We start from the raw sequence: 72,089 nt of genomic DNA, 5'->3' as shown, positions 1-72,089 counted from the left end.
CCTTTCCTGGTTGCAGACCTGTCTGAGGTGTCAGTCTAAAAAAGGAAGCCAGATGCTGTTGTGGCTTTTAAGAACCATTCATGGAGCACTTTATAGCCTTGGATTTCTGCTAATGCCCAGCTCACGTATTATGGGTATGGCGTCTCAAAGATGGCACAGACAGACGCGGGGCACGTTCAACAGGCACGCTCACCCAGGCAGAAGCGGAGTGCTGCTCCGGCTGGTAAAATGGAACCAAGGCCGTCTTCCTTGGAGGTTTGGTCCCCTTCAACCAGCTACAGCAGTGCTAAAATCAGCCATTCATCCACATCGTAGCTGTTCGGTTTCGATTCCTTTAAAGCTGTTACTATATTTTAGATCTTGCACCTTTGCTAGGTTTTATGTGGTTCTCATTTCCTTTTTACACTGTAGTTTTAAGCTGTAAACTTTTCTGTGGTATTCCACTGTGTTGTATTTTATGCTTGAAATTGTTATAAACTACTCAGAGAGCTTCAGCTGCTGGGCAGTATAGAAATGCAATGGGTAGACAAATAAATAAATCATCCTGCATTTAAATCAGCCACTACAGGATTTCCTTTCTCTTACCCCTAATCTGCAATTTATCTTGCCCTACTTTTTGGATGTTTGATTGTTATCAGGGCAGGAGGAAAGTCATCATGTTGCAGTTTATTGCACAGCAATCAAAGGATTCAAATCAAGAGGATTCCTTCTTTCTAACCTTTCACTGGATCCAGAAACTTAATGTTGAAACAGGAGCTGGACAACATGTGACCAAGTCTATTGGTATGCGTAGCACAGGGCCGACCACAGTGATTCCCTGAGGAAAGAAATCGCTTTAGTGCTGCTTACCACCTTCGGCAGCTGCCGGGCACTTCCTTGGAAAATAGAAATGGTAAATAGCAGCAGGCCAAACGCATTCTGTGGGGTGCCCAGGAACCATCTCCCCACCACACACATGCAGAAAAAGCGGTGGCAGTGAGCAGGGCTGCTGCCACCATGAGGACGACTAGGCACAGACCACAGACCTCAGAGGGGTGCAGAACTGCCCTGAGGGGCGCCGTTCCGTATGGATTAGTTTCTTGCAGAAATGCAACCCACAATTTATATTTTGTTTTAAGATTAAATCCCACCACAGTGCTATGGAATATAATCGATTACAAAGTCCTATAAACATCCTCTATATACTGCACCCCCATCACTGACAAAAACCCCACTGGCACCAGCCGCTGCAGTCTGTCTCCTGGGGTTACATGTCGGCAAACAGGGCTAACGGGCAGGCAGCAGTGGGGGAGCAAACTTCTAGCGCACCCTCCAGAAGGGTAAGGTAAGGGGAATGGTCTTCTCAACAGACAATCAAGCTGCTCAAAAGAAGCTCCCCCAAACATTTTTAACATGTCATTTCCCAAAATATAAAACAAATATCAGAAAACTACCATAAATGGACTAGTTGCTGTAATGATGGAGGTAAAGACAATGCTAGTGATTTGTATATATTGTTCTTTGAATAACGGCAGTATGGTATGGCTTTGAGCGGGCAACATGAAATCGTGTACTCTCAAAAAGGCACCTCTTAGGAATTCTGTGTTCCTGCTATGAGATAATGTTGCCAGTCACTGCTGCATCTCAAAACAGTCTAGGAGTACCAAAGTTATTGCAGGAGACTAAATCCCTCGGAGAGTCTCACTGAAACGACTCCTTTTTAGCTCTCCAAAGAGCTGTCTAAAAGAAGAAAGCAAACCAAAGAAGTAACTCCTTATCAAGTGCAGCAGAATTCACCTTCCCATTGCCTTACAACAAGCATGCGGGGTGTGAGGGGAGAAATAGACACCAAGTGTCTAGTTTGAGAAGCCAGTGGTGGTAAAATATTGGTTTAAAATGAGAGTCAGGCGGCAGGAGCATGAAGCATTGGAAAAAGGACAGATCTGAGATGGGTGGCAAGAGACCTTCACATCGCCTTCTTGCTGGTAGGAAATCCCATTGCTTCCAATTTAGAAAGGGCTGACAAGTCCCTTCCTATCTCTTGTGAACCCTCATGATTACACGAGCCCCTTCAGAGAAGAGGCGTTTTGTGCTTTGAAAGAAGGTAGCCAGGGAGCTTCACCCATTCTGTTCATTTAATAACCTTCCCCAAGAACAATTTTAATCCCCTCCCCACCCCGTATTCTCAAGGAAAACTTTAAAAAAATGCAAGAGCACCTAAGAGGTGCTCACCCATCACTAATGGAAATGCTCTCAAGATCCATCCTTCCGGGGCTTGGGAAAAAACCCCCCACTGTGTTCTCATAAAGGTTCGGGGCTTTCCCTGAATTCATATCACACCTGTGCTGAAGAAGCAGCTCTAGCGACCTGTTTGCTGCCGGCCCCAGTGTAAGGATTTGTTCACAGTATATAAGGCCCTAGACAGCTGGGGACCTGAGAGACTGCATTCTCCCTGGAGACCATTCGGTCCTTGAAGTCCTCTGGTGCCATCACCATGGTGCCACCACAGTTCCTGAAACCCGTTCCCTGGTGGTGCAGAATTGGGTATTCAGTTGAAGAGTGCTTACTTTGTGGGAGAACATTCTGCCTGAGAAATTCACAGCTGAAATGGAGCTCCAAAGCTGAAGTTGCTTAAAAAGAAGCACTTTAGCTTGTTTCCGGGCTACATCTCAGGCCCCTTCAGCTTCCACTGCAATTTGTCCCTGGAATCCAGTAGCAAACAGTCACAGTCCCGAATTCTAGCAGCGGGGGCCGCACTAGAAATGGGTAGGGGAAGGCGCATGAGGCCTACAGGGCACATGTCACCTTGCCCGGCTGTCACCTTTTGGTCCTTCTTTCTGTGGAAGTAGGTACCACAATAACATCTGACAGGTCTTGTTGTGTTCCTGATACAGGATGGGAATGGGAACCAGCTGAAGAAGAAGCTGCCACAGGGGATGAGTGACGAGGGATTGTGGGGAGGCGGTCTCTGCTTGGCCCCCAAAGGAAGCATGGTTCAAGCTGGTTTCCTCTCACCTTCACAGTAAGCAGCCAGCTCAGGTGGACTTTCCTGCCCCTCAGGAGGGGCTACACTGGCTCGGGGTGCTGAATTCCCTTTTTCATGGCCTGGTGGTCAGTATGGTTTGCAGTGTGATTGCAGGGCCTCTCCTGAGGAGTAATCCTGTTGGTTTCAGACCCGCATCCCCAACCTTTTGTGTCTTTGTGCATGCATGGGCAGGAAGCACCCCCATAATGCTAATAGGATGGGAGCACGAGGCAGAATGCACCCCAGGGAGACACTCGGGGGCACGTGAAGCAGCCTCCTTGCTGACGCTGAGGAAGGTTGGGTCTCATCAGTGCAGAAGACCGCTTGAAATCCGCCCCGTGTCCTCTGGCTTGAGCTCCAGGACCAAGCAAAGGCAGGATGCAGCATGCTGAGCACATGGGGGCGCTAGAGCTGAAGAGTGATGAGCACTGTGAGGCAGCCCTAGTTAGAGCAGGCGGAGGGACGACGCCACACGTCCCAGCCCAGAGAGGGTGAACCGCATTGTAATTTTGGTCACCACCTACAACACTCCCACAAGGACGCCTCTGCAGTGGACTGGCAGGCCTCGGACCTGTCACTGCTGCAGAAGCAGCACTAGCTGCTGCAGGAGAAGCTGAGCCAGTGCCAGCAGCTGTGCCAGAGAAGATCCAGGAAGCGGCTGTGGGAGTGCGAGCTGGAGTGGGCCAGTCAAGAGCAGACAGCCAAGGAGGCTCGCCAACAGCTGGCTGCCCAACTGAGCGCGTCAGAAGCGGCCTCCCAGGCCATCTAGTCTGACCCCTGGGTCCAGCCGGCTGCACCCACAACATGCCCAAAATGTGCATGTCCAGCCTATCTTTGAACACCCTCACTGATGGGGCCTCAACCACCTCCTATGGAAGCCCATTCCATACCCTCAGGGTCCTAACTGTCAGGAAGTGCTTCCTGGATCCATCTCTGGATCCAGAAGGGCACAGAGCTCGGAGACACAGCTTGCCTGCTGGCAATGCACTATCCCAAAGCTTCACCTTCTCCCTCTGGGGAGCATCCCCTTTGGACCACTCAGGAGCAAAAATCAGGCAGAAGCAAAAGACCTGGTGCCAAAGGGGCAAAGCGTTTTTTCTGGGGGAATGTAGGACAGCCATCAGAACGCCATACGCTCTCCCAGCTGTGCTCCCAGCCTCACTTAGGACTCCAGCATTGGCCATTTGCTGGAAGCTTGTGCCACTGACTAAAGTGTCTTTATTTTAAGATTTCTGGATGTTGTGTCAGGGTAGAAGAGCAGGAGTACAGGACAAAATCTGCCTGCCATTTTCCACAGAGGACTGCGTCCTTTTCTGCTGCTACCACCCCTTTCTACCAACAACCAGTTGATGTGTGGTTTCCCAGCTGTTGTCCACCTTAAGAGGTTAAAAAGTCAAAATGCCTCTCTTTAGGCCGGCTTCCTGGCAGTGAAAGCTTTAAGCTGCAGGGTGTTGCTTTTCTGTCTCACCCCTTCTGCCTTCAGCCCTACGCAGCCACAGGAGTCTGGCCCAAAACTCAGCCCACAGCTGAAAAAGTTTCTGTACTCCCCACTATAAACCCTTAAAAAGGAAAAGGGTCCTGTTGTTCAACCTCTGCACCTTCACCTCTGAGTTATGATGGGTCTTGGGCACAGCATTGTTGCCAGTTATTTTTTTATTATATTTAGCCCAGAAAATTTGCATGGATCTTTCCAGAATACAAGGGGACAGGTTCTGAAAGGTTACACTGTAGGAGCTTTTATAAATTAGACTTTTGTTGCACACCCATCATTTCTTGCTCATGGTTCTTTATGGGAGCATTTGGTGATGATTTAAACCTCCAGTTTCTTTTCTGTCTTAGAGTATTTTCAGAGGGGGCTTTGGAGTGAGGAAAAATCCAAAATCCATCCTTTTCGACATTGCAAAACAAAGCGCAAATCCCCAGCAGTGTTGTTGCGTCATTCTTCTATATGAAGGCACCACCTCGTGGTTAAGTACAGAAAGTCAGGATGGAAAATAACTTCCATGTAGAAGTTATTCCAATGAAAATGGAAGTAGGAGCATCAGGATAAAGCACCTTATGGAGAAAAGCTCTAAAACTCAAGACAGGGGGTCCAAGCAAGGGGAGGAAAAAGGATGGGACAGCAAATGAAGACGAGGATGAGACTGCTTGAGCTCCATTCGCATCTCAGTTGTAGGGGCCTTCTTGGGAGCACGTGTGGGAAAAACCACCCTATTCTGCAGAGTCTAAACCTTCCTGAGGCTACAGTCCAGCCTCATGGTTCTCTCCGTCCATCTTTCCTCCCAATAGCCGAGCCGGGCAGGTGAGTCCCTTTCACCTGGGTGTCACTTGCTTCAGTGGACCTTTGCCAGTTGTCAGCAGGACAACGGCTCAAACTAAGACACGCCTGGTAGACTACAGGAAGGCAATCACAGGTTAGGGGTGCCCTCAGAGGTAGAAGGTATGCTCAACCCACAGTCTCCCCCTTCCAGGCCACAAGGTACATTAGAACAGAAGAATCCAGACCCCTGGCCTGTCCAGTGCAGCATGGGGTGACAACCGCAAACATTTTCTTGTAAATTTTTTCATTCAGATTCTTCACATGGTAATCCCTTGCATCCAGTTACCTTTCCATGGATCCTTGGGTGTGATAGCCCCAGAAATGGAAGTGGTTTAGTTTTTAGTGTGGCCATTTAAACATAGTAAAAGTAAAATGTCATTTTCCAGTTCTAGAACATTTAACCATATTTGAATTTAAACATTCTGATGTGAATATCCAGATCCCAGATCCAAATTGTTCTTACAGGAAACAGCTGCTTCCTAAAATTTCCATTCCATTTTATCTTGAAGAGTTTTGTGTGTAGCATACAACAAGGAGAAGAACTTGAATTTGAGATTAGTCCTGGCTGAGAGCAATACTTCCTGTGGTCTTTCAAAGTACAACAACATTGGTCACTCTTTTTCAGATTTCCAGAGGAGGTCAAGAGCATCCAGGAACTGAATTTTGTGCCTTAGGTTTCTACCCTCCAACCCTCCCTGCTGACCAATTTTCAAAAACTTATGAATTGTAGAAATAACAAAAAGCACAAAACTTGAAATTGCCATTTTTTAAAAAAATGCAAGTAATATAACAATCTTTGATTTTCTTTCTCAAATACAAAACAGCTTTAGCAGATAAATTGCAAATCATTTTGAATAATCCTGAGAACTGGGAAGGTAAAATTTTTAAAATTTAAGTCTCTTGAATGTTTCCATTTCAGGCACATCAAAAATCTCATTTTGTGTGCTTTTTCCTTTGCAAGATTTGTCACCAATTCCCTCAGGTCAAGTGTTGATGCTTGGGGCATGTTCAGTTGATATAGTTTCCAAACTAGCTGGTTTCTTTTGAAGCACTGTTGAGCATATGTACATTTTTATAAGTCTGAACTTTGAGAAACTGCAATTACCACTTGCCACTGACACTGGACATGCAAGAAGGACCCTTAGACCAACAGAAACATTAGGCACTGCAAAAAAATAGGCAGGATATGAATACAATAGATATCTATCTTATCGACTGCAAACCTACACCCACTAACCTGAGAATAAGTTCCACTAAATTCCAGTAGATTTCTAAGTAGAAATGTTTAACTGTTAATATTTCTTCTGATTTTTCTTTTGTATTTTCATGTTTTTTGTGTTAACTTTATCTGAACAATAGATTGATTTTAGAGGAAAATTAAGTACTTTAACAATATACATTACGTGGTTAATAGTTCATTAGAAGGAGACAAAATGTCTTTGAACAAATGAATAAATGAATGAAAACAACAGGTTCTTCTTTACTTCCTCTTTTACTCATTTGGGTGTTGAGGGAAAACAACAGTTTAACTACAAAAAAGGAAGACACTAGTGGAGGAAACCTAAATAGTAATGGTGTTATGGCGGAGGAACCACCACTTCCCCTGCCTGCCAACTCACCCTGGAAAGCTGGTGTGTGGAACATTCATACCCCCATTGCTTGCAGCCAGAGGGCGTTTTTATGCCAGCCTGTGGTCTGGCAGAGTTTCCATCTCTGTTTAGGGGAATGTAGAGGGAGCAAGAGGGCCCTGAATCCCGTAGAGCCTCTCCAGTCCCGTGTTTGTGGCCCCACCCCTGCCCAAAAGTGGGCCAAGGAGAAGGAAAAGGAGTCCTGTTTGGAGCCTCTTTGGGTCAATTTGTCCAGGGTTGATTTCTGTTGCACTATGACACTGACCCAGCTGAGGCTCCAAGTCACTTACAGTTGTGCCTGTGCACATGCAGCAATGAGGCTATAGGAGCAGTGAGATTTTTTTTTAAAGTTGCACAGCCACTAGGTGTGGTTACCCAGAACCTAGTGTGAGACATAAGTATTGTTGAACCATTGGAAACAGTGACGGCAGTGCTATCGGATTTTGTGTGTGCAGCAGATTGCAGAGAAAGCCAACACAGTCATATGTAACTTCAAAAGAGGAAATACCTCTAAATTCAGACACCTGGTATAATGGAAGGGGGTGCTGAGAGTTTTAATTCCATTTGAAATGCTTGGAGAGGGCTCTGTACCACAAGAATAGAATTGTATGCAAATCAGATAACATGCATACCACAAGTTAGGAAAGGAAGCATGACATTTAAGAGATCAGCAACATGATCAAAGAGACTATTAGAAAAAATGAGGGTTCCTTCAGAAAACGGAAGTCTTGCCCAAATGAGGAAAACAAAAGGACCATGAACCTGAACAGGAGGGATGCAAGGAAAGAATAAGAGATGGGAAAAAGCATTTGGAGGAGCACACCACAACATCAAGGCCAGCAGAAAAGAGTTCTCTCAATATATCAGAAGCAAGAAACCAGCTAGAGAGGCAGTTGGGCTACAGGATGGTAACGAAGTTAAAGAAGTACTAATAGAGGACAAGGAGATTGCAGAGAAGTCACAGAATTTCTTTTCACAAGTGTTCACTGCAGAAGATGCAGGATATATATCTATTCCTGAACAAATGTTTTCAAGAGCAGAATTTCAGGAAGGCAGAGAGGGCTGACAAAAGATGCCATTTGCAACCATATTGATATATTGAAAGCTAATAAATCAGTGTGCCCGGATGGTATCTATCACGCAATGCTTAAAAAACTCAAATTTGAGCTTACACAAATATGCAACATGTCACTAAGATCAGTCCTCTATATCAGAAGCCTGGAGAATGGCCAGTGTATAAAAAGGGGATGCAGAGAATCTGGGAAATGTTTGTTCTGGGTAGATTAGTTGAAAAAATTACTGTATTTACTATATGCTGCATGAAACTTTAGTAAAGACTCAATAAGCATATAAAAAGGTAAAGGTTTCCCCTTGATTAAGTCCAGTCACGACTGACTCTAGGGGGCGGTGCTCATCTCTGTTTCCTAGCCGAGGGAGCCAGCGTTTGTCCGCAGACAGTCTCCGTGGTCATGTGGCCAGCATGACTAAACACCGAAGTGCACGGAACGCTGTTACCTGCCCACCGAAGTGGTACCTTTTTCTCTACTTGCATTTGCATGCTTTCGAACTGCAAGGTTGGCAAGAGCTGGGGCAGAGCAATGGGAACTCATCCCATTGTGCAGATTCAAACCAGCAACCTTTCAATCAACCAGCCCAGCAGCACAGAGGTTTAAACCACTGCGCCACCTGCAGTCCCTCAATAAGCATATAGAAAGACTCTATTAAATAAGAATCTTCATGGCTTCTGCAAAAGTAATTCCTGTCCTAAGTTTTTATAGTTATTTGAGCATGTCAATGCACATGTGGAAAGGGGTAATCTTGTAAACATTGTTTATGTGAACTTCCAAAGCTTTTGATAAAGCCTCTCACCAAACACTCCTGAGCAAACTTTGTTGCCATGGTATAAGAAGAGATGTCTTCTTATGGATCAGTAACTAGTTAAAGAACAGAAAGTAGAGAGCAGGAATGAATGGTAAATTTTCCTGAAGGATGACACTGGTGTCACACGGGAATCTCTATTGGGATCGTGCCTTTTAACCTATTCATACATTATCTGGAATGAGGAACAAGCAAGAAGTGGCCAGCTTTGCTCATGACAAAGAAACTAGAGTGGTTAAAACCCACAGGGATTGTAAGGAGATCCAAAAGGATTTCTCCAAGCTGGGGGAATGGGCATAAAAATGACTAATGCAGTTCAGTGTAAGCAAACGTATAGTAATGAATGGTAAAAATTGCAAATTAAAGTATAGGCTGATGGGATCTGAGTTAGAAGTTAATGAACAGGAACGGAAGCACGGGGTGAAAAGCTCAGTGAAAATAATGACCTAGTAGGCATCTGCTGTGAAAAAAGCAAAATCTGTACTAGACGTAATTAAGAAAGAAATTGAAAAAAAATGGCCAATAATACATCCCTTATACAAATCTATGCTGCAATGGTAGGTATTTAGAATACTGTGTACAATTCCAGTCATTGTTGCTTGTTGTTGTTGCTAGTCGCGAAGTCGCCTCTGACTCATTGCGACCCCATGGACAACATTCCTCCAGGCCTTCCTTTCTTCCACCTTCCCCCAGAGTCCAGCTAAGCTCACGTCGACTGCTTCAGTGACTCCATCTAGCCACCTCATCCTCTGCCGTCCCCTCCTTCTTTTGCCATCTATTGTTTCCAGCATTAGGCTCTTCTCCAGGGAGTCCTTCCTTCTCATTAGGTGGCCAAAGTATTTGAGTTTCATCTTCAGGATCTGGCCTTCTAACGAGCAGTCAGGGTTGATCTCCTCTAGGACGGACTGATTTGATTGGTCCAAGGGACTCGCAGGAGTCTCCTCCAGCACCACAATTCAAAGGCCTCATTCCTTTGGCGCTCAGCCTTCCTTATGGTCCAGCTTTCACAGCCATACATTGCAACAGGGAAAACCATAGCCTTGACTATACGCACTTTTGTACTATACGCACTCTTTTCCCAATGTTGAACCAATCAGTGGTTCCGTGTCCAGTTCTCACTGTTGCTTCTTGACCCCCGTATAGGTTTCTCAAGAGACGAATAAGATGGTCTGGTACTCCTATCTCTTTAAGAACTTGCCACAATTTGTTGTGATCCACACAATCAGGCATTCTTATCTCTTTTAGCTATTCTCTGGAATTCTGCATTTAATTGGGTGTATCTTTCTCTTTCTCCCTTGCCTTTCGCTTCCCTTTTAGTTGCTATCTCTTGTACAATGTTGCAAACCTCCATCCATAGTTCTTCAGGCACTCTGTCTATCAGATCTAATTCCTTAAACCTATTTATCACCTCTGCTGTCTACTCATCAGGAATATGATTTCGGTCATACCTGAGTGGCCTAATGCTTTCCCCTATTTTCTTCAATTTAAGTCTAAATTTTGCAACAAGAAGCTCATGATCTGAGCCACAGTCAGCTCCTGATCTTGTTTTTATGGACTGTATAGAGCATGGGTCCTCAAACTACGGCTCACAGGCCGAATCTGGCCCACCATGCCCATTTATCTAGTCCACCTCAGAGGTTTTGGACTTGCCATGCCCACACACGCGCACACACACGGCTTGCTCACGTGGAGATCGTTTTGGACTCACTCGGATAGAACAATCTCTGCACGCGCACCCGCCCCCCCGCCCCGCCACCGGCACTGCTTTGCCAGCCCGCGCTCACCGCCAGCACCTTCAAGTGGCCCCCAGTTGAAAAAGTTTGGTATAAAGCTTCTCCATCTGTGGCTGCAGAGCACATAGTCAATCTGATATCTGTGCTGACCATCTGGTGAGGTCCATGTGTAGAGTTGTCTCTTGGGTTGTTGGAAAAGAGCCTGGCAATTCTGGTCACTGCACCTAAAAAAGGATATTGCAGACTTGGACAAACAGCAAAAAAGGATAACTGAAATGATGAAAGAATTAGAGCAACTTCCCTATGGGGAAGGATTACAACTGTTTTAACTATATGCTGTATGCAGAAGCATATCTTTTTATCTGTCCTAACCCTCTCAACAATCAGCTTCTTGGGATGTTCCCAGGTTTGAGTATTATGGGAAAGGAAGAAAAATGTCTCCTTCTCCACTTTCTCCATACCATGCCTTATTTTAAACATTTTTTTCTAAGCTGAACAGTCCCAGTTGTTGTAGCTGCTCCTCATAGGAGAGTTTTTTGTCCCTTTTCAGGTAAGGTGGCCAAAACTGTCCACTGTATTCTAAGTGTGGTTGCACCAAGGATTTGTATAAGGGAAATAGAATCCTGGAAGTTCTATTTTATATTCCATTCCTAATAATGCCTAATAGCAAGTTTGGCTTTTTCACAGCAGTGCAACACTGAGCGGACATTTTCATCAAGCTCTCCACCAAACCCCAAGATCCCTGTCCTGCTCAGTCATGGCTACTCCATCAGCCTTACTTTTCTTACATTGAACTGCATTTGTCACTTTGATACCCCCCTCTCCCAGTGTGGAGAGATCCCTTTGGGGCTCCTCACAATCCCTTTTGATATTAACCACACTAAATAGTTTGGTGTCATCAGTAAACTTGGACACTTCACTGCTTCTTCCTAGTTCCAGATCTTTTCTGAATAGGTTGAAAAGCATTGGTCCTAATACAGAATCCTGTGGGACTCCATTGGTTACACTAAAACATGGTGGGAATAGTTTTACCATAAAATGGCATATGCGAAAGATTTTGGAGATAATTCAGGGTAACATTACACACTATTGCTTTATAAATTTATTTTTTCAAACTGCACAGCCTTTTTGCATTACCATACTTCTCTTTCCTTGACTCTATCTCAGATAAGGTAAAATCTAGAATTACTACCTTAAGCATACCATATGGTCACTGGTAGAACCTCTGCCTTTCTAAGCCAAATCCCTCTTCCCTTCTTCTTATCTATGTACGGTTTTCCCACTTTCATTTGTGGAGCTCTCAGTCCAAAGTGATCCCCGTTGCAGATACAAATCTGAACCTTCGCAGTTTTGTTGCATTTGTAGTATGCAAATACACAGCACAGGAAAAGGAAATAACCTAATTAATCTGATTGTCTCTCTGGTTCTTATCATGTACAGTTTGCTAAGTCAGCTGCGGTGTGTGTGGGCTGTTGGTTAGAGTTGTGACTCTTTTTGTAGCTATACTGAATGCTCAATTGCTTGCAGTGGAGCTTGTTGCTGCAAATGCAAAGTTAGAGATGTCTCTGCTGCAGCTTTCTAGACTTCAGGCTGCAGCTACTATTTCCACTCACATCTGCAAACCTCTACATCTTTCCACAAAGCTCTAAGCCTTCCAGCAATATGTGGCAGACTGCTGCAAATATTTGCATATTCAAACACATTTGCGCAGAGCATTTGTGTCATCTGAAACCAGGGTCCTCAACCTTTTAGGACCTGTGGCCAAATTTGGGAATTTGTGAAACTGCTGTGGGCACCACAACAAATGCTTCATCAATGGATCACTTCTTTCGTGTCTTCCTGTCACATCTGCACACCTTAGGCTGTGCAACAGCTCTTCAATAAGGGATTAGCTAATGCAGCACATTGCTAGCAGTGCCCCTCAGCTCATGGTTCCTTAAGACATAGATTTTGGCAATGACCAGTCGTTGTTTTGTTTGGGGAGAAGGTTATTACATGGACACATTCTGTTCTAGAACATTCTTTAAGATTCACTGCTATGTATGCGCTTTTTAATGATTTACCTGCTTCATGGTTTATTTATTTTATTTATTTCAATTTATATCCTGCCTTTTTCCTACGAAGGGCTCAAGGCAGCTTACATCAATCTGCTCCTCCATCTTATCCCCACAACAACAACCCTGTGGCGTAGGTTGGGCTGAGAGTCTGTGACTGGCCCAAAGTCACCCAGTTGGCTCCATGGCTGAGCGGGGACTAGAACCCAGATCGTCTGAGTCCCAGTCCCATGCTCTTAACCACTACACCACACTGGTTGCAGAAGAAGGAATAAAGCATGAGAACAAGAGTACTGTGCAGGTAATTGCAAGGTTGCAATAAAGTGTTACCTGCCTGAAGATGAAGAAGAAATAAAGGTTTGGCCTTGAGATGTGAAATCCTGGCAAAAACCCTGAACAGTGTTTTTCTCAATTTTGTTCTGAAGTATCTTTTTATTTTTGAAAAGTTGGGAAACAATTACAGAATATTTCCATTCAGAATTATTAATAAAGTGTTTCAGACAAGATGTTCATATATCCATCCTCCAGAAACATTTTCTAAAAACTCTATAATAAATGTTTATCTAAGACTACAGTATCAGGTCATTGCAATTCATGTGCACTGAAGACAAGCAAGTCCCAGGTTGTAAACTGAATCTACAACCCTCAAATATAAAAGCAAAATGCATTTCTGCCTCTAGAGGGCATTGCCATTTTCTCAATGGAAGGAAGAAGGTTTTACTTATTTATTTACTTATTTATTTATTTCTTCCATGTTTATCCTTCCCAACAGCCAAGGCTCTCTGGGTCGTTAACAAAATAGAAAAATTTTTAAAAACACACATGCAAACACACATGCAAGATAAAATTAACTTAAAGCAACAAAACACATGTCCATCCTGCAAGTTCTATTGAGAAAAAAGTGGTTTGCAAATACTGTCAAATGAAATATACATTTCTAAAACATTTATATGTACCTATATATTATATATCTGGAATCCATTTTTATATTATATAACTGGAATGCAGTTGGAGACCACATGTGGCCAGAGGTGCTGCTGGGAATACAGATAGCCAAGGGGACTGATGCCTGGTTTGCAGCCTCACTGCCTGTCTCTCAGGTAATGTCTTTTTTAATGGCAAATTATTCATGACAAATCAGGAGGAGCAGGAGCCTTGTGGGTCACAAGGGCGGGCTGCTGTGGACTGGTGAGATCCCTGCAAATGTCTCAGATAATCTGGAAAATTCACTAAAGTTCTCCCCAAGGGGTCAATATTCCCACCTTAAGGACAGTGCCTCTCTCTTCACAGTATAAGCATCCCGAAGTTTTACCATTGGCTGAGACAAAGAAGGCCTCTGACTTTCTTACTTGCAAGTACAACATGCCACTTTTAATGTGCTTCCTCCATTGATTATGCAGGATGAAACTAACACACATATTAGGACATAATTCAATCCACACATTTCTTTTCAAAGGAACAAGGACATATATAACACCAGTTGCAATCTGATGGATCTTTCTGAAATCCGTTTCTGCTTGAAAAGTGGTGAATAAGTTTTGCTGGCATTCCTCAACACTCAAACACAAATGTACAGCTTTAGCTTCGAAAGGCAGCCATGCTTTCCAGTGTACATTCAGGATTTTAAGAAGAGTTAATTTAGGGATTCCTGGCCAGTGCTATTCATGGGGAAGTTTTGTGGTAGTTGTTGGGGAAATCCAGATAAATCCTGGTAGAAAAAGGTTGCTAATATGTGCCTTTGTGTTATAAAATCAAACCTGCAACATCTCTGCACCTCTTTCTCAGAAAGTACCAGAAATCCAAGACAGCTCCTGATCAGTGTTATTTTCAAGCTGTTCCTTTAAGAGATGGCTGCTACCTTTGGCTGGCAAAGCGTTTGCAGAAAAGGGCTCTCAATTCTATTCTTGCGCTAAATGCAATCACCCCTTCAAGGATCACTGCCTTGTTGTGGCAAAGGGGCTTGTGTAGCTCAATGGAGCTATGAGCTATGCCGTGCAGGGCCACCCAAGACGGACAGGTCATAGCAGAGAGCTCTGACAAAAGAAGATCCACTGGAGAAGGAAATGGAACCCACTCCAGTATCCTTGCCATGAAAACCCCACAGACAGTACCAAATGGCAAAAAGATATGACACCGGAAGATGAGCCCCTCAGGTCGGAAGGTGTCCAATATGCTACTCGGGAAGAGCAGAGGGCTAGTACTGGTAGACCCAGAAAGAATGAAATGACTGGGTCAAAGCCGAAAGGACACTCAGTTGCAGATGTATCTGGTGGCGAAAGGAGAGTCCAATGCTGCAAAGGTCTATACTCCATAGGAACCTGGAATGTAAGATCCATGAATCAAGGCAAGCTGGATGTGGTCAAACAAGAGATGACAGGACTGAACATCGACATCTTAGGAATCAGTGAACTAAAATGGACAGGAATGGGTGAATTTAATTCAGATGACCATCAGGTATACTACTGCAGGCAAGAATCCCTCAGAAGAAATGGAGTAGCCTTCATGGTCAATAAAAAGCAGTACTGGGATACAATCTCCAAAATGACAGAATGATCTCAGTTCGAATCCAAGGCAAACCATTCAACATCACAGCAGTTCAAGTCTATGACCCAACCACTGATGTTGGAGAGGCTGAAGTTGACCAGTCCTATGATGGCCTACAACATCTTCTAAACACCAGAAATGATGTCTGTATCATCGTGGGGGATTGGAATGCTAAAGAAGGAAGCCAAAAGATAACAGGAATAACAGGCAAGTTTGGCCTTGGAGTACAAAATGTAGCAGGGCACAGGCTGGTAGAATTCTGTCAAGAGAATACGATGGTCATAGTAAACACTCTTTTACAACAACCCAAGAAATGACTCTACACATGGACCTCACCAGATGGTCAACACAGAAATCAGATTGATTATGCGCTCTGCAGCCAAAGATGGAGAAGCTCTATACAGTCAGTAAAAACAAGACCAGGAGCTGACTGTGGCTCAGATCATGAGTTTCTTGTTGCAAAATTTAGGCTTAAATTGAAGAAAGTAGGGAAAAGCATTAGGCCACTCAGATATAACCTAAATCATATCCCTGATGAATAGACAGTAGATGTGACAAATAGATTGAAGGAATTAGATCTGATAGACAGAGTGCCTGAAGAACTATGAACAGGAGTTCGCAACATTGTACAAGAGATAGCAACTAAAAGGGAAGCGAAAGGCAAGGGAGAAAGAGAAAGATACACCCAATTGAATGCAGAATCCCAGAGAATAGCTAGAAGAGATGAGAATGCCTTCTTAAATGAACAGTGCAAAAGAAATAGAAGAAAACAATAGAATAGGGAGGACCAGAGATCTCTTCAAGAAAATTGGAGATATGAAGGGAACATTTCAGGGGCATGAAAAGGACCAAAATGGCAGGGACCTAACAGAGCCAGAAGAGATTAAGAAGAGGTGGCAAGATTACACAGAAGAACTATACAAGAAAGAGCTTAACATCCCTGATAACCACGATGGGGTGGTCACTGACCTCGATCCAGACATCCTGTAATATGAAGTCAAATGGGCCTTAGGAAGTCTGAGCAACAACAAAGCTAGTGGAGGAGACATTCCAGCTGAGCTATTCAAAATCCTAAAAGACGATGCAGTAAAAGTGCTACACTTAATATGCCAGCAAATTTGGAAAACTCAACACTGGTCATAGGATTGGGAAAGGTCAGTTTACATTCCACTCCCAAAGAAGAACAATGCCAAAGAATGTTCAAACTACCGCACCATTGCACTCATTGCACATGCTAGCAAAGTTATGCTCAAAATCCTACAAGTTAGGCTCCAGCAGTATGTGAACCGAGAACTACCAGAAGTACAGGCAGGATTTCGAAGAAGCAGAGGAACTAGCAATCAAATTGCCAACATACACTGGATCATGGAGAAAGCTAGGGAGTTCCAGAAAAACATCTACTTCTTCATTGACTATGCTAAAGCCTTTGATTGTGTGGATCACAACAAATTGTGGCAAGTTCTTAAAGAGATAGGAGTACCAGACCATCTTATTTGTCTCTTGATAAACCTATACGGGGGTCAAGAAGCAACAGTGAGAGCTGGACATGGAACCACTGATCGGTTCATCATTGAGAAAGGAGTTCGGCAAGGCTGTATACTGTCGCCCTGCCTACTTAACTTATATGCAGAGCACATCATGAGAAAGGCGGGACTAGATGAATCACCAGTTGGAAACAAGATTGCTGGGAGAAATATCAACAACCTCAGATATGCAGATGATACCACTCTAATGGCAGAAAGTGAAGAGGAACTAAAGAGCCTCTTAATGTGGGTGAAGGAGGAGAGCACAAAAGTTGGCTTGAAACTCAACATTAAGAAAACTAAGATCATGGCATCTGGTCCTCTCACTTCCTGGCAAATAGATGGGGAAGAAATGGAGGTAGTGACAGATTTTATCTTCCTGGGCTCCAAGATCACCGCAGACAGGGACTGCAGCCAAGAATTAAAAGATGCTTGCTCCTTGGGAAGAAAGGTATGGCAAATCTGGACAGCATACTAAAAAGCAGAGACATCACCCTGCTGACAAAAGTGCATATAGTCTAGGCTATAGTTTTCCCAGTTGCAATGTATGGCTGTGAATGCTGGACTGTAAGGAAGGCTGAGAGCCAAAGAATTGAGGCCTTTGAATTGTGGTGCTGGGGAAGACTCCTGCGAGTCCCTTGGACTGGAAGGCGATCAAACCAGTCAGTCCTAGAGGAGATCAACCCTGACTGCTCTTTAGAAGGCCAGATACTGAATATGAAGCTCAAATACTTTGGCCACCTAATGAGAAGGAAGGACTTACTGGAGAAGAGCCTAATGCTGGGAAAAACTGATGGCAAAAGAAGAAGGGGATGGCAGAGAATGAGGTGGCTAGATGGAGTCATTGAAGCAGTTGGTGTGAGCTTAAGTGGACTCCAGGGGATGGTGGAGGACATGAAGGCCTGGAGGAATGTTGTCTATGGGGTTGCGATGGGTCAGACGCAACTTCACAACTAGCAACAACAGCAGCAATCAAAACTGATAAGACACTAGACAAGTTTTTCTAAGCAGTATTGCAATTACCCTCATTTGCATGCCAAGACCAACAATAAAACCTGTGACTGAGTGGACGTTGTATGAATCCCTTTTAATCAAGGCTATTGTATTAAGTCTCCTCTGCAGATCTCTCACATTCTTTTTCACTGTATTCCCTTTATTTTGCCATCACCTGATCAGCTGCTATGCCATGTGGCTCAGAATCTATAAAACATTCTGTGTATGTTCTAAAAGCTTGTAGTTGGCAGTGAGAACTACTACATGTTAGAATGCTGCCATAAGTAACTGCAGGGGTCCTGAGTGATCTTTCAATAAACTGTTGAGGTTCAAGGTGAAAGGGGTCTTTCCTGACTGAACCTGGTTATCCTGTCTCACGGCTGCCATTGAGGTGCCCTGACACAGTAAAAACAGCTGAAGAGACCAACATAAGCTAAGAAATTCCCATGGGATGGGTTTAAAGGATAGGGCAATGAGGTTCTCATAAGAATGAAAATGGAGTTTCACTGTTCTTTATACTAGGAAGTGTTCTGCAATTGAACTTGCATTGTCACAAGTAGCTGAGAAGGTCAAACCTTGGAATGTATTCAGTTCATGGATTGTGTGATCAAATAATTTTGTATAAGAAGCCTTGTGACAGCATATGAAATATTCTTATTTCCTTTGAAAATGGCAAGAAAGTATTTATTGCATACTTTACATCCCATACCTGCAACATGAAGTATGTTCCCAGGATGGCTAACATAGTTTGAGTATAAGAAAATATAAAATAATAAAACATATGAACATGGTAAGTTAAAGCAGCAACAGTCCATTCAAACAGACAGCAATATCAAAACTGCTCTGAGCTGAAAATGTCAACATCAGTCATTCTTAAAAGCCTAGGAAAAGAAGTACTTTTGCCTGGCACCTAGGAATGAAGGTGTCGAGCAGGACTCCACATTTCTGAATGAAATATATGTTCCTTTAAAGAGTGTAACTTAAGATTGTGGTGGACAAATACATAGATACAATCCATTTTTTGATCATTGTAAAATCTGCAAGGAACTGACCTGGTTCAGATATTGCTTGGCATCCCACATTATAAACCCACGCGGACACGGCTGCCCTTCCCAGCCCCTGCCACATCTTCAATCAAACAAACTGACATTTGCATAGAATGGAAATTTGTAGCTCTGAAGTGCCATGTATGCTGGAATTACATAGGAAGGAAAAGGCAGTGGTGGAAAGTTTGGCTATCCTAGTAAGAGTTGTGCTACCTGTAATAATAATTTCCATTTCATATACTACCTGCCAAAGACAAACCAACATCAGAATGAATCAGTGATACATACCTTTCCATCACTTCAAACAGTCAGTTAGAAAAAGGAAAATAGGTCACTCTATCATTCAGTCCCTTTCTTGTAGACATAGTTACTCAGCTGTGCAGGTACAGACCATATACTCACCCTGTCTATGGACAGAGAAAGAAAATTTACCAGCAATAGCATCCCAAAATAGATATAGCCCCATCAGGGAAAGGTTAACATAATAATGACTTAACTATCAGCCCTTGTATGACCTGGTTCACACATAACACTAACCCATGGGTTGTTGAATTCTAGGTTGCCATGATGTGTGAACCCAGCAAAACTGGCTTGGTTTGCACAACATATTAAACCCCCTGGGAACATTAACCATGAAGCGTGCTTAAAATCCTTCTGGCCCTGATGGAAGATCAGGTAGGCACAACAGGGGTTGTGTATAGCCTCCTCCTTCCTCTTCCCCCCTGCTCCCCACCTCAGTCCTCCTGCTGAATAACAGTGGATACTGTAGGAGCACCAAGATGTCCCCGAGCTGTGGCAAGCTGTTCAGTGTGGGCTGTGGCTTGCCTTTTCTTTCTTTCTTTCTTTCTTTCTTTCTTTCTTTCTTTCTTTCTTTCTCTTTTTTCCCAGTAAGTGCCTCTGTGCTACCCACACTTTGGAAAATGAGGGCAGCTGAGACCACGTGATGCCCCAATCCTCCTCGGAACTCTGTTGCAAAGGGGGCTCTCCTAGCACTGCACCTTAAAAAAAAGAATTGAATAAAATTTGCAAATATGCAAATTGGCGTGGGCACTTGCTTGCCCATGGGCAGAGCAAGGACACAGTGTACAAGACACATTGCTACTATGTAGCCTACTGCTAGCTATTTAAAACTATTTTAACGGGGCCGGGGGGAGGGGGTGTAAAACACAGTTTGCAGCAGAATCCTCAGGGTTTTGGAATGCTGCTGTAGCCTGGTATCCCCTCACCTTCCCAAGTCTCAGTTACAAAGATGAACAAGGACACCCTAAAAACCCTAAAGAATCTGTAACAAAAAGTATTTTGGGGGACACCACTGCAATTCTCCCCCTTTGCATGCAGGATCCCCAAGAGATCGGGGCATGCTTGAAAACTCCAGCTGTTCCCGTCTTTGCCATTTATCTTGGGTGAATAGAACTTCAGAAAATGGCCAAACTCAGTCCATCCCAGTGGGGGGGGGGGGGGGGACGAGGTTTCAAGGGACAAGCCTGTCCCCCTGCATGGGGGTTTCCCCATGCTTTAAGGGCCTCCCCCCTGCTGTTTGCTGGGAGAGAGAGAAGTCTTTCCCAGCTGCTCCCCAAACCCTGCTTTGGCATTCTGAGATGCCTGGGAAAGGAGGTCAGCTGCTAGCCCTCGGCCAGAGCCCCAAGACTTTCTGCTGATCTTGCCAAGGGATTTCCCACTTTCTTGACTTGATCATGGCCTATTTTGTTGGGTTCAGACAACACAACAAGCTACAGGAGGTTTATTACCCTACTACAATCCGTGGCTAGATGGGGTGATTTAATAAGCCACCTCATGGTGAGGGATGATTGCTGGGTTCAGACAACCCACGAAACCACCATAAATTATTGTGTCTTGTGAAGCCAGTCATTGTGTCACATACTGTATGTCCCCACACTAGTACAATATCCTTTAATCTAAAACTTGTACTTAGAGAAAGGAAACTGCCTAGGGTTGCAGCTTGAGTGTATGGAAAATGCAGTTTCCAAAGAACAGATGTGCTGCGGGGGGAAGATGGCTGCTCCAACGTATAAGGAATAAGCACCATATTTCCAGTGCAAAAGTAGCATTGTTTGAGAAAGTAAAGTTGGTGTGCTGTAGCTGCTAAAATACTGAGTCTGAATATCAGCAGTGCAGTTCACAGTATAGCTTCCTGAGCTAGTCAGCATCTCACTGCCAAGGTGGGGCTGCTGGGAGATTAAAATGCTGCTCCAAGCAATCTTGAGGAAGCATGGAAAAAATGGGAATAAAGAGCAAACTCTGTGATGCACAGCAACCAGTGAAGGAATGACATGTTTGCCTCATGTGGCAGAGGGTGCTTGATTGTCCAGTGTATGCATTTGATGGTTGTGCATCTATTTATACTTGAATATATTGATACACACATATAGTTAGAGTCATCTATTTTACAACAGGTAGGCTATGATGATGAAGCATGCACGCACATGCACAAAGACACACACAACCCCCCCCCCCCCACACACACACACTGATTAGTCAGGATGCTCTTATCTTGCAGCTCATCTGTATTCTGCTCAGATATATCGGTTGGTCCAAATCATACTGAGGTGAGTGGCACATCTCATGTTATTTCCCTTGTTATCCCCTTGTATGTGTGTAGCACGTAACACTTTAAGGAAGTGGTATAGAAGAGAAAAAAAAGCTGCCCACGGCTGCCCCAGAACCAGAAGTGAGGGCTGGAAAACTGTCTCAGTATAGCCATGGAAAAATGACCGTGGCTCTGAAGAGAAAACAGTATAAAAGGAGATGGCTAGGGCACTTTGGGGTATAATTCAAGGCACTGGTACTCAAGGGCAGAACACCAAGCGAGAGACTTTCACAACAGGAACCAGGACACCATGTCTCATCAAAGACTTCTCTCACTGGTGAGTACATTGATTATGCTTGTTGTCCATTGCTCTGTGTTTGTAGTTTCATTGAGTCTCTAAGTTGTAAACATTGCAGTTTAAGTACTGAAAAAACAAGAATTCCTCTTGTATCTTAGTTCTTTCTTCTTTATGTTGTTCTATCTTCCTTCCACATGCAGGATTGTATTAATGCATGCCTTTTACACATACTGAACTCCTCTGACCTACGTGCTACCCAAAATAGAGGCCATTGGATATTGAATAGGATCCATACCTTTTTATATCAAGACAGTTATCCTGGTTTTCTTTAGATTCTCGAAGATTCGCTTTACTTGATTATTTTTCACTCTTAAGTAAGCCCGTCCCCCAAACACTTATTTTCCATGTCAGTATGCTTTAGCATGATTGTGTCCTGAACCTCCCATACAAGCCTGGGAGATTTCTTTCAAAGCTCCTTAAAAGTCACTCAGTTCTGGTTAGAGCTGCCCTTTACCTGCCATAGCCTACACAAGCAAAGAGTGTATCTTTTGTCCTATCTGCTTGCCACGAGACTTGCACACAGTGGTTTGCTACAGTGCCAGCGTACAAGGAACAGTGATTTCTGATGGCCAGGCCAGGAACCTTGAGGGAGAGTCTCCAGGCAAGAAGCTGGATTAAGCTAGCAATTCTGAAACACCTGAAAAGGCCGTTGGTCCACATATTAAGAGACCCACACCCCAAGCCCTTTGAAATAGGCAGGTCCTAATTTGGAAACATTTGGCTACCAAGTCTCAGTGCTATAGTAGTGACCCCTGGCCTTGTTCCCTGCAGGTGTGTTGGACTGTTGCCCCCAAGTCCCAGCCGGTCTAGCCTTGGCCTTGCTGGGTGAGAATTCTGAGTGCTGTCAGCCAACACTTACACTGCCATTGCTCTGGCAAACAGAACAATTTGGATGGCAGCCTTTTTCTCAAAACCATTAACTTTTACTAGGTGAATTGCCCTCCAGTAGATCAGCAATGCTCGTGAAACTCTGATCCAACTCACTTGATTCAACGTTTGACAGAAATGTGTTAACATATATTTTCTCATCTATGCCCCTCGTTGTTTCATTTAGATTAAAAAGAGAATTGATGTACCAGAAAGTCATTCTCAGCTGGATTTTGTTGTTCTCTCTCATTACTGTTTTTCCTTAGGACCCGGTTTTTCTTGTGAAATGATCAATACATAAATCAATTTTGTGCATAGTGCCAGCATGGCACAGTGGTTAAAGTGGACCAGGACCCAGGAGTACCAGGTTCTGGTGCCTGCATGGCCACGGTGTGCACTTGGGTGCCTTTGGGCCAATTGTTGTCTTTCCATCTGCCTTACCTCACAGGGTTATTCTGAGTGAGGATAAATGGAGAAGAGGAAGGCCATGGAAGACACCTCAGGTGCTCTGCAAAAGGGGGATATAAATGTGATGAAATAATACATTCCTGAATGACCCATCAAAGGAATGTGCTGAATGGATCCTTCAAATTTTTGAAAATGGGGCTTTACCTTCATTTGGGATCTTAGAATCAGAATTTATTTATTTGGAGAACTTATATGCCACCCCATTCGCATAAGCCTCGGGGCGGCTTCCAAACATAAATAAATATAAATGATACAATTACATAAAATATTGGAGACATTCTGAGAAATTATTAAAATCAATAAATAAAGTTAACAATTAAAATAATGTTTAAATAAAAAGGTCTTGGCCTGGCGCCGGAAAGCGAATAACGACGGCACCAGGTGGAGAATAAAAGCTCACAGAAGGGGCTTTCAATCAAATCTCAGCCTCATTTAAAAAGGTAACCAGCTCATGTTTGTTGGGCACTCCAGCCAATATTCTTGGTTCCAAATTACATTTTATGCTAGCCTGACATGACATTCCATGTATTGAAAACTGTTGTATATCCCAAGAGTATCAATTGTTCCTTTCAGATCGGGCTGCTGGTGCTGATGCTTGCAGTCATGAATTTTGCCCATGGAAATCCTAGAAGAGAGGAGGAACGCACAAAGAGAATAAGTGGGAACTGCCCATCCCAACAGGACAACAAATTCCCAGATAGTGTGAGGGTCAACATACATATTGCTAACACCCAGCCAGCTCACAAGCTGCTTCTGGATGTCAGGAGCCGGTCTCTGTCTCCATGGAATTACAGGTATTGCATCTTGGACACCTTCCCTTTGATTTAAATGCAGTGGCTCTCATAGCAAGTGCAAATGACAGTTCTGCTGCGCTTGAACACACCTAGGCTGCAAAGGCCACTCAGTGTTGCACTGCAGGACACCGTGCTATTGCTGCTGTTGCCGTTGTTGTTGCTATCCACCATGAAGCCAGCCTATTTTTTTAGGATCCAGATTGGAGGGAGAGAGGGACCTGATTGCCCCTTGAATTTTTCAGCTAATCCTTTCAAGAGTCCTTCAGGTCCACTCTGATCCATCCTGCTTCTGGACTGTTCTACAGCAATAGCTGTAGGGCTGGCATCAGGGGATACTTGGGTCAGCTGGTTTCCAGGCTCATCTCCATTCCAATAGAACTGGCTTATGGAAACTTTCCAGCATGTTCAATAACAAGCCAACCTCACTGCATGTGTGCTGTTTCGCTTCATCTTGCAACAGTAGGATCACCTGTGACAGGGACTGATTCATGGACAGAGAGCATGGTTAATATCTGTTATGCACAGTTTTTGAGCAAGTTCTGACACTGGCACCACCAATACTTCTTGTCTCATGAAGTGTGCAGGAGAATTCAATATGTGGAAACAGAGCGTTATAGAGAAGAATCTGTAGCAGGAATCTGCAGCAGGAAGAATATGTGCTAATGTTATGTTTTCTCATGCACAACTGTAGGATGTGGGACTGTTGGTTACCATTTGCAGCCAGCATTTTCAGATTCAAATTCACTCCCACTACAGATGGTTGAGCTTCAGTGCTTGATTTCAATGCAAGGTTCTATGTATTCTAAGAAATTCTCTTACCATGTTTCCCTTTTGTGTGTTAATTTACAGCATGAACGAGGATCCCAACAGGTTTCCACACGTGATTTATGAAGCCAGTTGCCGCTATTCTGCCTGTCTAGACTCCACAGGGCGTGGTTTAAATTACGGCTTGAACTCCATTCCCATTCAACAGGAGATCTTGGTCCTCAAACGGAAGCCGGCGGGTTGCCAGCATGTGTACTGGTTAGAGAAACAGGTGATTACTGTTGGTTGCACCTGTGCCATTCCTACCACCCATGTCTATTCTAAGAGCAGCCAAATCAGGCGGCTGAATGCAGGACATCAATGATCGACTACAGGATGAAGCCAGAAGCATAGAAATTATATGCTTGGGTGGCTGAGAATAAAATGTTGCAGGGATTAGCAGACATAGGGAAACCATTAGGGTTAAGGGAAGGCTGCATTTAGTGCTCTTATGTAGTGATCCATGTTGAATGCTTCAGTAGGTTCAAATTACTTCAAGTTTCCTAGACAATTGGGACAATTTGCATTTAAAAAAAATACCTTTCCAGCTGCATATTTCTGCTGAGCAGTATGCAGTGTTGCCTGTCTATGTATAGAGCCCTGGTTCGTTCGTTCTTTCTTTCTTTCTTTCTTTCTTTCTTTCTTTCTTTCTTTCTTTCTTTCTTGCCATATCCAACTATATTCCACTTGCACAGCACAGACATGACACTTTGCAGGCAGCTCCTGAAAATGCCATGTGGGTCATGCTGGCCTGCCCAGTTTGAGAAATGAGTGCTTCCATTCCAGTCAATTCGGACTGCACCCAGAAGTGCTGCATCTCCAGTGCATGAGTGATCAGTCCCCTGCTGGTGGAGCAGGATCAGTGGGGCAGGGTGCATGTGGGCAATCATCACAGGATTCTGCCCGCTGGCCTCAAGCCAGATTGTGGAAGAAGAACCCTTCCCCAGTTAAAACCCCGCTTCCTGCTTCCAGCTGATAAAAGCACAGTCATCCTGCCCTATACCATGTTTGGTGTCCTTTACATCACGTTATTAGTCATTTTTATTGATCTGTATGCTTGATGTCTTGATAACAGCAGTGCATATGGCATGTGAAACTCTCCAAGGAGTAAAGAGAAGCATCCATATTAACCAATATTTATAAAACATATTTATATAACTGTATTTATGCATTGCAAAAGTCTGGTTCAAGAATATCATAGACCATTTGTATTTATTCAATAACTTATATAAATAAAAATATATTAATATTGAATTGTCTGTCACACATTTATATGTTTTAAAATGGCTGTCTTACTTGGTGATGAAGACTTTTATATTATGATAGTGTCAGAAGACTAGGGTCTTCTCCTCAAAATTATTACTAATCTATTACTTTGAAGGCTGCCTGTCTTGATATTCATGTGCAGAGATTAATGAAATTCAGAACTCCTCATCTTTTTACACCCGAAAAGAATTCCACTGACACCCATCAATCAGCTGAAGTTTCAGCCCTTCCTAAATTTGTCCCCAAAGCAGACCCCAACAAATCTGAGGAAGGAGACAGCACAATGAAAATGTAACCCTCTGCATTCTTCCCATCTAACCACTGGCACCTCCTGCCCCAAAGGTCCAGCCATGATGCTTTCTCTCTAAAGTATTGTGTGACTTCACATAAAATCAATCCAACTCATGTTTAGGAAAGGGGGGGGGGGGTCCACAGAAAGCAAACTTTTGAGTTGTCTTCATTCTGTTTATTTGCAGCCTCTAACCCCCACTTCACTCAGCCAGCCTCCTGGCCCATCTATACTTCTCTTAAATCACAATTTTCCACCGCTTCTTTCCACCCCTAAATCTGCTATTTCTTATTTTCCCTCCCCTTTGTACCAAACTATGCTTTCCACTAATCACATCAGTTTAGCTAATGCTGCAACTTTACTTTTGTGTATTTGTGTGTGGAGACCCAAACTGGAAGCATAGCACTTCAGGAGGATGGGTTAAGATTTTCCCTGAAATTCCAGCTGCAATCCAGGGGGCAAGGCCCTGGGAAGACTCAAAACCTCTCTTCAGCCCATTCTGAACCTCATATATATATTTCTAAATGTTAAACACTTCTGTCACAATGAGGCTCACAATATAAGGAAATCCAGTATTTGTGGTGATTAAAAATAATTCAGAACACACTTGAAGGGAGTGTTCAAATGCACTTGTGCACACATGCAGAGCTTTTCCTTACAGTGGAGGGCCTGGCTGAGCTGGGGCCCTTCCTTGCATCGAGGAATTCTGTGTGGACCATGGGGGAAAGCAGAGGACTCCTTACAAATTGAAATGAGGACATCCTCTGGACGTGGGGAGGGTGGGGTGGAAGGGCTGCTAGGCATGCCTACAGCAGGAGATGGAGCTGCTCCTGCAGCACCTGCATGTGGTGTGGGCTGTGTCTACCCAGGACGGACAATTTATATCAGCCTACAGCTTTTCACAGTGGGATTTTGATCTGTGAACAGCAACAGATGCAGACTTTTGAGTGCCATCCAAACTTATCCCCAAGCTAACTCCAGGATAGAACTGAGCAATACATGCATGAATGTATTTTCAGTTTATTCGTCATTTGCCTCAAAATTGCCACTTTAAGCCACTTATTGCTTTGTGCTCTGAAGTCTTCTTACTTATGGCACTTGTTCCTGAATAAATTTTCTACCCTCTCCCACCAAATCTTTTAGAAATGAAAGCGGGGGATGCTCAAAAGAGGGCACACTGCATTAGTGATCACACTAAAGCTGATTTAACAACCAAGTTGCACCACTGTTAAGCAGACTGTTACATATCACCTGAGGGACATATGGTATGGACTATAATAAAGGGTAACCTCTGTTTCCTCTGACAAATTTTGCACTTTATAAACTGTTTGTCTAAGTAAGGGGAAATGTTTGTTTATGCTGTATGATACAGTTGTTTAGGCCTGTAGTTGTACAGAATATTTGTTCAAGCCTAACAACTGAATATTCCCATCTATCTCCCTCTTTCTTTTTCTTCTCTACTCTTTAGAGAGGAACATGAGTTCTAGTGGGTAATAATGAAAGGTGGGAAGAGATGTAATTCTTCTAGTGATTTGCTGCCACAGCCACTCTCTAAGCAGTCTAAAATTGACAACTTCCTGATCCTTACAGGAGCCCAAGTGAAAGGGACCACTGCTCAGTATGAAAATAGACACCCAATATCTGTTAAGGATAATGACAATAACAACATCTCCCCCCACCTTAGAAATAAAGATGTTTCTGTCACCCCTTTTAAACCTGAGGTCACCATGTTTGAGTGAATCTCTGCTGATTTATCCCTTATAGAACTTTCAGCAAACCAGTGTTTCCTAGTGACCAATACAATGCAAATTATATATGCTCAACTTAGGGAAATATTGGGGATTTTAAACCAACTAGTCCCTCTTGCTCCAAGCGGCAATTTAGTTCCTAGAGACACTACTGCCTCTAGCCAGCCTCCATTGCCAAGAGAAAGCTACTCACTTGGTTCATTCCAAAGGAAGCAATAACAACTTTTATGGAATTTAATGCGCTAAATCTGGTATTGCAGCCAGATCATTGACCTCATCGTTGACCTGAAACATTATGCTCTTTAAGAGGGTGGGGGAGACCATGCTGGGATTCAATTCAGATGATAAAACATCATTTAAGGAAATTCAGGTGCTTTCCCCAGTATGTTTAGTCAAAAACCCAGAGCAAGATGGATCATCAAAAACTTGTGATCTCTACTCTGAGGATGAACTGGCAGTTAAGTTGTATCCCACTAAAGTTAATGTTGGCACTGCTGACACGAAGAACTGGCTTAGTTTCCAGTTCTGGAAACTCATGAACTTGGTTCACCATCTATCCTATACTTCCCTTCTGGGTCTCCCAACAAGTGAAAAGGAAAGGAAAGCTCAGTGGGAAGAGTTAGAACAATATGTCAAGGCAAAGCTTCCATCAGCTCAGGTCCTTGTGGCTGATTACTTTAATGCCCAGCTGCGCCCTGATAACAACTTATTAGTAAATTCCCAACATCTCCAAGGAATTAATCATATGATAGGATACTCTTCATCTAGACATTCCAAGGATGTCATCCAAAACTTTGCTGTCATCCAAAACTTGGTTAGCAATTTTAGCATGCTGACACAATAAAGTTACCTTGAGTGGAAGTACTCTAAGCAATATGTTGGGTGAATTCACCTTTAGTTCAATGCTAGGAACCAGTGTTGTTGACTATGTCCTTGTTGGTCAGTCACTTAAGGCATTTAACATCTATAATCATATGAACACTGACCACTACACATTAGTGACATTAACTGAACCTTCCCTAAAGATCAATTTACCCACTAGTTCTTCATTATTAGATTCTTCTTTGCTCCCATGTGTGAGAGGAATTGTGTACAAAAAATATGCAGGGTAAATTTGACTCATTCACAGCATCCCCTGTTGGTACATCATATCATCTTAGCCTCTACTGATGAAGAAAAGCTGTACCATTATGAGACATTAATTCCTAGTATACAGAGGACTTTAGTGGCAGATAGTTCCCTGGTTGGGAATAAAGACCACAGAAACAAAAGCTGTTTTGATAATTAGCTTAGATTGCTTAAGAAACAGATTAAGCAAGTTTATTCTGCATATTGAAATAATGGAGACAAAGCTCTACTAGAAATATATTACAAATTGAAATGAGAATATGAGGTTTTAATAAACCAAAAGAAAAGAACTGGAAAAAGAGAGAGATGGAACTTATGCTATACAAAAGAAGGATAATATTATTCAGGCAACTTGTAATGGGAGTCTAGTCAGAGCATTATGAATATCCTGCTTGTTATATTTCTAATTATGAACAGGAAGGACATTTTTCTGCAATACTTCAGGACTCTTAATATTCTTTTCTCACATAACCTTTGCTTGTCTTCTAATGTTCTAGAATGGTAGCCTGTCAGTCTTAGTGAAATAATTGATGGTGCTGTTCTGTTGTCACTTTCCAGAATTGAGTGAAATCATTTACTAGCCACATTTGGAACTTATTGCTCTATGAAATGTCTGATAATTAATTATAATAAGTCTAAAGTTCTGGTGTTCTCTAAAGTTAGAAAACAAATTAAATGGGCTTTAAATGGCAATACCATCAATTAAGTTTTCCATATAAAACAAGTAGGAATCCAAATGTAGAGCACTGGGCTCTGGTCTGAACAATGTCAACAAACTGAAGCTCAATCCAGACAAGATGGAGGTCCTGCTGGTTGGCGGATCGGGCTTCGGGGTAGGCGACCTGGACCTTGTCCTGAATGGGGTTGCACTCCCTCTTAGGGACGGGATCCACAGCTTGGGAGTGCTCCTCTACCCAGAGCTATCGTTGGAAGCTCAGGTGACAGCGGTGGCGAGGAGCGCTTTCTTTCAGCTTCGACTGATCCATCGGCTGCGTCCCTACCTGGAGAACAATTGCCTGGCGACAGTGACACACGCATTGGTGACTTCCTGATTAGACTTCTGTAACGTGCTCTATGTGGGGCTGCCCTTGAAGACGGTCCGGATACTTCAATTGGTTCAAAATAGAGCCGCCACGCTGCTGACGGGGACTGGGCGTTATGTTCACATGACTCCAGTTCTCCATCAGCTTCACTGGCTTCCCATTGAAATCCAGGCCCAATTCAAGGTGTTGGTTATGACCTATAAAGCCCTTAACGGCTTGGGTCCTGGTTACCTGAAGGAGCGCTTATATCCATATATGCCCGCCCACCCCTTGAGATCAGCGGGAGAGGCCCTTCTCTGGGAACCCTCCATGAAGGAAATTAGGAGGGTAAGTACTCGGAGGAGGGCTTTCTCTGCGGTGGCGCCCAATCTATGGAATGCGCTCCCCAGAGAGGTCTGCCTGGCGCCGAAAAACAAATAAAACAAAGATTTTTTTATTCAAACGTTATTTTAATTGTTAATATTTTTTATTTTTTTCTTGGCCAGGTCAACTCAAATTGTATTGTTTTTATATTGTGTTTATTTATTTATTATTGTGAGCCGCCCCGAGGCTTCGGCGAATGGAGTGGCATAGAAGCCTCCTAAATAAATAAATAATAAACAAGCAATTGAACTTTAAACTTAAAGTCAACAAACTTTAGCCAGCAGCTGACTTTAAGATTAGGAATTAGATCTGCTAGGTGTATGACATGGATTGAAGCCTTTAAAAGGTGGCTACATTTACATTTTCTGGTAGCTCCTGGTAGCTACCTGCCTCTGCTGCTTTCAGATATGTACTGTATGTTCATCAACAGATGAGAGAAATGGGCAAGAAGCTACATCAGCGAGGTTTCTCTGCAGAAGTTCTGGGCAACTATGGATTGGAGAAGTCATAATTTCTTGTTGTTCAAAAATTACTAGATCTAGATCTTCAATATTTGAGAACTGCTGCTAGCAAAACTTGCTCCTCATTATCTCATCTTAACTGCAATAATTGCTATAATGATGGATTTACTTTTGCCCGTTTTAATAGGCTACCATCAGCACTTTTAAAAGCATGATTTAATAAGACCCCAGTCAAGGAACAGGCATGTTCTTGTGGTGCTGGAGCAGTAGAAATGGTGGGATATGTTTTCTTATATTGCAGCTTTTATAGGGAATGCAGAGAGAAATTGATTAAAGCTTTAATAATGGATCCTTATGGGAATGTTTCTTCCACTCTGGTATCTAATTGTTTAAGGGATGTTTCCTCTTATGTTACCAGAAATGTTGCCAGATTTTTAATGACTGCAATGAAGGTTAGAAAAAAAGTGGTCACTTGCTTGAGTGAAAATATGGTATAAATTGTACTTGTTTTAACTGTGTTTTAATTTTTCTATTGCTATTTTACCTTTTTGATGAACTTTCTGGTCTGTGACCATAAATCAGAAACAACTACTGCTAACCACGTTGCACACAACATGTTGAGCAAAACCTATCACTTAGCATAGGGATCTGCCAAAATAAGATGTCCTAGCTCATTTGAAGTTGATGGATTTTGAGCTGTAGACTTGTCCCGCTCATTTGAACTTCACAGGTTTCCTGCTCTCTTCACAGGTTTCCTAGTTTTGGTTCCGGTGTTTTGTTCAAATAATAAGTAATTTAAATAAGTTTATATCTCATTTTCCTTCCCTCCTATATTGCAACTAGCAATGTGATTAAAATCCTAAGTCAGCCTACCCTACATTTAAGACTTCTAGAAAATATTCCCTGAGGGGAAGAAGGCAGCAATATCAGGATGGGTCAATTGTGACCCCAAACCCAGCCTAGAAGACCATATGCACCAGCCATCCAGACCCAGGTTAAAGGGGCTACAGGAATGGCAGAATATATTCCTGGTAGGCCCAAGGAATGAAGCTGAAAGAAAACTGTTTGTAGATACCTGCATTTTCTTCATGCTCTTGCTCTGGATGAACTTCACACCACAGATCCTTATGACAGCCAAATGTTCTCTGCCCTTCCCTATTTTGGCAAAGCAGAGGAGCAGGCTACCCAGGTAGAGCACTTAAAGGTCAGTGTGCCCCACAGCTTTACAGGGAGATTTGCACAAAGCTCAGGCTGTTTTCCCCATAGATTGCCTCTCTTGTAAGGAAGAACAAAGAAGCCCTGGAATAGATTTGTACCACTGACATGCTCTCAACTGCCAGAAATGGCTTGCTCTTCATGCCCCTTCAGGGAGGAATACAGGCCTCCAGCTCCTGCAGAGGGGCCATTTTGGGTTTCATAGTAGTGAAAGAAAGGCATTGCATTTCCAAAATAATCTGAAAATTCCACATATACTTACAAATATTTTCTTAAGGGGGAAGCAAATGAAGAGGATACAAGAGTCTTGGTATTCTATTTTACAAATTAATTTTTGTTGCTCATTCCTTTTCTTTTAATTCTTAAGTAGCTATGGTTTCCCAAAGGCAGTGGAAAATAATTAAAAATTGCTTACTGCAAGCATTAGATTCCACATTTTAATAATTCCTAGTTGATTTTCCTGAGTGCCCCATACTTGAGCAAGATGCTCCAAAGTATAGTGTTGGGGAAATCCAAATAAATCTTTAAAAAGAAAGGTTGCTTGTATGTGCCTTTGTGATATAAAATCAAACCTGCAGTGTTCCTGTTCCTCTTGCCCAGAAAGAAAAGCAGGTTGCTTACCTGTAACTGATGTTCTTCGAGTGGCCATCTGTGCAGTCACACATATGGGTACTGCGCCTGCGCAGTGCCTTTGGCCGGAAGATTGAAAGCTAACGGTTTCTGGCGGGAAGCTCCGCTCCCCTCCCCCATGGGTTATAAAGAGCGGAGCATCCGCCATTTGTTCAGTCTTTGCGACCGCCGTTCGCTGTGCCTTGCGCCACTTTCGACTTTCGCTTTGGTTATTCTTGGTTCTCTCCTTATATATTGCCCTTAAACTACTTTCCCCTTACTTCGCTTCCCATTTTGTGTAGTTTTCTCTCATTTCTTCTTCGATCCAAAAAAAAAAAAACCCCAAAAAAATATATACTTACCCTCTGCACTATCTCTCTTTTCTTCCCTTTTCTGCGATGGCGCAGCGGGCGGCTTTCCGCAAATGTGCTGACTGCGGGTCAAAAATGGCACCTACTGATCCGCACGACCTATGCCTCCTTTGCCTTGGGGAGGGGCATAGGACGGATAAGTGTGTTCATTGCCTAGCCTTCTCTAAGCAGGCTAGGAAGAACCGCGAAAACCGGCTTCGGAGGCTCCTTTGGGATAGGGCTCTGATGCAATCAGACCCGCTCATCTCTACTCCAAAACCGGGCTCCGCTTCTGTGGCTCCACCCTCACGCCCTTCAGATGAAGGCGCGTCCGCTTCGCTGGCCCCCTCTGCCTCACCAAAAAAGAGGCATGAGAAGCGCAAACATGCCGAAGACAAGCCGGCAGGCCATAAGAAGAACAGAAAGGAAAAGGCCTCTAAGCCTCCAAAGAAGGCTAAGTCTACAGATCGTTCCCAAAATCGGGACTCGGAGCCGACGGGCCCTTCGGTACCGGTGGCGGTTACGATACCGACCCCACCTGAACTGATCCTTCAAGAGGCTATGCGGGTCACCCCTCAGGGGTCTCCCCGACGTGTGGTCGACCTCCCGCCAGCATCCCTTCCAACTCTACGGGGATCTATCTCAGACGGGGAAATTCAGGACTCCCCTCCCAGAGCGAGGTCACCGACACCGATGCCCGCGGTGACATTGGAGACTGAAGCTGGCCTGTCCCCACCAGGGAATCGGAGGAGCCGCTCGGTAGAGCAACGCCCGGAGAGTTGGCGTCGTCCCTACTGCCAACCTTGGGGAGACCCGCTCTCTGTGGGATACTACCCTGCTCCCAGAGCGCGATCCTCACCTCCGCCCCGTGACCAACCGCGGCCTGTGGATTCGAGGAGGGTACCACCTCGATCCCCGCAAAGCGGAAGGAGCCGCTCCTTATCACCGGCGGAGTCATCATCTTCTACCCCGCCATACTATGGTGCTGATTCGGATGACTCTGATGTAGACTCAACCTCCCCGGACGTTGTGGTGACATCCCAGGATCCTGCGTCACCTGATGAGTCACACATCTCCTTCACGGAGCTGATGTCGAGGCTTGTCCAGTCCCTGGACATCGACGCTGCCCAGCGCCCGGGACCGTCGACGGATAAGTTTTACGACGTCGTCCGCGGGGAGCAATCGACCTCTATCGTTCTGCCACTTATAACTACCCTGCGGCAGGCGATGACGCAGCCCTGGGACCTACCTTCACATCCTCAACCGACGTCCAGGAGATATGACTCTATGTACAGGGTCAGGGAAGAAGACATCCCCTCCCTGTTAAAGCACCCGAAACCAAACTCGGCGGTCGTCGAATCCTCGTAAGGCAGGGAGGCGAGGGGACATACGGCGCTGAGGGATAAGGAGGGCCGGAAAATAGATTCCCTGGCCAGGCGGGTCTATGCTGCCTTGGGCTTAGGACTTCGCATTTCTAACTATGAGGCGACGTTGGCGCGCTATCAATATTTTATTATGCAGCGCCTCCACAACGTCGCCTCCACCCTCCCAAACCACCAGGGTGACCTTGCGAAGGTCCTGATCAAAGAAGCCATGCAGGTCGCGGTGCAGCAGTTGTCCACGGCACGTCACCACGTGGACACTGACTCCCGGGCCTTGGTCAGTGCCATTTCCCTCTGGAGACACGCATGGCTTCGGAGTTGTAATTTCCCGGAGGAAACGAAGCGGCAAATAGAAGAGATGCCTTTGATGGCTCGGGACTCTTCCATTCACGTACCGACCATAAACTCAAGAAACTACACGAGTCAAGAATGACGGCGCGCAGGATGGCGATCCAGTCACATAGCAGACGTAAGTGGTCCTGGAATCGGCCATCCTACAGGCAGCCATACCAACAGAGACAGCTGCCGCAACCTCGCCAGCAACAGCAGCAGCAGCGTTGCCGTCCTCAGCCCCAGCAGCGCTTCCAACAGGGCCGCCATCGCTTCGACGATTGGAGACAGCGCTGACGGGACTGGCGAACCACTCCTCACGCTCCTTTAATACCCACCCCCCTCTCATCTGGGGACCGGCTCCAAAGCCGACTCCCCATTTGGGAGTCCATCACATCTGACCGGTGGGTATTGTCCATCGTTCAATACGGCTATCGAATAGAATTCGACATCGTTCCTCCATCGAGTCCGATCCGGTCTACTTCATGTTCGCCGGTACTTCTCGATGAAATACATCAACTTCTCTTTAAAGGAGTGATTCGTCAAGTATTCCCATCTGACGGACTCCACGGATTCTATTCCAGATACTTTACGGTCCCCAAGTGGGACGGCGGTCTACGTCCGATTTTGGATTTACGGGACTTGAATAAGTTTATTATACCGAGAAAGTTCCGTATGACCACCCTTCAAAACATTTGCCGTTGTTAAGGAGAGGGGATTGGTTCGCCTCACTGGACCTGAAGGACGCCTACTTTCATATTTCAATTTGTCCAAATTACAGGCATTTCCTTCGTTTTGCTGTTGCAAACCAACTTTATGAGTTTAAAGTTTTACCCTTCGGACTGGCTTCAGCTCTGAGAATTTTTACCAAATGTGTGGCTCCTGTCTGTGCCTTCCTATGCCTTCAGGGCATACAAATTTACCCGTACCTCGATGACTGGCTGTTAGTCTCGCAATCCAGAGAAGGACTACTAGACACCATCCATACAACCCGTGCCTTACTAGATAGTCTGGGTCTACGTATTAATACAGAGAAATCTTCTCTTCTTCCAACACAGACGCTCACCTTCATTGGAGCTCGCTTGGATTCGACGTTGGAGAAAGCCTTCCTTCCTCAGGACAGACAGCAGACTCTCGCTCGCCATATCCATCGAATTCGACGAGAGGGAACGGTTACGGGAAGATCCATCCAGAGGGTCCTGGGGCATATGGCCTCCACAGTTGCCGTAGTTCCACATGCCAGACTTCGGCTTCGCCCACTACAATTATTTTTCAACAAGGTGTATCATCCACAAAGAGACCCACAGTCAAAACAGATTCGGATCCCGTCTTCCGTGCTCCACTCCCTGTGCTGGTGGCTGAAGCTGACCAATCTCGTGGTGGGAGTCCCCTTCAGGGCGCAACCTCCTTCAATAACTCTCGGTACCGACGCGTCTCTCCTAGGATGGGGGGCGATCTGCTCTGGCCTGTCTACCCAGGGAACATGGACTCGTCTAGAATCCACGAATCATATCAACTTCCTAGAGCTGCTGGCAGTCTTCAAAGCTCTTCGTTCTTTCGAAGACCGCCTTCATCATCGGATCGTTCAGATAACTTCAGACAATATAGCGACCGTTTTTTTCTGAACAAGCAAGGAGGGACGAAGTCACTGACCTTAGCCAGGCTTTCTATGATGATTTGGGACTGGTGCATTCTGAGACACATTACTCTGATGGCCGTTCATCTGGCCGGCACAGACAACGTACATGCGGATCTTCTCAGCAGACACATCTTCACTTTGCACGAGTGGGAACTGGATCCTCACACATGCAACCACCTGTTCAGGCGCTGGGGGTTTCCTGATGTGGACCTATTTGCTACCCAACAGAACAGGGTGTGCGAGACTTACTGTTCGAGAGCGGGAATCGGACAAGCATCCCTAGGGGACGCATTCATGATCCCTTGGGACAACATCAACTTTTATGCTTTCCCTCCGATCCCTCTTCTGATGAGGGTCATAGCGAAGATAGTGAGCGACCGTGCATTGGGGACACTAGTTGCCCCCTGGTGGCCACGCCAAGCGTGGTTTGCAAAACTGCTCAACATCTCCCGCGGGGAGTTTCTTCATCTTCCGACACTTCCGTATCTTGTAACGCAAATGGACGGCACACTTCGTCACCCGGATTTGCTCTCATTGAATCTGACAGCGTGGCGGATTCGATGATTGACCTTCCATTGGGGCTGGCGACGGATTCGAGAGCCTCGAATCCTACAGCTTCTATTAATTCATCGGTTTCAACGATCACTTCGACCGCTTCGGCCCTGATTCTCAAATCCAACCATGCGGGTGCTTCTCACTGCCACAATCTCTCTGTATCATCCGGTTCGAGACAAACCCCGTCGAATTCGAATCCAACGCTCTTGCACCCTGAGATTCAGCATATTATCGACGCTGCTCTAAAGCCGTCCACAAGAAAGTCATATACAGCTAAATGGAAGCGGTTTTCCACCTTCGCCGAGTCTCATTCGTTCTCCCCACTTGTCTCATCAGTTGAACAAATTCTCCAGTTCCTTCTGGAGTTGCATCACTCCGGACTGAAGCCATCTTCTATTAAAGTGTATACGGCCGCAATAGCCTACTACCGTGGCTTAGTCGACGGATCACCCGTTTTCTCATCCTATTCTCAAGAGATTTTTGAAAAGACTGTATAACCTTAATCCATCGATTAGACCGGTTATGCCCACGTGGAGCCTTTCTGTAGTTCTACAGGCCCTTATGAGGGCCCCCTTTGAACCTTTGGCGACTGTGGATCTCCAATTAGTTTCGTGGAAGACGGCGTTCCTTGTAGCTGTCATGTCAGCCCGGAGAGCTAGTGAGCTTTGTGCCCTCCGCATCGACCCTCCTTATCTAAACTTCCACAGAGAAAAGGTCGTTTTACATCTCAACCCATCTTTCTTGCCCAAAGTCTCTACACCTTTCCATTCAGGACAAGACATTGTACTGCCTGTCTTTTTTCCATCGCCGTCGAATCCCTTGGAAAGATCTTTGCACTCCCTCGACGTTCGGTGTTGTTTAGCCTTTTATCGATCGCGAATGGAGTCTATTCGGCAATCCAATAAACTGTTCATTAAATATTCAGCTAGAGATCCAGTCACTCCTCAAAGGCTCTCTAAGTGGACAGTCCACACTATTACCTTGTGCTATCAGTTAGCTAAGCTCGAACTGCCTACAGTTCCCCGAGGCCATTCCACTAGAGCTGTCGCTACGTCTTCTGCATTCGCATCCGGAGTTCCGATCGATGACGTCTGCCGAGCCGCTACTTGGGCAAACCCTTGCACCTCCACCAGGCACTACCGTCTCGATGTTCAGGCTCGACGGGACTGCTCTTTCGGTAGAGCTGTACTCTCCTCCGTCCTACAATGAGGACACCTTCCCTCCTCCTTTGATGGTAAGCTTGTTAATCTACCCATATGTGTGATGCACAGAGGCCACGACGAAGAAAAGCAGGTTGCTTACCTGTAACTGATGTTCTTCGAGTGGCCATCTGTGCAGTCACACAACCCACCCGCCGGCCCCGCTCGGTGTCGGTGAGTGGACTCATTCATCGGTACCGAAAGTTTCCCATTTTTTCTTGGTACCGATCCCTTTTTCCTATCTCATACTGAGAATTTTTCCACAAGGGGGCGCACGTTCGGTTTGTTGCTTGTATGTGCCTTTGTGATATAAAATCAAACCTGCAGTGTTCCTGTTCCTCTTGCCCAGAAAGAACCAGAATTCTAAGCGAGGCTCCTTTTTTGTTCCCTGAGGCATTATTAGTCATTTGTCCCTTTAAGAGACTGGGACTCATTGATCACCTGAGGCAGTTGCTACATTTAGTTGCAAAGTTACTCCTCTGCAGAATGTGACTCCCAAGGAAAGTTACTTGATGCCCATTCTTCTACTAGCAGCCAAAGCTGCTCTGACCAGTTTTTTTTGTCATGCTGTAATCAGAGTTGCTTCCATGTTCAAGCTCGCACCCAAGACCAGTAATGATTCATGTGCCTTTCTGATTGTCATACCAATTTCCTGTTATCACAGATATTTGCTGTACTATTATGTTTTGTCTCCTCTGCAGACTTCTTACATTGTCTTGACCATGAATGTATTATGTACTCATTATTTGCTCATCAACAACCCTGCTCCTGTGTACTTGACTCAAAACCTTTGAAATACTCTGTATATGGTTCTTGAATTTTGCAGTTGGTGGGCGTACCTCTACCTGGCAGTGCTGTGGTAGGTTTGTACTCTGCAAACCCAGGGTTTACCAGGGTTGTTCTCACCAATAAAACTGCTGAGGTTCCCTGTGGATCTGAGCGTACATTTTTGCGGCTGCTAATCTGAGATTCCCTGACAATAGCAGTGGCCAATTCCAGGCATTCCTGTCTAACACTCGCTATCTAAATCCTTGAGTCTGGTTTACATGCAGGTTTTGGAATGCAAACTGCTTTCATCCTGGCAGATGTTACATGCCCAAAGGTGGTGAGGGAAAGTACATCTATGTTGATTCTCTTGGGCCTCTCAGTACCATGTGGTACTATTGACTGTAAGATGCTTTGGAATACTTTCCTAGGAAGGGTACAATTTTGCAAGTAGTTCCAGTTCTTCCTTCCTAGGGGATTAGTCTCCTAAGACAAGGCTGGGAGGCTGCTGTCCTGGGAGTTTTGGTATGCAGGATGCTGCAAAGGCCATCTTATTCCCCATGCCATTTATCGTTTACATGAAAATCCTCAGTGAAGTTGCTTAGAGACTTGATCATCAATGTCCTCATCTTGGTCCTCATTTTGAAAAGCTCCTGGATTCAGTAGTGCTCCTAGATATCCACCCAGTGTTAGAGTTGCACCCTGCTCTTTCCTGAAGGATTGGGCTTTGCCACTCAGCTCTTGATAAATTACTGTAGTGCTTAATGTGGGGCTGACCTTGAAGACTAAATAGAAGCTAGAACTGATCCAGAAGGCAAGTGTCAGAGGCTTAATGGGGCACAAGTTGTTTTAAGTTTGTAAGTCCACTTTTGTGTCAACTTCACTGGCTCACACTTGGTTTCCATTCTTCTGCTTAACATGCTGATTTTCACTTTTCATGCTGTAAACCAACTTGTGGCCTTCTGGATGTTTGGGCCTAGAACTCTCAACACTCCATACCACTGGCTAAGCAGCCCAAGGCCAGGATATGTTAGGGGCTACTTCCTCTCATACAAAGCTATTCATGTATCCAGATCATTGGCAGAGGCTTAAGGAGCAATCCTATGCATGTTGACTGGGTGATGCTAGGAGTTTTCTAGACATAAATGAAATTGCAACCTTGCTCTCTTTTTCCCAACCATCAGAGCTATGTGGATGGCTACCCAAGATGAGATTTTCTCAATAGTGGCCCCAATTGGGAGGGGCAAGGAGGTAATGGTAGGGGTGGGTCCAGTGTGCAGTTGTTAGCCATGTGAGTGGAAGTGACTGAAGAGGCCTTGACAAGTGCAAGGGGAAGAAAATGGAGTTGCAGCTATACACCTGCTTAGTCTTCTGATTCAAATGAGGTTCTTGTCAGCCAGAATGGATGCATTGCAGCAGATAGCACTGTACCTTACATACTGCATGTATGTGTGTGTGACTAGATGCTTTTTCAATGCCGGAGGTTTAGGGTGGCTCTTTTTACAGCTAAGATCACAGCAGGTATATAAATACATTAAACAAAATCTTCACTTTGTCTGAGCCATTGGGGAAATGATGAGGCGACATGCCCCGTTCATGAACAAAGCACAGGGTGAGGTGTGGGTCCACATTTTTCTCTATATAATTTACTGTGGTTGGAAGCAGCTGACACTTGCATTATGAGAGACAGCGATGAGAAATCAAATTTTCATTAAAAGGGGCATGTTGCTGCATGGAACTGAACCTTGCCCTGCATTGCCTTCCCATATGCCACACATTTCAGGCGTGCCCCTTGTAGGCGTTTTCTGAAAATCGCTAGACTAGGTGTTTACTTATCACTAAAAGGAAGAAAACTATCGTCACAAAGAGGGCAACATTTGCATAAAATGTACACGTTAATTTGCATGCACAGGTGCCCATCTGGTGCTCTACATCTATAATACAGAGAATCTATAATACATGATCTTACCATAGCAGAGAAGACTGTTAGTAGGTAACCTGCTCAGCCTGCTGCTGCTGCCCTCTGATTCTGGCCTACAACATCCATCAGCCCCAACTAGCATGGTGATGGTTGAGGGTGATGCAAACTGCAGCCCAGAACAGCTGGTGGAAACCAAGTTAGGTAAGGCTGAAATAGAGGATACCTTTAAGCTAAGAACTGTTCTCCAGGATACAACTGAATTAATGATTTTTCGCTACACTTCTTAGGAACTCTGACCCACACAGGATCAGACAATCCTGACTCTTTGATCTGGAAACTGTGACTTACGTCATCTCCATCAAAAACAGGCAGAAGCTTACCACACTCAGACAGAAAACTTGACTTCCTCTCAGCTTTCTCAGCACAGAAGCTAACGGAAATTCTTCCAACAGACCAGAGAGTACATTCTCTTCAGTCTCTTACGAAAATAATCAATGTGGGTCACATTCTTTCTGGCTAGGAGTTAGTCATGTGAAATATAACACTCATCCTTCCTATAGGTTGAGCTGAACCAAAGATGCCCTCTCTGTAGCCTACATTTTCACAGCCCTATGATCAATACTTGTATAAGCCCTACTGAGGTACTTTGCAATCACAAACATAGTTATAATTTTATATGAATTAATTGTTCTAATCTCAGCAGTGGCACTTTTCAGACTTTCCTCAGAATGGAAGGGTTCAGTCTCTAACTGTCATTTTAAATAACAGCCTAATGGCTTTCTAAGGATGCAGGCCTAATCCTCTTGGATATGGTTTATGTTTATGATAGGGTGCAAGTAGCCCTGCAGCCATGGAGAAGGTCTGCCTGCCTGCCTGCACCAGGAGAATGCTTGTGGAGGTCATCCCTGAATACCCACGAAGAAAAGTGTGCACGTCTCTGCTAGTGGCATCCCACAATGTAGGTCTCTGAGGCTGGGGCAGCGGTTCCAGCCTTGGATCTGTCTGGGGCAGAGGATCTGCTTCTTTTCCTCCTGTGGAACCTCAGGATCAGACGCCTTGCCTATGCAGATATTTCCCCTCCAACAGAAGAGTGGGGGAGAAGAGGGGACGTCTGAGTGCCACTCCCCACCCGCCCTGGTACAGCTTTGGAAGTGGTACACAATCCACAGTGCTCTGCCCATCTTCACAAATATAGATGATATAGCTATATAGCGAGTTAATCACTTTAGTTACTTAAAATACACAAACAGAGAAAACAAATGGATGTTCACCACAGGCAAAATTAAGCATGAATGTGTCAGGAATCCGTGTGAAAAAGCCAAAGTTTTCATCAGAAGCTTTTCCTGCTCAGGTTCCCACTTTGGAAAGACAAGCTATAACTGAAAAAATGTTCTTTGCTATAGACTATTATGTCATGCACTCTGAATGGTTGATTCTAATTACTGAACAGAATAAAACATATTTAATATCTGACAATATGTTGACTGGGTATAAAGAACAGATTACTATCATTTTATTACCCATTATTTATTTTATTTATTTTTAGATTTATAAACCTCTCCCATAGCCCCATAGGGCTCTCTGGGCACTGTACAGTGTAAAAAAAAACTCAATAAATTATAGCTACATAAATTTAAAATTGCTTAGGTACAGCAGTAAAAAAACCATCATAAAATCCCTAATATAAAATCTATTCAATATTATTTAAACTGTAAAATATCTAGAGAAGAGGAATGTGTTTGCCTACCACCCAAATGATGATAATGAGTGCACCAGACGTACTTCTCTGGGAAGCCTATTCCACAGATGAGGAGCCACTACCTAAAAGGCCCCTCTTCCATTTGCCATCCCCATCACCTCTTTGGGGGATGGCTTTCTAAGTAGGGCTTTTGAACCGGATATTAGTGGTTGGGCAGGTACAGATTTATTTATTTATTTGACTTATTTTCCACCAACTTGGCCTGTGGGCCCTCTAAGCTGATTACAAACAGTTAAAACATCTCCTAACAATAACAATAAAAGCAAGCATTCTAAAATACAAAAGCAAAGACAATAAAAACAACACAATACATGGTTGAAGGCAATTAATTTAAAATTCTCAAGATAAAATTATTAAAATGCCTAGAAAATAGGTTGTTTTTGCCTGGCACTGAAAACATTGCAACCTATGGGAGTAGGCATTCCTTCAATATCCTGGTCCCAAGCCTATCCCTTGTTCAGTATTTCATATTAAAAGAGGTGGGGGCTCTCTGGAAAGCCAGGTTGCTTACCTGCAACTGTCGTTCTTCGAGTGGTCATCTGTACATTCACACATAGGGGTGCTACTCCTGCGCAGTGCCTGTTTTCGGAAAGATTCTCTCAGCTCTAATGGTTTTTGGCGGGAACTCCCCCCCCTTATAATGGGCAGAGTCCCCGCCCTCTCGCCAGTCAGCCGAAGACCGCCCATTCGCCCCCAGCTGGTACCAGCAAGGAAACGCAAGTTGAAGAGAAGCGCAGTTCATGAAATATGAACCCAGTCACTGACACTGATGCGGGGCCGGCAGGTGGGTTGTGCGAATGCAGATGACCACTCGAAGAATGACAGTTACAGTAAGCAACCTGCCTTTCTTCGTCATGGTCTCTGTGCATCACACACATGGGTGACTAGAAAGCTTACCCACCAGGAGGCGGGACAGTGTTGCTTTTCAGGAATACTAGAGAGGATGGCATGGCCAGGAAGCAGTCCAGGTGAAACCAGCTTTACGTTGGTCGGAACTGCTTTATGGAAGTTCATAAAGCCTATCATGCATTAGTTTTGCTTAAGTGAGTAGCATAGGAGGTAGTTACAGTTCTGATGGAGTGTCTCTTTGAGGGATGAGTAAGAAAAGTTTGCCAGTTGGTAGGAGAATTAGATGACTGAAACGATCCCCATCGATAGGTGTTGCTTTGTTGTGTTCAGAGTACGCAATGGACAGAGGCTTGGTTTTTCTAAATGACTTAGTTCGGGACCGAGCTGGTTCTCTCAGGTGCATTTACTCTGAAAAATTAGAGTGTTCGCAGCAGGCCAGTTGCCGGAATACTTCAGCTAGGAATAATGGAATAGGACTTCGGTTCTATGTTGTTGGTTTTTGGAACTGGAGCCATAATTAAGAGGGACAGTCAGGGATGTTCGTATTGTGGAGGTATAGGTGGGGTTCTTGAACCAGCGCTAGGTGAACCCGAGCAAAGCATTTGCCAGGAATTTTTTCAGTAATGAAGGACGAAACAGGAGGAGGTTCAGAGTTGATCATGTAGTGCCGCAGTTCCAATCCTATACGGTGCCGGAGAACAATCCAGCAACATTATTCCCAAGAGTTGCTGGGCAGCCTCTGGGGAACCAAAGTCTTTGGGTTCCGAGTGGCGGGGGGTGGTGTGGTGGAAGACTGTTTGGAGAAGCTGAAACTTAATGGGACTGACGGAAGTGGTGCAGCAGGAGTGTAGCTTGTGACTTAATTTGACTCAACACACAAACCTGTTCCAGCTTAGCTTGGAGCATACAGCATGATGGTAGAAGCACCAAGGTGGTTATCGGTACCAGGAAGGCCATCAGTACCGAGGAAGTTGAACCTGTTGTCAGTATCAAGGTTGTTGTCAGTACCAGGGAAACTTGGTACCGAGGAAGTTGTCGGTCCCAAAGTCAGCATGTAAGGTACACTTCAATTTCAGAGTGTATGATTCGGAATAGGTGATGAGGGAATCAGGGTGACAGAAGCATTGATCGGTCCACTCTTTGCTTATGTCCAAATTAGTCAGTAATATTGTATAGTAGACATGGTTCTGTTGGGGGACTCAGTTTCTTCCTTCTCAGTACCAGCCAGATGGCTGCTTGTGTACTGATCCTGTGGTTGTTGGACTAATGGGAGTATGGTTGAAAAGCTGAAACTTAATGGCATTGACAGAAAAGGAGATTTGCTAACGGGATCGATGTTGCCTCTCTTCATTTGTTCACGGAGAACACTGCTCAGCATATTCTCCATTGCTATCTGAATGGTCTGTACCTCCAGCATACTTTGGAAGGCATGGAGAGCTGTGGACACTGTTAGCAACTCTAAACAGTCAATCTGTCCCACTATTTCATGAGTATGTGAGATATCTTAAATTGGGAGCAATATACAGTGGGTCACACATCCGGTCGGGGATGCGTTAGTATCCAGTGTGGCAGTCAGGTTTGATGGTTGCCACGGCATCCCTTAGGTCAGGTTTGTTTCAACCATCAACCAGAATAGTGTATGTAGATAATAGCACAGAGGTGGAACTGCAGTTGAACCACAGCTGTAATGGTCTGATCCGCAGCTTGGATTTGTACAAAATGGACATTCTCAGATTTGGTAAATTCTACGTAGGTCTAGGATGGGATGAATGCTCACATCTCTATTTGATACAGTCTGGTAACTTGTGGAGAAACCAAGCATGGCAGCCGGATTCATGAAGAGGGTCTAGTTGCAAACCTGATTCCAGATCTGTGTTTTATAATTAATATGAATAGATCTATTATATGATTTGTCAAAGCCTTTGTTTGTAAAACAGGGCTTAAGGGGAGGATGTTGTATCTCATACTTTGATACTGACTATGAACCTTAGGAAGTGTCCATGTGTCAGGTAAAAGTCTATGGAAAGTCGGTTTGTTTTAGCCCCAAGATGTGAAGCAATTGTCTTTGAGCAACAGAAGAATATTTTGGAGCATGGTCCTTCTGAGTTCAGTAGTTTGATGAGTCAGATGACTCCATGTTGGTGTAGGATGGGGCAAACATCACTATGTTTATTCGGTACGGTAAGTTTAGAATGGGGTGAACATCCTCATCCATGTCTCATACCATGATATAGTTGAAGTAGATACCGTGCACGCAGGCCAGACTGGTGAGAACGGTGCAGTCTCTAACCTGATTCTGTGTACGTGGTATACAGTTAAGAAGACCTATGGGTCAGGCCTGCTGGCCTCCCATGTGGGGGGATGATATCACAGTCTATCCCCAAATGAGGGAGGTGAGGCCAAGATTGTTAGGGAAGGTTTGCGGCATCGGTGGTGTTGAGCATACTGGTATAGACCCACTGGTTGGAGAAAGGTCTCAGATTGAGCGAGGGCACCCATCTCTCTTTGGTACCATGAAAGAGTCTGAGTAGAACCCGTGCATACAGGCCGGACTGGCAAAGACAACGCAGTCTCACACTTGATTTGTATCTGTGCTCTGGTTAGGAGATCCTATTGATCAGATGTGATGGGCTCCCTTGTGGGGAGATGATGTTGCAGTCTATCCTGGAATGGGAGAGGGTTTGCAGGGGAAGTTCGTGTGACCCATTTAGGGGTGGCATCTGTCAATGTTGAGGCACTTTGCAGGTTGTTGGGGTCGTTCGTTCGTAGGGATGGGTAGGTCGTTCGTTGAACGGTTAGTGACCCATGAAGTACTCCTGGTGGTAAGGTTGGAAGGGGTGGTATTGACTCTGCCCATTTCATGGCCTCTTACAAGTTCACTTATGAGAGGGTCCCCATCCCATTTTGTGAGCAGTAAAGGCACGTTTTGTGGATTGAGTCCAGCTTCTCATCTGAAGCTGAGTGGAAGAGACTGGTGCCATCAAACAGCATGTTTTCCACCCTCTGCTTAGTCTCCTGGGGGAGATTGCCAGCTCAGAGCCACGCATGTCCCCTGAGGGTGATTGCACCAACAAGCACCTTGGAATCACAGATGACATGATGCCTCACCGTCGCTAGCTGTTGCTTGGAAAGCTGCATCGATGAAGAGTCTGTCCAAGTCCCTTTGTTGGTCAGGGAGGAATGCAGCAAGCAACTCCATTTTTTGCCACAAAAAGTACTGACAGTGGGCCATAATGGCCTCATAATTGGAGATTCAAAGTCCAAGGCCCATGGCAGAGTAGATCCAACAATTTTTTTCATCCCTCATGATCGGTCAGTGTAGAGTGTTCTCTGGTCTGTTGACCCTGAATGGACTTGATGACTGCTGAGTTAGGATCAGGATGTCACAGTAGAAATGGGATGTCTTGTTCCTTGACCTTATACATTGACTCAAGGCACCGGGAGGTGGGAGGTGGCTGGTTTGGTACTTGCCAAGGTTCCATCATCGCCTGATGTAAGGTTGATATGAAAGGCAGAGCCACAGGAACCGTGTCCTCCATCCTGATAATATCATAGATGTTATCTGGATCCTGCTCCGTATGCTGTTGGATAGTGATACCGAGGGAGCTGGACATACGGACTAGCAGTCTGGAGAACCGTCCCATACTTTCACTGGGCAATCCCAGGCCTTGAGTTGATACAAGGTCAAAGGATGTCAATGCCTGTTCTGTGTTCCCCAAATCCAATTCTGAAAAGTAAGTGGCACTCAAACAGGATGAACAAGCCAGGGATTCTTCCAGATGAGCAATAACGGTCACAGAGGTAGATGGAAGATTCTGAGCTGTTGGTGGTAAGTGCTTTGGGGGTCACCTTTGTTGCATTGGTGGTGGTGGTGGACACCCCAATCTGTAGGGGTGGTAGTATTACCATAGTCCTCAGGTCCGAAGCCTCCATATGGAGGTGGCATCCAGTATTGGCTTCTTTGTGGACGTGCTGGGTTGGTGCTGAAAGCAAGAGGAGGCTGGCGTGTCAATCCCAATGAGGTGTCCGGGAATAAATGTCCATAGAGGGTTGGAGTGGGAGGACAGATCGGCTCCTGATGGTCATGGACTGATTGCACCGAACGTTGGGAAGGTGCCAGTGAGTGGGTGGGCGACTCCCTAATCTCTCCATCTGATATCGGTCCCAGGACTTGAGATTTGATCGGGCTGGATCTAGGTCTCGGTGATGTCCATCGAGAGGGGCTCAGTACGCCACTCGGAGATGGTCATGATGTTGTCTGGACCAACGATGGTCAGATTGGAGGTACACATACGGGAATGGTAAGCCTTGTGAGCCAAACGAGAGTGTTTCTTATTTTTTCTCCCCAGCTTATCCTTTTTGAGACACCTTGTCTTAGCAGTCCCTTAGGTCTCGAGATGCTTTTTCTCCTTTCGCTTTTTCGGAGACTGAGACTGTTCTGAATGCCTTTTCTTGGCTTTACCGTTGTCCCCTCATTCAGTACGGGAAGGAGCATGCTCTGTTGAGGCAGAAGGACCGGCAGGTGGAGCTGCAGTAGCCTCTCTCATCGCCATCAAAGCTTGGTCCCACAGCAGCTTTTTGAAGTGATTTTCCCAGTTCTTGCGAGCCTGACAAGTGAAGACCTGGCAGTGAACACATTTGTCTATGCGATGGCCCTCACTGAGACAGAGCAGGCAGAGCAGATGAGGGTCGGTAGGCGACATTTTTGCTTCGCACTGAGTGCACTTTCAGAAGGCTGAATGCTGCACCATTGAAGAAATGAAAGCACAATAGGACAAGAGAGACGATAGTGGGGATTATTTTAATATTATCATTATCATCATCATCATCATCATTACTGGTGGGAGGGGGTAAGGGAAAAGGTAGTTTGTGTAGTAAGGATAGGGTGTTGAGGAGATAGTATTTAGGATAAAGTTATAAGGAAAGTTTTAAAGATAAATTGTGAGAGAACAATAGTAAAGAGAGAATCTGACGCAAAGCGAATGGGCGGTCTTCAGCTGACTGGCGAGAAGGCAGGGTCTCCACCAATTTATATGGGGGGAGTGGAGATCCCACCAAAAACTGTTAGAGCTGAATCTTTCCGAAAACAGGCACTGCACAGGTGCAGCACCCACATGTGTGATGCACAGAGACCATGAAGAAGAATCTTTCATATTTCCCCCCCCCCTCCCAACACTATTATTTCATCCCTTTATGAGAGTATCTTTGAGGTCCGTACCATGCAGTGACTGCAATAGGTAAAGTGCACCAAATAGTATGTGCAATTCTGGTCAGTATGGTAGAGAAACGCTGCTTAAAAGTCCTATGTGGAAAGGCCCATCACCTAAAGAGCCAGTAAACAAATTAATAGGGAATGATGTGCACTCAATAAATGTCTTGTGTGGAAAATCTCTCAGTCTAGGTATCATAGTAGAACTCTAGAGATGGAATAATTACACACTGACTTCAGGCTTTTCTGCACACAGCTTTTAGCATGCCACTTTACTTGAGCTTTCTGCTTCTGGATTCTTTGCAGGACTAAAGCTGGCTCCCTTACACATGCTTTTTTCCCCTCTGCCTTTGGAACTGCACATATACACAGAGGCTTCAAATACTAAAATAGGTGCAAACAACAGTAAAGGTCCTGGAGGATGAAGACGGGCAAAGCTCCTGCAGACAACCATGGGTGGAGAATCGCATGCACGTGGAAAATGTCTCACGCAGAGCCATTCTGCGGGTCTCACTCCCAAGAACGTGCAGGTAGGACCGTAGCTTTAATGCTCCCCTGATCTCTCTGCTCATCTATTCACAAGTTCCGAACAGAATTCTGATCTGGAGATTGCTGTTGGATTGCATCATTTCCATCCTCATATTTCTAGATGCACTTGGACAGAACAAAGTATTTCTAAAAAGACTGAACATTTGCCCCATCAGTCCCCATGCTGCTCCACAGCCAGTGGTGAAAACTGTGGTGGTGGCAACGGCGCCAGGATGGGAAAAAATAAGAACCCCCACCTGTCAAGTAACAGTGAACTGAACTATGAACTAGGCGTATTGCTGCACCATATACTGTATTTAACAATACGCCTGTCTTTTTCAAGATTTGGCAAAATCTTTTAGTTTTATTTTATTTTACAAGTGGTTTAGCGGTGGCGGTTGACACATTTGTTGAGTGCTGATTTGTGACAGACACCTCTCTACAGATAATGACACAGATTATAGAAAGGAAATCCTCGCTACCCACAGAGCTGTATAATTGTTCCCACATGTGAAGTGGGGAAAAAATGACAGCTTCAGAAAAAATGAATATATCAGCCCCTTCTTATTTTGGCTGAGTAAGCATTCTGCGATCTGCAGAATGATGAAAGGGTTAAGATTCTACCTATGGTAAATGAAGTGCACAAGTCAAACAAAACAGCAGCAGTTATGACTGGGTTTAATTAGGAGCCCGTGTGGTGTAGTGGCTAGGAGTGTGGGTCTGGGGCCCAGGCGACCCAGGTTTGAGTCCCTGCACAGCCATGGAGCCAAATGGGGCACTTTAAACCAGTCACAGACTCTCAACCCAACCACCCTCAGAGGGTAGTTGTTGCTGTGAGGATAAGATGGAGAACAGAAGGAAGAGAATGAAGGTGCATAATACTAATTCTTTGCAAGAAAAAAAGGTGGGATATAAATCTTTTAACAAATAACTAAATAATTCTCAATTAAAGGTACAATAATTTTTGACAAACCATATAGCCACCTGACAGCTAGGGTCAGAGATAGCTGGGGCAACATAAGTTTCCATTCCTGTATTATAGTATCAATGTTTTCAATTATTCCTTCCTTCCTGTGGTGATAAAATAGTCTATTTAAGATTTTCTGCTGGAGGTTATGTACTGGCATCACATCTATATTGTCTCATTTTTGTTTATTGCATCTAATATGCCTCATTGCTTTTCACTTATAAGATATAATACTACAGAGCAAAAGCAATCTGTCTCCCATAAATGGCAGTCATAATGCCCTATGTCTTGCCATGAAACATATGACTTGCCTCAAGACCAAGGTTAAAACCCCTTATCAAAAAATAAGAGGGCCAGACTCGTAGTAAAAGGGTCTGGCTCCCCAGTAATTTGTTCCTCCCCATTTTTAAGTGCTTTGCAATCTGTGGGAGAATCCCAATATGTCCCTCTCATTTTAGGCAGCCAGTTGTCAAATCAATGCAGAAAGAGGGGGAATGAGATGGAACAGTTTCACAGGAGTGCATGTGACTTTCCTCCCATACTAATTAGTCTGCTTGCTGTGCCTGAAAGTTTTCTTTAATTCTCCTCAAACTAGATGATTTGGAATGGTGAAGCATACTCAGGAAAGATCCTTATTGATTCATTGGTTAGCCAAGCTTGCAAGATTCTTGGACAGGAGCTTCATGTACAAGGGATGTTTGTAGATGGTTCTTTTATTGCAAGGCAAACATGAAATGTTACAGGATGTTCAGACACATGGTCGTCTATTTGTAACCTACACATCTTTTCTCATCACAAAGCAAAAAAAAAAAAAAAGGGAGGGAGGGAGGAAGAGGAAGGGAGGGAGAGGAAGAAGTAGTTGGAGAGGGAAAGATGGAAGAGCTTTTGAAAGATAGCTTTGGGAGCCCTTTCCAGTGGGAAGAACTAGAGCAGGGGTTCTTAGACTTTTAGGAGTGGTAGGCACATTTGGAGTTTTGAGAGGATACAGGAACACTCTTGCAACGTGGCTGGCATGAAGGGGGGCTTGTCCATTTGTGGAATAGCTGCCATGGCAGGTGTGCTCAGCTGCACATTTCACAGAAGCCTAACTGGTGAAACTGAAGGAAAAGTAATCTTTCCAAGGACCTAGGTACCAACCAGAAGCACAGGCAAGACAAACATCCACACCATACACAGATTGGCACACACACCTACAAGTCTCCCACAAAATATACACATATACCACACCAGTCTGTAAACCCCAAAACCCAGGCTGAACACCCCCACAAAAATTCCAGGGAAATGCACAAATACACTCAAACTTCAGGAAAACACACACTCCACCAAAGCAAACCAGAGGCTTGTCCCACCACCTCAAACGCAAGCCATGCAGAAAAGGCAAAATGCCTGTCACTGGACATTCTCACTGCCAGGCCCTGTCCCTAGGCAAGGCTAACTACATGTGCCCTCCCTTTCACCTCTTACCAATTTTCAAAAACTGATAAATTGTAGGAAAAATTAAAACACAAAACTTTTTTTAAAAAAATGCAAATAAGTAATACAACAGTCCTTGAATCTTTAATCCTGTGAATTGTGAAGTTAAAATTAAAGTTTCTTTAATGTTTCCATTTCAGGCACATCAGAATCTCATTTTGCATGCCTTTTGCTTTGCAAATTTTGTCACCAATTCCCTCAGGTCAAGTGCTGATGCTTGGTTATGTTCAATTGATATAGTTGCCAAACCAGCTAGTCTCTTTTGTATAACTGCTGAGCACATTTACATTTTTATAAGTTCGTGCTTTGGGAAACTGCATTCACAAATTGCCACTGAAAGTGTGAGAAGGATCCATAGAGCAACAGAAACATTGGGCACACACTATCCAGGAGATTTTGTTACGGTATGAAGTACTCCTTGTGGTGGCAGAGACTTTGGAAATCTTCGAGCTATTGCTATGAGTTCACAGCACAAATCTTCAGCATCAATATCTTTGTCTCCATTTTGCATCAAGGATTTTTCCAAATTCTTGGAGGCCTTAAGTGCATCTTCGGTAAAAAATTTTGTTGATACTGTGTATATCATACAGGAAGCCAAATAGGACATTATATTGTTGGAATCTCTCTTCAACAGATTGTTTGGCCATGTCCAAGACAGCATAATAGAAACCCACTTTGAATTTTTGCTTTGGAACTTGTGGTGCCTCTTCTTGGGCCTCATACTCAAACTGCTGTTTCTTTCTCCTTTTTCTAACTTGCTCTGTTGCAAAGTTTAGTAGTATTTCTAGCTCCTTTGCAATCTCAGGAGCATCTTTCAAAACTTGTTGAAAACCCTACAGCCCACCAGGTAATTCTTGGTCACTTGCAATTGCCTTGCAGTTGAATTTAAATCAGCTTCCTCCTTATTTTGTAGTTGCTTGCTTGTAAGATTAATTTCAAAAAAGAAGTTTACCGTGTAACATGGGATAACACAAACTCGAGCTTACAAATCCAGCAGCAAGGGCCTTATCTTCAATTTGAGAATTTCCAGATAATTTTTTTTAGGCTTGTGTCATCAAACATCTCCATTAAAGCATCATGTATATCATCAAGATGATATCTCAATGGTTTTAAAGCATTGATCTGGCTCTTCATGATAGGATCAAGAAGGGCTAAATAATCTACAAATATTCTACAAATACAAATATTAAAAAAAAACCCCATTGTTAGAACTGTGCTGTTTCACTTGTACCATGGAATGTCATGTTTTGCATGCCAAGACCTCACACCAAACCGATCAAGCATTCCAAGATTTGTTGCCAATGTTGTTCCTCTTGCCTGATTTTCTGCTGGCCAATACAATCAATTGTTTTTCCTTTATATGAGTGCATTCCAGTTCTCTCCAGGTCTGGTAGTTTTCTAAACGGAGAGTACTCCTCTTATCAAAGGACAGAATTGTTCCAATGTTCCTCCAGTCTTTTGAACCTGATTCTTGTACAGTTCATGCACAATTTCTTTTGCTGAACAAAAGCAAAAACAAACAAAAAACCCCACATCTTTTGAGGTGGAATGTATTGGCCATTGATGGCATACTTCTTTACCATTTGCTAGACTCCTCTAGTAGTATACAGTAGAAAATCCTGGTTGGTTTTTTTGTTGTTTTTTTAGTATTTGGGAAAATCATATGATACAACCTGCTGTGATCCATGTTGTACTTAAGCAGTCACAAATTATCACTGCACTAGTTAGGCCAGTTAGCAGGGGCGCTGTAGTTCAAGCTGAGCACAATACTATCTTCTTTTGCAGTCTTTGCAGCAATACTCTCTCTTTCCTGGAAATCCTCTTTTTCTTCTGCATGCTTTACTGAAGTATCTCCAAATTGCGAAAATGTCTTTCTTAGAATTTATATCATTTCTAGTAGGTGCACCACATACAACTTCCTCAGTGGTAGTTTCAACAAGGGTATTGTCATATTTTTGTTCTTTAACAGTTTTCTGTGTACAAAAGTATTTCTAGAAGAACCCATCTTGCTTTGCTTGCTCCTTAGCATTTTCTGCCATTCATTTTCAGAACTGAGCTCCACATGGTTATTTTCAGCCATAGCTCCCAAGAAAAATGACTCTGTTTTCTAAATAAGTCTAAGATCAGTCCAGGGATAAACCAGGAGTGTAGTAAGCATAAATCTGCTTAGTCCAAACCAAGCAAGATCAGGAGACAGTGAGATTTAGGGTGGTGCAGTATGTCAGCTCATGTGATGTCACCCTTCAGGCTTTGCTTCTGGTGGTACTGATTAACTCCTGGGTCCTCAAGCTATGGGCCGGGGGCCTGCCATGTCCATTTGGACCCACCGTGCGCCAGCGCCCACACACACTCCTGCCACTGCCCACCTTGCCCGGCATGCAGGGAGGCAGCGGTTTACTTGCTTGGAGAAAACGATCTCCAAGCGAGCAAGCTGCTGCCTTGTGCACCCGCCTTGGGGCACGTGCCCGCCCCCGCCTCGCCTCCCCTCACCACGCACGCCCACCCTTGCCTCGCCTCGCCGCACACCCCACACGCGCCGCCCCCACCCCGCGCTGGCCCACCGCACCACTGGCACCACCTTTCCAGCCCTTGCCCAGCACCAGCAGCTTTCAACTGGCCCCCTGGTGGAAAAGTTTGAGGACCCCTGGATTAACTAGTGCACTGCAAGATCCTCAAAAACTTCACCACAATTGTATCCTGAGTATTAGACCTCCCTCTGCTGCCCCTCCCCCATTTACTAATCTAGCTTGCCATCTCTCAGTCAGCTGCAGCTGAGATCAACTGCCAGCCATAGTTGCTGAGTCTCAGGGGTCATTATTGCTGACTTGTAAATAAGGCATTCATATAGCTTTAGGAAAAAGTGTGGGAGCAGTTGCAAAGTTCTCAGTGAAGTATTTTTCCCTGCACTTGCTCCCAGCAAGTATGCTTCACACATTGCTATAACAGAATTTCCCTACTTTCCTCCCCTTTCTTGCAGCCATGAAGCTGTCTTTTCTCCCGTTTCTTTCCAAACACGGTAGAACAGCTGTGGAGATTTTAGTGTTTTCCATTCTGGTGCTGCTGGGGTACAGTTTGCTGTATGTAGTTTCTTAGCTCTGGAGGCAGTTTCCTGCCTGTTTTTCTTTGTTTTCCTCCTCCCTTCTTGCTTAGCCCCCTCAAGTTGCTGGAAAGGTTCTTTTTGCAGCCATGGAAGCTGTTTCCCCGCCTTTTTTCCTGGCTGACACCAGAGTGGCTTCTACTTCTCCCCTTACCCTTCCCATACTAGTTGTTGAAGGAGCCTGATTAGCTTAACTAATGTTACTTGCTTTTAGCTTAACTAACGCTGTTTGCTTTTTGTATAACTGCTTGCTTTGGAGAGGAGAAAGGGAAGGCAAAAGAATGTTGATAAAGAGGCAGTGAGTGAGACCGCCCCCCCCCCCCCCAAGGGGGGGGGCACACCGCGACCCCCCCCCCCCCCCCCCCGTGAGGGGATTGGACGTAGATAAGCACCTGCGTGTAAAGCCAGGCATGCAGTGGACATGCAGACCCCACACGGGGATTGGGTAAAGGGTCAGGCAGACCCTGAGAGGGGATTGGGTGAGGGAACAATGGGGGCGAGATTAAGTGGGAAAAGAGAGGAAAAGGAGGAGTGAGTGAGTGAGTGTGCGTGTGAGTGTGTGTGTGTGTGTGTGTGTGTGTCGCTGCCTGCCTGCGTGTAGGGAGCACAGACCCGCTTGCTTTGCTCAGCTGAATAAAGAAAACTGAACGAATCTCGCCTGACTGAACCTCATTGGCACTTGGTTTAGTGGGTCTGTAAGTCACCTGGCTAGCAGGGAATCAACATTGTGAGACAATATGAGGGAGAATTATATTGCACTTGATAAGCAGTTACTTCTTTTGTTTGCTTCCTTCTTTTAGACAATTCTTTGGAGAGCTGAAACGGAGTCATTTCAGTGAGGCTTGCTCCTCTCCAGTTTGATTGAGTCTGCTGCAGTAACTTTGAGTCTGTGAGACTGTTTTGAGATTCAGCAGTGACTGGCAACATTATGTATTATTAAACTGTCCCAGGGCTTTGGTAATGGGACGGTCTAGAAAAGTTTTAAATAATAAAAGCAAAGCAAAGCAGGAAGATAAAGAGTTCCTAAGGTCTGCCCTGAAAGGTAATGATGTCATACTGTCTGCCCAAAGCCATACCATACTGCTGTTATTCAAAGAACAATATATACAAATCACTAACACCTTTTCACCTTCATCATTAGAATCAAAGAATAGTAGAGTTGGAAGGGGCCATGAAGGCCATCGGGTCCAAGCCTCTGCTGTTGCAGGATACCAAGCAATTATTCCATTTATGGTAGTTTTCCGCTATTCATTTTACCTACTGGGGAATGTCTTGTTAAAAATGTTAGGGTGCTTTTGAGCAGCTTGATTACCTGTTGAGAGGACCATTCCTGTTACCCTTTTGGGGGATGCGCAAGAGGTTTGCTTCCCCTCTGCTGCCTGCACTTTAGCCGTGTGCAGACTTAGAACTCCAGGAAACAGACTGCAGCGGCTGGTGCCGATGGGGCTTTTGCAAGTGATAGGGGTGTGGTATATAGAAAATGTTTATAGGTCTTTGTAATTATATTTCATAGCACTGTGGTGGTATTTAATCTTAAAACAAAAAATATAAATTTTTAGTTGCATTTCTACAAAAAACGAATCCATATGAAATGGCACTCCTCAGGTCAGTTTTTCACCCCTCTTTGGTCCATGACTTAGGTGGGCACTTAGTGGTCTTCATGGTGGTACCAGTCCTGGGAACCCAAGGCAGCTTACATGGTCCTCTGCTCCATTTTATCCTCAAAACAATCCTGTGAAGTAAATTAGGCTGAAAGTCAGTGACTGGCAATAAGTCATCCAACGAGTTTCACAGCCAAGTGAGGACTAAAACTTTGGCTCTCCTGTGTTCCAATCGAATGCTGCAATGACTCTACCACACCAACTAGCTAGAAGAGTCAAGCCATAAATCCAGCAAAGAAGAAACCCTTCCAATGGGAAAAATGGCTAAAATGCAATACTACTCCCACTTACCTTGGAGGAAGCACAATTGAAGTTCTTGTCATTTATTTCTGAATAGACCTATATAAGGCTGCACTTTAATCAGTGGGAAAATAGGTAGGTAGCAGACAGTAGGTTCAACAGATTTTACCCAAGTGTGAGAAAGTACATGAAGCAGAGGCCTGCACTAACCACAAGTTCACTTCAGCCCGATTCCATGATTTGGACAGCAGGCCAATTGAATATACCTGCTTCAACTTTGTGCTTCCTGCTGGAAATTAACAAACAGCTTGTATCTTGTGCTGGTGGTTTGTCAGAACTGGATGAAATTTACAGGCCTTTTAGTAGCCCTTTATGAGAGGATTACACCTGCCAAACTTCAGACATCAGGGAGGGAAGGATACGAGTATGACAGCAGTCATGACTTCAGTCCAGCTGTCTGTAAAAAGGTTAGTCATCCTGTAGCAAAAATCCCCATGAGACTCTGGGAGTAGTCTTGATGGTTACATGGAGTCTCTATCATTTTGCCTTTGGAGAGAGCTACTTTCTTAGACAGGGAGATGGAAGGTATTTCTAAAGTGACCATTGTTTGTTGCTACAGTATTTTTAGATAGCCAAAAGGACAGCAGCCTCCACTCCCTTTCTTGCGGTTTCTGAACACTGGGGCAGCATGCCTTCTTCACAATCATTCAGAAATGAAAGCTCTCACAAGATTTGAACTCCAAAACTCTTACTAGATCGCAACTGGCACCATTCTTTCCATACTGTGACTTCCTTTCCACCAACACCCTCAAAGGTCTTTGGTTTTACAGCTAGCTATGCCTTTTAAACAACCTAAAATCCACTCCAAATCTTATTACGAGTGTCACCTTACCACTCCCTAAAACCTTTTAAACTGTGTCCATTTTGCACCTTCTCTTTCATATTTAGATGCACACACTGACCAGCGAGTAATGTAGCATGTTTTGTTTTGCTGTTGGCTAGTTTCATATATACTTACTAGGGCTGTTTGTATTATTTAAAATACTTACTGATAATTGGGGCAAACATCCTCTGAAAAGTGCTCTTGAAACCCCAAGAAGGCAAACAAAAGTTATAAGAGCCAACAGTAAAATTACAATTTTTTGTAATTGTACTGAGTGCCAGTTCTCATTTACAGGCTTTAAATAGTTGTGTTGTGTTTTAATTTTTAATCAGCTTATCTTTTAAAAACCTTGCCTCCAGCTTCTTGATTCCTCCAATCTTGAAGTACTTATTTTTAAAAGCAAATATTGATTCAGAGCACTAGTTGAGGTTGAATATTGAAGTAGCTGTATGGATGTTAGCTGATGTGTGTGACAACAAATTTCAGGGAAAATAAAACTGAAAGGACAGTACCCTATTTATTATTAAAAGCTAAGATAGACTACTAAAATGAAATGAACTCCAGCTGCCCACTCAGAATTGAGGAATGAAATTCAGTCCAAATGGTCAGTTTGGGGACTATTCAAAGTAGAGAAAAATTCAGTGTTTCAAAGTTTATTATTTATGGTAAAGGACAGATGTCTTATTATCCAAAGATTTGGCAAAAAATCCTCCACAGATGGATTCCATTCTGGGTTTCAGTAATTTAAAAGCCAAAAGCCTCATATTATCTGAACTAGGGACCCACATTAAACTTGGAAAATAATAAATTTGATGAGTAATTTGAGGTGCCTAGTCAACCATTTAAGACAGAAACCTATGCGGAGATAAAGAAAAAAGTTCCATTAACTCCCAACATGCCCAAGTCAGCACACACAAGGAAGTGGATTATGCTCTGCACTCTCAAAGTTTACATAGTATTAGAAAGCAATCACACTTCCAGAGGGGAAAAACCAGAATGAAATTTCAGTTGAGATTTTTCTTAGAGTAGCAAATTACCAGCTTCTTTAATTCTCAGCTTTCAGCCAGATTACATTAATTTTCTGATGTCAATTTAAAAACTCAAAACTGCTGTACACATGTCCTTGCCACATTGCCTAAATGTTTTGAAATAATGTTCAAAAATTGTATTTATATTCTTGAGGACATTCTATACGCTAAACTAGAAGATTACTAGCCACAATACTGTAGATGTTCTACCTTACCCCTTTAAAAAACTGAACAAAATTTTGAAAATGGCTGCCATTACAATATCTAAAATGAAGTATGATATCAAGCAAATTAACTGAAAAATTAATCAATTTTATTCTGTATTGGAATATACAATGTATACACTGTTAAAAACACTTTTTCTATGCTGGCAGTATTAAAAGGGGCTTTCAGTATTCTTGAAGATATTAATTCCTTCCATTAACACTCTTATAGAATGAAAGGAGTAGAAAAAGGACCAGAATCAGAATACAGCTCGAATTCTTGTCTTAGGAGTGACATAGGACCAGGCCTGATTCCAGTGTTTCTTGAAGCTAGTATACCCAGGTCAACAAAGCTGTTCCTGGACGAAACAATTATTTCCCACTTTAATGTAGCATTCAAGTGATTTCTCCAAGGCTTAATTCAAAAATGACTGTTCAGACTGCTGAACAGATAGACATGCATAATAAAGGACAGTTGTGTACAAAAAAACATAAAGCAATTTCTGTATGCCATCTTTGACTGTAAATGCATTTTAATAGCATCATTAACACTTGTGATAACACTGGGGTTGGTCAGAGTTCATATCAGGTAAAATTACAGGTAGACTTTAATTCAGAAGGGAGTTGAAGGGGCAAATCCAAAAGTCTAGAGTTGTCCAGTGTGCTATGTCATCCTCTAACACATTTTAATTGCAGGAGCTCTTCATTTATGTTTCTTCCAGTGCCCCAATACTGATTTATTTAGGACATGCCGATTAAAGCTTCTTACAAAGTACAAGTAGGTGAGGTCTTTTAGTAGTTTGGAAGTAAAGTTTTCTTCTTTGAAATAAGAAAAGGCAAGGTAAAACACCCGTGCGTATATTCTAAACAAAGGCCAGGTTCCTTGTATTATTGGCCCCTAGCTGAAATCAAAGTTCTTCAGGGCTAGACAGCTCAAATCACCCAAGCCAGGTTGTCTAGATAGTACACTTAGCCAAAAGAAACTATTTCTTACTAGGTATCAGGTCAAATAAGGAAAATTATGTCATCTGACATCATGATCTGGTTGTCATCTTGCATTGTGTCCAATGCTGCCTTGACTTCAGCAGATGAAAAAGGGGTTGGGTTGTCCCGGTTGATGGATTCCATCAAACTCTTCAGTCCCACAGACTGTGCATGAGCAGCTCTGAATACCGCCAGAAGAGCAGCCTTGAAAGCTTTAAGCCTATACATGCAGAAGACAAAGCATTTTAAACAGCAAATTCCCATCCAATTTTTACATATATATAACATTATATATATAGTTTATTATATTTATATCCTACTTTTTTCCTTTCAAGGAACTCAAGGCAGCTTACATTGTTCTCTTCATCCTCCTTTCAATCTTATATCCACAACAACAACCCTGTGATGTAGGTTGGGCTGTGAGTCTGTGGCTTGCCCAAAGTCACCCAGTTGGTCCCATTCTAGAAGGGACTAGAACAAAGGTTGCTTTTCCAGCCCTGTCCATGGCTGCCTTTGGCCTTGCCCACCACTGGGATACAGCTGCCAAAAGCTCCCCTAAAATAAAGTCTGCCTCTTGCACTGAGGAAGGGTTCCCACCCATTTCACTTTATTCAGAAAACTGTTATATTTGTAAATTAGGAACTTGCATGTGGCAAGTAACAATCGCTTGCAGCCAACCAGATGAAATTAGCTACTGAAGGAGCATGTAGGGCCAAAAGCAGGGGTTTCTCCAGCTGGAGAAAAAGCACACCATTGTTGTTCTGTCTCAGATGTGCCACTTTTGCCTGTCTTCATAAGATAGGCACCCACCATGCAGGACTTTGATACTGCCGTTTACAAGGCCGAGTGTGAAACCATTGTAGGCACTGATTGGGCCGATGCCTATGGAAGATCTTGGGAGGAAGCCTGGCAGCATCCGTTAGCCAGTCAAAGGGGCAACTTTCAATGACCTCAAAGGACTGTAGCTAATTTGCATACATACTTTAGTCATATGTAACTAGCATCATTTGCATATATTTCAGGAATATGATTGCCTCTAGTCATTTCTTGATTACAGTGCTCAAACAGAGAAAATGCTATGAGTTGCTTTATTTGTTTATCTACCACATTTTCAGCCACAAGAGCTGGAGACTGCTTAGAATGTTGCACAACCTCGGGGTCATGCATGAGTGCCTAAACCACACTGCACGAAGCAATGGTCTACATTATTTCCTTGTGTGCTACCCACCTGGACTCGGCTAGTTTTGATTTGGCCTCCATGGTGCCTGAAGGTTCAGGACTCCTGGGCACATGTGCCTGGACTAGAAAACGCCAAAAGGAGATAACTGAGTTAGTGTACAATTGGTATCATCAATTCCTGGTACAGTAGGAAGATTAGATACATGGCATACCATGGTGTAGTGCGAAGACATTACTAAGACCTGGGAGTCATTCCCATTACCAGTAAATGAACACTCCATGCACTTGGGTTTCACTGACTGTTAGTTTCAATTCTCCATCCATAAACACAGAAATTAGGATATGCTTCATAAATTTGTTCAGAGGTGTTTCCATGCTTAGAACTAGCTGGGTCACCTCTTTACAGTTGCATAACTCATTAAAGTAAGATCCATGAGCCCCCATAGAAAAAGGCTGCAATTCTGTGCTTACTACCCCAACAGTAAAAGCCTCACTGAAAGCTGTGGGACTTACTTCTCAGTAGACAAGGCTAGGATTGCTCTGTTAGGTAACTTTTAGTTTTTTGTGAATAAGGAAGTTACCACAGTTTTCTTATCCTACTTCTGCAAAGCATATTTCAACTACAGAACAGTAAGCAAAATGAAATGGTTCACATATACCAGGGATCGGCAACCTTTAACACTCAAAGAGCCATTTGGACCTGTTTCCCACACAAAAGAAAACACCGGGAGCCGCAAAACCCTTTTGACATCTAAAATGAAGATAGCATTACGGTAAAAAATGATATATGCAGTGTTATGTATATCTTCATTATGATTTAGCTGCAGCTCTTGCTCAGTCACTAAAAACTGTTATTTTTAATCTTACATTACAAACTAGTGGGACTCCTTTCATATATTTTGAATAGGAGAACAGCTTCCTGCAGAGTCAAAGTCAGTGCTAAAGGGCTACACGCATTAAACAGCAAACCCCATAAGTTCATCAGCAGTAAAAGCAAATGAATCTACCTACGTATCATTAATCGTTTGGGTTTTCTTCAGAATCTTTTCTTCGATTTATCCACGGTTGGCCTACCGGGGGTGGGGGGGCTCATTAAATCAGAGCGGGTCGCAGATGAGATATAGGTGTGTTTAGTGACTGATTAGCAGATAAACAGTCAAGTGCTCTGAATAGTGACAGGTCCCAAGCGCAGCTTTTAACATTCAGATGAAGGAGATTACATTGGGACAAAGAGAGTCTTTTCAGCAGCTTTCGTGTAACATGAGAGCCTGCAGGAAGCTTGTTTAGCAGAGGAATGTAGCGATTTACTTAACTTAATGTAGCACTGCGTTGTGCCAGCACGTGTTTTGAGCAACGGAGCCGCAGCAGAGGGGTTCAAGAGCCACGTGCGGCTCCAGAGCCGCGGGTTGCTGACCCCTGACATATACTCATGGAACAGAATCCAAGCATATGAGTATGATACAACTGGTAAATTTTGAAATAGGAAAGAGTAAAGTTGCTGAAAATTTCCCATGTTCTGGTTTTAAAAAGCCAGTTTTCCACAGTCTGACAAAATCTACTGAGAAGTCAGCTAGCACTTTCTAGCATCTTTAAAGGTGTCGTGCTTTCTGTAAACTTCTAAGATCTGGCTTGCCAGAGATGAAGTCATTTTTGCAACCTATCCCTTGAAACAAAAGTTAAAAGCATCACTGCATCATTTTCCCTGAATTTATTCATCTGCTAGTCTGAAGGGGACAGATGGGAAACCACTCACCTTCTGGCATTTCTTGTTCAGTGTCACTGAAGGCATAGGGATCATAGGTCTCTCCTTCCATGGGCTCCTGATCACTAGACTGTGTCTTCCTTCTACAGAAAGACAAAAAGTTAGTGGCAGCATCTTCATCATGCAAAAACTGCTAGTAAAGGATGTATTTGGGAAAGAACTGGCACCTCCCAGATCCTTCTGGTCCCCAAATACTTTAATTCAAGTTTGTCCTTCATCATAACCATCTTGATCAGGAACTTGCTTTACAAGAAAAAGTGGGGTGATTTTGCATTATCATAATGAATATTCTACACAGTATTTGCTGTAAGCATGATCATTTGTGTCACTTCTCTATGTTCCTGAGGACAAAGGAAGATAAAATAAGATTATTGGTTTGGTTCCCTAGATACTGAGCTTCAGGGTCGAAGAAGGACTGTGCAACACATTTGTCCTAGGCAGATGGTGCTGGTGGCCCTCTGGGACCAAAACCATAGACATGGACTGTTAAAGATGCATAAAGTCTCTATGCCTGGTTTACCAACTGAAAATGGTTAGTCAGCTCAGAGCACTCCAAAGCATGTACAGTAGTCCCCCGAAATTCACGGGGGTTACATTCCTAAAGCACCCATGAATTGTGAAAAACCGTGAATTTGGTGCCGGCGATAGGCACCGGCCGCCAAGGCAGTGCAGGCGGGAGGCATGGGCTGGGCCAGGCGGCGGGCGCACGCGCATCGCGAGACAGAGGCAAGTGCATGCAGAGATCGTTTTCTCTGAGTGAGTCCAAACTCAGAGGAAATGATCTCCTTGTGAGTAAGCTGCAGCACAGCGAGGCACCAGCTCACTCGCAAGGAGATTGGCTTGGACTCGCTCAGAGAAAAATCCCGCAAAAGACTGAAGCTGCAAACAATGAACCATGACTTCATGGGGGTATACTGTATCTCAGTTGTGTCTCTCCATTACTGTGCAGAGCCACATAGCGACCAGGTGTATGTAAGACACAAGGGACCCAGATAACCAGGAAAGGTTTCAAGGCAAGCTGCATGTAGCCACCTGGAAAAGAATCACCAAGCTAGCCACCACCTGGACAGTGGCTAGTAATAAGGCGAAGATCCATTTACACACTGAAGATAGTAAACTGTGCTTTGCCAGCTCAGCTGCCTAAGAAAGATGAGAGAGAGAGAGAGAGAGAGAGAGAGAGAGAGAGAGAGAGAGAGAGGGAGAGGGAGAGGGAGACGGAGACGGAGACAGAGAGCGAGCGCAAAACCACTTAGAAACTCTCTTCTTCACCTACCTCTTTTTCTGTCTCTCTTCACTTTCTTGGGCCGGCTCACCATCTGTTTCCAGGTCACTATCATCTTCTTCCTGCTTCTTCCGTTTCTTTTCTTTTTCCAGAACCTATAACACCAGGGAGGGCAAACTATCCATAATTGGTCCAATCAGCAATTTCTTCATGGGGCGATGAGTGCCTGAGTATCAAAAGCAGCATTCAACTGTCCATGTGGCACTTCAGACAGGAAGGGGAACCTTACACGGATTTAAACCTTGAGTTTCCAGCACCAAAGAAATGCACCCAGTGCTTTATCTGCAGGAAGCATTACCAGAGTCTCTTCTGTTGGGATTTGTATGCAAGGAACAGCCTAACAGATAATTTTCAGAAGAGCATCTCAATTTCCTTGACAAATCAGTACAATACAAATGAGGAAAACTCATGATGTGCAGTTTCTATGCAGGCTGGGTCAACACCATGTGACTAGTAGCACAAAGGCAGATTTACTCAAAGGCTCCTTCATATGCACAAAGGCAAATGGAGGAAGCACCACTGGGTACAGATGCCTGTTACCAAATGATAATTAGCGACTTAATAAGATGGCCTCCTAAATCTGTGAAATGCTACATGAAGACATCCTGTTCAAGACCTAATGGCGCTTTGTTTTTCTCATAAAGGCCCATGACTGGCCCCGCTCTGCCCTTGCCAAAATTCTCGAGTAGTGCAAGTCTCTTTGCACAGAACGGCTCCACCATAACACAGAACATGGCCAAGCAGAAGCTTCAATGCATCAGCCTCACTGTGCGTTCCTGGCACCAGGTGCACTTTCCCAAGAACAGTGCTGGGTCCCCCCAGCCCCATTTGCAGAGCAATTCACTGATCTACCTCAACTTCAGCGTAAAAGTCTCCCATGAAAACAGGCACCCCTACACCAGTTTGCACACCTTTTTGAAATAGGCAAACTGCACCAGCTCTAAAGCAACTTTTGCATCCTGTACTTCAATGGTTTTACTCATCCTGGCTTTAGCATGTGCAGTGGAGAGTCGGATCAATGTCTCCAGTGTTCGGGCTGTGATAGGCGAAGTCTAGAAAAGAACAGAGAAAGATAGTGGATTCAGGTATTTATTGCATATGCACTTACAGTCAAAGATGTTACTCTAATATTTTCTTTTGAAAAATAGTGATTCACATGCTTTATGAATAACTATTTTGCAATAGAAATTGCAGGCATCAGGCCTCCATGTGTATCAGGCCCATGGCAGGGAAAGGGTTAAAGCTTATCCCCACTGGGATAGTCCCACTAGAGGTAGGAACCCCTGTATCTGTTCTAGAGTAATAGCTCTGTTTTTAAAGCTGTGGCTGGTTTGGCCCTCAGGAGGGAAGAAACACAGCACTGCATGAAGTGAAGAAGCCTGGAGCAGTTTTGCTGTTACCAAGAATGAAGTTTCTCAGAGCTGTTGACTCCACCTGCAGCACAAGCAATCAAGACAGGATAGCACTAGAACATCCACGATGTGGAAGAGGCGGAAGCTGTCACATACCCAAATAAATATCCCCATACTGATCTAAGTAGGAGACTACAGACAGCCTCTGTTCATGCAATTCCTCACATCTCTAAAAGAGCAAAGCTTGCTTGCCTTTGCCCTGGCTCTTACAGACGAGCCTGTCGCCCACAGTTGTAGCTTAAGACAATGACAAGGTACTTAGGGTACAGAAGGCTGTTTGTGGATTAGTATATGCACTGTGTTGCCATTAGGCAAGTGGGAGTGCAAAGAAGCTATGTCAGCTTCCATGTGCAGCTAAGGGGCACGGTGCTGCAGTGGAGGATCTGCACATGCTTTCCAGCTGTAGGGATCTCCATGCAACAGTCTGCATCCCTGAAGAACAGCCTCCCCACAGGTAACTGCCTGGTTCTCCACAGAAGCTAGAGAGGCTCCCCTCCAAACTGAAGTAGGGCTTTTCCAGGAATGAGAAGTCCAGGGAAAATTATCCTAATCATCAAAGCAGCAAAGCTTTGTGACTGAAAGACAAGCAACTGCTGTTATGATCAAGACAATTTTGTCTGACAGACATTCATCATTTGCCACCCTTTACTCCAAGGAGCTGAGGAGTGCTGTTAGCCTCATCAGCCCAGATTTGATTAAATCGCCACAGTCCTCCAGTTCAGCAGAAATTTTAGCCTCTGTTCCCCTCCGCCCGCCCATCATGCCACAGCCACTGCACCACGCACATGAACACAGATCATCACCTCCTCAATCTCAGTCAGAGGAGGCCGTGTTCCTCCCATCGAGGTCTCCCTCTCACTTCGTTTTTGTCCTTTCCCCCCTCCCCATCCCTCCAAGTCAAAAAGACCCAGCTCACCCTTGCAATGTCTGAGCTCATCTGATCCTGACTGCGCAGAGAGGAATATTCCTGCGCTATGAAACCTGCTGCTTCCTCCGTCAAGACAGGCTCGAGCATTTTGGCAAAATGGATGTACTTCCTCATGAACTCCACACTTACAATCTTCTCTCTGTTTAACAAAGTGATCAAGTTCTGTAAATGGGGTCCCTCACAGATCCAAACTGTAAGCTGACCTTCAGTCCAATCTGGCAGAGGCTGCTCTTACATCATTTTAACACCAGCATCCTGAATATGGAAAAGTATGTCTAGGTGTGCAAGTGAGGGTGAGGGTGTGATAAGCTATTCTGAACATTCTTAACTACACTAATTTGTGGCAACATGGTAAGAAGCCTTGAGTACTGGGAAAGAAGCATGTAGCATCTGCATGGTGGGAAGCCCTTACCTCTGTCTCTTAGGCCCATGCAGTAAACTATCATGTTTCTCATACACCTGAAGCTCCTTCTCCTCCTCTGCAGTAAAGGCAGGGTCGTCTGTGGCCAGTAGTTCGACTGTGCTGCCCAAAGGCATGGCTGGAAAGACAAGAGAAGAATTACTTGGGTTGCAGTAGTACTAGTGATCAAATGAGAATATGTACTTTCTGTCCCTCAGAATGCCTGTTTTATGTTTTAGACAACTGCTGCCTAAATGACCTGGAAGGCTCTAGGTCTCTCTGTAGGTATACTGAGGCTACACTTGAGCTGCAAAGATGGCTTTCCTGGTAAGTATATGTACACAAAGAATCTTTCATTTCCGATCTGCAGTCAGAAGGAACTGCACCATGTGTTACTGAAAGGAAACAAACCACATTCCTCTACTTTTTATATATATAGAAGGAATGCTTTGGCTAGTCCAGCATATTCTATAGGTGATAAGAATAACCACAAACTCTCAAATTATCTCCAATAATGTATGTATTATTGGAATGACTGGAAAGTCTGTCCATATTTGTCCCTGCCAGCTTCCCCTCCATCCCATTTCCCTCTTTATTTTAAATTATAAGCCACTTGGGATAGAGACTTATCAAACCTGCTTTTTGTAAAGCACCAAACAAATAAATACTAGAAATATTAATGCCCAGCTACTCAAAAAGCAGCAGCTACCTTCCTCCCTTGAATTTAGGCACTCAACAAATAAAGGCTGAGCTGTACTCTGGGCACACCTGCCATCCCTACAGGTCAGGATGCTGTCTATCCTGAGAAGGCACTGTGCTGCCGATCACATGAAATGTGGTCTAAGCCCGTTAGTTTATTTATTTATTATTTAGTTTAAACATTTCTATGCCGCCCCCATCGCAACAAAGCCTCCCGGCGGCTCACAAAGGATACATAAATACATAAATAATAACAATGTAACAATTAAAAAAATGTTTAAAAATTGTGAATAGTTGTGAATATGAAAAGAAGAAAGATCAATTAATGATCTTTTTATTCAGCCAATATTTTAACATAAAGTAATTTTAATAGTATTAGATTTATTTAATTTATTTTAAATAGATTAGTTTTATGCTCAGTTGTGGAATAGTTAATTTATTTTATTTAGGATTTGAAATACTGTTGTAAGCTGTCCAGAGACGACAGTGATGGACGGCCTACAAATTTTCTAAATAAATAAAATTAACTCATGAGGGTGTGAGGCAGCGAAGACAGAAATTAAGCAGGATATCAACAAATAAAGCAGAGTCTTATGACAAACGTATAGCCTATTTATTCTGTTGTCTTTCAGCTAGACAGCCAAACTACTATTTTATGCAAGCTTTGCTAAAACCACCAAGTCCTAGCTTTCGTCTTCTGCTTTAGGAAGCTAAAATCCTAATTTTTTCTTTGGGCTGAAAGTATTTGCATTCAATTCCTTTGTTTCAGTAAAAGTTCAGTCCATTTATATTTCCACAATCACTGTTGTTTTTCCTTTACTTCCAGAGACACACGCATGCAAAAATTGTATTTCCCTTTCAACAGGCTTCCTAATACCTGTGATAAAATTATCTTAAAGACTATTTGGTGCACACTTAATAAGAAAGAACCCTTATTAAACACATTCCATCATCCACAATAGTAGGTGCAGCTCTGAAAAATTTAATGATCAGGTGTTTTATATCTATTCTTCAAACAGTTTATTTTATTTAGCTTAATTATACACCATCCCATTCCCAATTGTATTACAAGGGCACCAACAACAAACATGAATCCATCAACAAGTTTACTAATGAACATTCCTACACATTATTAAACTTGGTTTTGCTGTATTAGAAGTCAATTATTTTAAGCATCTACTGAGAAAACTACATAAGGATGGGGAACCTCCGGGAGCCTATCTGGCTGTACACTTGGCTGGTGTTTTCAGGAGTTCGTGAAGGTGCCAGATGAGTGAGCTTCACTTATCCTTCTTCCCTGGATGGGAATGGTGAACAAGTGAAGGCAGGCCCGCAAGTGAATCAAGGAGTGAACGAATTTCAGCTAGTGCTTTGGCCAGGGCCCCACCAACATCATTCAGCCCACAGTGAGCTCAACAGATGGGTAATCTGGCCCCTGCTGCCCAAAAGTAGTTCCCCACCCCTAAGGAGTGCTGAAGCTGGTAAAACTGTGCAATACATTTGCCTTTTACCGAATGGGAATTCTAGAAAGAGTATGGGAAAGAGGTGCTTACCATCCCCATCCTGTTCACCAGATGCTCGGTAACGATGCATTCGTAGGACATGGTCAGAGATCTCCCGATCTTGTTCTGGGTCCATTTGATCCAGGACAATAAAGAGCAAATCAAATCTGGACAGCAAAGAGTCCTGAAGGCCAATGTTCTCCATGGGGGTTTTGTACTGGTCATACTGTAAAGATGACATAATATAGCAAACTGGTCTGAAACTCTTCAATCTGATCCCTAAATACTATTACACACTCCTTGTAAGCTTTTCTCATTTGCCTCAGCAACAACATAGGATGTGTGAGAGAAAAATTTTAAAGCTTGCATTAAAAGCTTCCCAAAACAGTCAAGGTAGCTAACAAGCTAAAATTAGAAGTAGGGCGCAGCATGTAAATGCAGAAATAAATACATAAATAAAATACCGCAACTATTTATTTATAAAGACCTGCACATACCAAAAATACTGCCACATTAAAACATCATGTGAAAGAAGAAACAAGGCAGCAGAAAAATCTGTTTGTTGCTGATAGCATCAAGCAATTAGGTGTTAGCAAAGCAACAGCCTGCAAAGCACAGCCTACCCTCTGCCACGAGCAGGGTCTGCATTTCAGATAAGGATCAATAGTGGCAGCTAAGCCCTATTTCAGGGAATCTCACCCACCATTACTCCATGCCATGGAGCCTCTTTTTAGTCATTAAGCGGCTTCCAGTAAATCCCTGGAGTGCAGTCTGAAAGCCTGTTACCCTCTGTATATGGACACCAATCAACACCTTCTGGGGTCAAATTAAATTACTGTGAATAACCTATAAGATTAAGCTTCAATACAATAATTTTTGAAATGCAGCCCAAGGAAGAAAATTAAGAGGGAAAGGAATGTTCCTGCAAGTTACCAGTCACTAGACTATTCAGGAGGTTCGTATCAGCTGTATAAGGGAATATGTAGGACCACTTAAAGAGCCTTCCCTTGTTTCCCAGCAATTGAACCGTGGCCTCATAAGGTGTTTAACCCAACCAGTGTTATTAAGCAATTGAAAACCTCAGTCCAGAAGAAGAGAGCCAGCAAGATCACAGCTTTGGCACCAAATTTAGATGAAAAAGCTGGCTTCAGTATGAGATGAAAAAGCTCCTTATGTACTCACCCTTCCATACACTGGATTGGCAGCTGCCAGGACACTGCAGCGGGCATTGAGCTGAGCCTGAATGCCTGCTTTGGCAATGGTCACACGACCTTGCTCCATCACCTCATGGATAGCTGTGCGGTCAATATCAGACATCTTATCAAATTCATCAATGCACACCACGCCTCGGTCCGCTAAGACCATGGCACCTGCCTCCAGGCAGCGCTCTCCTGAAAACAGAAAAGTAGGAGAGAGAAAGAGTATGCACAGTACTCTCACTATTTTCCAAATGAAAGGCTGGAATAAGGAGGTTCACAAAACTCTGTTAGGGTGGCAGTCGTGACACTACCAACTTGCCTTGTGAAAAGACGCAGCAGCCCCAGCATTGTTACCTTGCATCATTTCCTCTCTCCTACAGAAAAGCCGGGAGAATCTACTCTGTTACATTTTCTGGTCCACAAGAACTGAAGACACACAGCTGTGCACACATATATACCCTGATCCATTGCAAATTGAGTATCGAGCTTTTTCTTGAGTTGGAGAAGGCACATACTAAGCAGTCCATATTAATCAAAGACTACTGATAAACCAGATCAGAGGCAGCACACTGAGGGAATTCTGCCTGAAAGGAACAGGCGCAATTAGCAGAATTAGCTCCTGGACCATTCTTGGCTGTAAAAGATACCAATAGTCAGTGCAGCCTCCTGACATACAAGCTTTCAGCTAGCAGGAACACTGCCACTTTATTGATGCCTGGTTTCTACTCAAAACAGGTGAGTTAAAAAATGTTACAACTGTAAAGAAGTTCTACAAAAGACTTAAATATCTGCCTTGGCAAGTGAACAGGTTCAGAATGAAAACCCACTTAATCCTAAGCAGCAGCTTCATCCTTCAAGGCAGCACTTATTTTCAACAGGCTGTGCCTACGTCCCACTGATGCCTCCAGCTGAAGGCTCGCTGCCAGGCCATGCAAAGTTTACAGTCGTACTTGCAAGAAGCAACCCTATCGCGGCTTCAGAAAGCCAGCTACTGTTCCAACTCCACTGACTGGTTCCCTCGCATTGCACCTGCTCCTCACCTGTTTCCTGATCTGTGGTGACAGCAGCCGTCAGACCAACTCCAGAAGAGCCCCTGCCAGTAGTGGCAATGGCCCGGGGAGCTGTGCACAACACATAACGTAGCAACTGAGACTTTGCAACAGAAGGATCACCTGAATAGAAGACACAATGGCTGGTTATTGTGTTAATGTTGCCAAGTTATTGAGACAGTATGATCATCATGGTAAATGATTCTTTAAAGACATGCCTCCTTCTCAGTCATACCGATTAGCAGGATGTTGATGTCCCCTCTGAGCCGACTTTTATTCTCCAGCACCTTCTCCACTCCTCCCAGTAGCATGCACAGAATGGCCTTCTTGATGTACTCATGACCATGGATACTGGGGGCCAAAGACCTTGCAAGCTGATCAAAAACATCCTAGATGCAGGAAACAAGAAGCATAAAAGAAGCAGGTTAGCCACTGTCGCAAAGAGCAGCAGGAGCAAGGCTATTTTTTCAAGACCGCAAGGAGCAGATCAGGATAAGGGGATTTAAACCACCACTGAGTCAAAGACCCTGCCTCACAGGAAACGTAATGGAACTAAGGCAAAATCAACCCAGTATCAAATATGCATAAATATCATTGGAACAGATGCACTGCTCATTATGGTTTCTGGAAAAAAATACTATTGCAAGAGAACATCACAAAAGGATACCAACTTATTTATAGGCTGCCCCATGGCAGGGTTGTCAGGGTAGTTCACTACATTAAATGACCCAACTAAAAACTCAACAATAAAAATTTAACACAGCATAAAAACAGCCAGAGAACAACAATGGCTTAAATCTAAAACAGATTTTTAAAAATGCAGTGCAGACATCCACAAGACTTGACTTGTTTTAACATACATATAGTTTAAAAGAAGCTTACATGTTTCTTATAAATAAGAGTTAAAACCCTTTTTCAAGTCAACTGAATAAACATGGGTATCTTTTTTTACTGTCTTTCTTTTTATCCAC

At 44.0% G+C, this 72,089-nt stretch overlaps 1 protein-coding gene and 1 long non-coding RNA gene across 2 annotated transcripts in view; one reads left to right on the top strand and one right to left on the bottom strand.

The window, feature by feature from the left end:
- The first annotated feature begins 23,506 nt into the window (after window positions 1–23,506).
- Window positions 23,507–43,995, top strand: LOC123017564. Its single transcript, XR_006413634.1, has 3 exons — window positions 23,507–23,517; window positions 25,007–25,015; window positions 43,818–43,995. It is a non-coding gene; the product is annotated as an uncharacterized LOC123017564 (long non-coding RNA).
- Window positions 43,996–59,237: 15,242 nt separating this feature from the next.
- The window catches only part of MCM3 (minichromosome maintenance complex component 3), a 22,954-nt gene continuing 10,102 nt past the window's right edge, over window positions 59,238–72,089 (bottom strand). The window contains exons 7-17 of the mRNA XM_044419001.1: window positions 71,354–71,507; window positions 71,110–71,241; window positions 70,053–70,261; window positions 68,922–69,096; window positions 66,682–66,808; window positions 66,258–66,408; window positions 64,841–64,981; window positions 63,921–64,024; window positions 62,639–62,730; window positions 60,935–61,007; window positions 59,238–59,926 (exon numbers count right to left, since the gene is read on the bottom strand). Of these exons, the coding sequence (XP_044274936.1) occupies window positions 59,728–59,926; window positions 60,935–61,007; window positions 62,639–62,730; window positions 63,921–64,024; window positions 64,841–64,981; window positions 66,258–66,408; window positions 66,682–66,808; window positions 68,922–69,096; window positions 70,053–70,261; window positions 71,110–71,241; window positions 71,354–71,507 (1,557 nt within the window). The 3' untranslated portion in view covers window positions 59,238–59,727. The remainder of the gene's footprint in view (window positions 59,927–60,934; window positions 61,008–62,638; window positions 62,731–63,920; window positions 64,025–64,840; window positions 64,982–66,257; window positions 66,409–66,681; window positions 66,809–68,921; window positions 69,097–70,052; window positions 70,262–71,109; window positions 71,242–71,353; window positions 71,508–72,089) is intronic.

This window comes from Varanus komodoensis, unplaced genomic scaffold (genome assembly GCF_004798865.1).
Source record: "Varanus komodoensis strain SLA01 unplaced genomic scaffold, ASM479886v1 scaffold97, whole genome shotgun sequence".
NCBI classification, from domain to species: Eukaryota; Metazoa; Chordata; class Lepidosauria; order Squamata; family Varanidae; genus Varanus; species Varanus komodoensis.
This window is presented reverse-complemented; position numbering and strand designations above follow the sequence as displayed.